This window comes from Mirounga angustirostris, unplaced genomic scaffold, assembly GCF_029215605.1.
Source record: "Mirounga angustirostris isolate CCGP_5_RB_7025 unplaced genomic scaffold, mMirAng1.0.hap1 SCAF_215, whole genome shotgun sequence".
In the NCBI taxonomy this organism is placed as follows: Eukaryota; Metazoa; Chordata; class Mammalia; order Carnivora; family Phocidae; genus Mirounga; species Mirounga angustirostris.
In genome coordinates this window covers 4,196-68,893 of record NW_026991923.1, presented here as the reverse complement: position 1 = coordinate 68,893, position 64,698 = coordinate 4,196, and the positions used below count along the sequence as shown (strand labels likewise).

Below are 64,698 nucleotides of genomic sequence, written 5' to 3'. Positions count from 1 at the left end.
AATGGAAGAAAGAAAACTGGATACAGGAAGAGGAACCCCCCCAAATTAATTCGACATAGGTTCACAATTTGACCCAACTGGAAATCCAAAATTCACAGGGGCGCCTGGGTGGTTCGGATGCTTAGGCGTCCGACTTCGGCTCCAGCCGTGATCCCGGGGACCTGGGATTGAGCCCCATGAGAGGCTCCCTGCTTGGAGGGGAGTCAGTCGGCTTCTCCCTCTGCCTCTGCCTGCAGCTCCCCCTGGTTCCTGCTCTTTCACACCTGCTTGCTGTCTCTCTCTCAAATGAATGAATAAACCGTAAAAAAAAAAAAAAAAAAAAAAAAAGAAATCCAAATTTACTAAGATAATTTATATGGCAAAAGATAAAATGAGGTCAACTGGCTTTTGGCCCTCTAAAACATAGGTTCTGAATTAACGTTAATGTCTGCTAAGATGTACCAGTTGGGTAACCTTCATGGATTCGATACCAGGGCTCCAATTATGCTTGTACCTAGTAAAATAACCGTATTTTCTAGCTTCTGTATTTAATGCTTTGACATCTCAGACTTGCTGACTTTGGAGGGACTGTCCCTGGCAGGCTTAGTTAATTCTTAGAAAAAGTCCACAACTGGCCTGGGAGCATACCTTTCACATCCAAACCAACCGGTACAGAACCCTTACTGCCAACCACCTCATCTTAAGCAGCTCTGGGCCACTATGGCCTCCCTGATCACCGCAAGGGCGGGACAGACTCCTGCAGACACCACTCTGGCCTGGAGCCCCCTGAAATTACTCAAACTAGCCAGTCTTAAACGTGCTTATCCTGCCTCACCTGTCCCTTCCCATGGAAACCACAATAAAGGGTCTTGCCCACATTTTCCCTTCACTCCCTCTTTCTCCTGACCAATCCTGGTGCTTCCCCAGGTGGCCCTGCAAGGCTCTCAGAACCTCCTTTCTTGGGGCCTCTAAATCTACAAAACTTCTTCCATTGTGACAGTTACTTCTATATCTTCCTAACTTATCATACCTGATTAAAATAAATCCTGGTCCCCTGAAAACCTCTGAGACCCCTAGGGCCACCTGGGTGGCTCAGTGGGCTACGCTTTCTTCTCAAGTCATGGTCTCAGGTTCATAGGATCCAGCTCCATGTTAGGCTCCGTGCTCAGGGTGGAGTCAGCTTGGGAATCGCTCACTCGGCCCTTCCCTCCGCCCCCCCCCGCCCCAACTGGGCTCGTGCACTAGGTGTCTCTCTCTTTAAAATAAAGAAATAAAATCTTTAAAAAAAAACACAAGGGAGCCCAACAAATTTAAGGATGGGGAATATTTTGCTAATATAGATTTGGCCAATATGTTCTGTTCCATGCGTATTTCAACATCCTCTCGGTCAAATGTGCCTTGACTTTGAAGGGGACACATTTTACCTTGTTAAGCACAGGGCACCCAAACCTCTCTGCTATCACAGACATCTTTGTGGGCAGGATCTTACTGCACCCGTCCTTCTCCAGGGACATAGGTATGACATCACATTTACGACTACCTACTGTGAGGACATTTGTTTGACACACTTGTTAAGGACATGCAGGTGCAGGGGCGACTGAGTGGCTCAGTCCATTAAGCGTCTGCCTTCGGCTCAGGTCATGAACCCAGGGTCCTGGGAACAAGCCGCGCATCAGGCTCCCTGCTCACTGGGAAGCCTGCTTCTCCCTCTCCCTCTGCCCCTACCAGCCCCTTGTGCTCTCACTCTCGTGCTCTTTCAAGTAACCAAATAAAATCCTTACAAACAAGGAAGGACATACAAGTCCAAATTCTGTCAGTATTTTTTTTTTTTTTTTTTTGGTTCTAGAGGCAACATATTCCTTGTTTATAAATTTTACATAAGCCCATTTAGGCTGCTACTTGTCACTGAGCCCACGCTGGGTGGGGCTCCCCTCAACAAAAGGCTCTAGGATCTGTCCAAAACAACTGTGAGGGGGCGACTGGCTGGCTCAGTTGGTGAAGCGTCGGCCTTTGGCTCAAGTCATGATCTCAGGGTCCTGAGATCCAGCCTGGCAGGGAACTCCCTGTTCAGTGGGGAGCCTGCTTCTTCTCCCACTCCCTTTGACCTCCTCCTCCAGCTCCAACTGTCTCTCAAATACATAAATAAAATCTTAAAAAAAAAAAAAAAATCACCCGTTAGTGCCCTAAGTAAAAAGGCTTTAGCAACTACCTCTCCAGCTTCCTGGAGTCACTGGAATCGTCCATGGACTCCCAATGCAAGAAATGGCCCTCCTTGGCCCTGGGTTATAGACCATGAAAGCAGCAATTGCTGACCATGCACTGGGCTCTCCTGGAAACGGAGTCTCTTACAGACTCTGAGCCTTCATATCCCGCTGTCTGCTCTGCCTCGGGTCATGATACCCCCACCAGCTTAATGTAGTTACCAAGGCCTTCTTGCTACAGGCTGAAGCCAAAGTCTGCATATCCAACCTGCAGGTGGGGGTGGCTGCTTCTATCCACAGTCCATTGCCAGATTCCATGGTGCTGGAGGACGTCAGCCTTTCCTTCTACCCCTTGGCTACCTAAGGATTCCCTTGGGATCAACTGAGTGACCATCAATGACCGTTGATACATTTTGGTTTTGAAGACCAACTCCCCCTCTTGTTCACGTGACAATTTCACTTCCTAGAGAAGCACCTGTCCTACTCCTTAAAAGTCTCAGTCCCAGGTTGAAATTGATGTCTAGATATCAGAGTCCACTGTGATGGAAAGCCTGAGATTAAGATTCAATAGGAAGTGTTGTCTTAGTATCAGGGAACATCAGAGGGCCTCCAATGGCCTCGGTCTCACCCAAAGTTCCCTTCCCCCTCTGCTCCCACAGATCAGGTCTCCTGGCCAAACGACCTTCTTTATCCCAGGGACCAGGCACAGTTTCTCCCCAAGGAGTAAGGTCCATTTCCCTGACAGCGTGTGCAATTATCCAGCAAGCCAGTCATGCCCTCCTGCAGGAAGTAGGGCTCACCGTCACTCTCTTGTTACTACAAGGTCTGCCCCCGCCCCAAAGCCCTTCTTCATTCTGCTCCCAGGTAAAACCCCCTTGTGGCCCTGCATGGTGTGGGCCACGAGTAGACATGGGTAATAAATTAGTGTCGAGCTCATCTGTTCAGCATCCGGACATCCCATAACTTTAGGGTGGGAATCACTCCCTTTACCAACGGGTGAAGAGGAGAAAAATGAAATCCTTCTGCTTTGTACCTTTGGCAAGGCACAACGATGAGGCTCATGCACTTGAAGTTCTTTGGATAAGAATCTATTGGGGGCTTGTAAGAATTCCCTGCGGCTAAAGGGCAGCCTGTATGTGAATGATGCGCAGGAGGGAAGGCTGCAAAAGCAAGGGCTTGGATGGTCTCCTAAAGGTCGAACTCCAAGCAATGAGGGAACCCACAAATAATGGCAGCAGGGAAGTGACATCAGATTTTCGTCTCAGTTCGCCCTGACAGCAGCATGGAGAATGGATTCAAAGGAGGCCGAGTGTGGAACCAGCAAGATCAGTAGGCAGTCTACTGCACTAGTCTGTGCAAGAGACAGGAATGGGTGAACCAGAGCACTGGCAACAGAAAGGGAGGGAAGGATTTAAGATATTTGGCAGGCTGAAGATACAGCACAATGGAAAATTAATGGAATGAGATCTTTCAAGAAGTCTGAATGGGAGGCGCCTGGGTGGCTCAGTCAGTTTAGCGTCTGCCTTTGGTTCAGGTCATGATCTCAGTGACCCGGGAATCAAGCACCACATCAGGCTCCCTGCTCAGCAAGGGGCCTGCTTCTCCTTCGCCCTCTGCCACCCGCCCTGCCTGTGCTCTCCTGCTCTGTCAAATAAATAAATAAAATCGTTAAAAAGAAGAAGAAGAAGAAGAAGAAGAAGAAGAAGAAGAAGAAGAAGAAGAAGAAGAAGAAGAAGAAGAAGAGGGAGAAGGAAGAAGAAGGAGAAGGAGAAGGAGAAGGAGAAGGAGAAGAAGGAGAAGGAGAAGGAGAAGGAGAAGGAGAAGGAGAGAGGAGAAGGAGAAGGAGAAGGAGAAGAAAAGAAGTTTGAGTGGATGGTTTCCAGAGTATAGTGGAGTAATGAGCCTGGCACTGCAAACGAAGATTTGGAGTGGCTTCTGAGGAAAGGAACAAGGGAGTTGACCATGGACATTTGAAGTAAAAACTGATTAAATACTGATCAGTAGGAGCTAGTTCGGTAATTTAGGGTATATCCACAAAGGCCTGCATTTCCTTTTAAAGAATGAATTGGAATTCATTCACATTTGTAAAGATCTCGAAGGCAGAGTGATTTTTTTTTTTTAAAAGCAAGTCATAGAATACTATACGCCCAAAAAGACAAATATACATATATTTCTAAAGGCCTGAGATAAATCAGGTTACCCATGAAGTAGATTCCCAGGCAACATAAAATGAAATGGAAAAAACAATTAAAAATAAAAAAGGAGAAAGAGAAATGGGACATAACTGGGAAAATCAAACTCGCATTTTTTAAAAAAATGTATTCATCTTAAACTTTCATGCTATACACCCAGTTTCTCCAACAAGGCGTGGGTGCTCATGTATTTGATAAGTTGGGAACATTAAAACGAGTGGATGTTTTCCTTACCAAAGGTATATGTATATACATGCTCCTTATGAAAACATCAAAGCATTACAAACAATACTGGAAGTACCATTGACCGCAGCCCCCAACCCCACCAGTGTCTACTCTCATAAGAAATACCCACCATTTTCAGTTTGGTGAATACCTCTGCAGTCATTAAAAGATGCCTTTTTTTGTTAACTCATAAAAGAATATTTTTATTAAGCTGAAAGCAAGACTGCAAATATATTACGTTTTGCAAAAGGACATTTTGGGATTAGGTAAACACACAGAGTGACTTGGGGTCTTCCGAGCACTGTCTCATCTCTGGCTTGAGAATCCTCTATTTCTTTGAGAGGCCTTTGGCCGCCATTCCAACCTTCTCCGCAGGTGACAGTATTTGGGGTGCGTACGTGGGCAAAGCATCAGTGACGGCATTTAGAAGAAGGTGCTCCGATCCATCCGCTTCCGGTCCAGGTGGGGTAATAAGAGACACCGTTGTGGTGCGGGGCTTCACATCTTTTTTCCGGGATGTGGATGCTAGGGTAGTGTTCAGACGTGCTGGGCCTTGTTTCATAGCCAGTTTTCCCCTTCCTCCGGGATCTGGGGGCTTCACGTCATGAGCAGAGGGCTTTGGTGGTGGCAAAGCTGAATGAGATTCCGCTTCTAGAAACTGGACGAAAAGCCCTGAAAAAGAATTCTTGGCCATAGGTCGGTGATTTGGCTTCACATGTGTGTTGGGGGCGCTTTTGGATCCAGGCCCCCGACTCATCCAGCTGGTACCACCACCTGGCCCTTCACTGAACAGCTGCCGCATCTGGTCTTCTCGGATCCCCAGCATGCTTCCCATCAACCTTAAGGCTTCCTGCCGTTCAGCGTCAGGGGCTTGGAAAGATCCCAGGAAGAGTCTCCTTAGTAGGGTTTTGTCCACCATTCCTTCGGACTTACTGACTAAGTTCATCAGTTTCTTCTGTGTGTCCTCCAGGATTTCCTGCTGGACCTCATTCTGTTTCTGGAATTCTTGGAGTTGGTCTTCCTTCAGCTCCAAGTCAGCATTTGTTTTATGTAATCGTCCCTGCAATGACTTCAGTTTTCCTTCGAGGCTGTCTGCCTTTTCCATCCATTCGGCGAGTTCCAACTTGAGGTCAGCTAGGATGTGACCATACTGCCTTCCTTCTTCCTGCGAGGCAGCAAGCTGGAGCGCAGTGTCCTCTTTCTGCTGGGTCACCACGTGCAGTTGCTCCTGCAGCGACTCTACCTGCAGACTGGCTCCTCGGCTGGCATTTTCCATGGCAGTGGAAGACAAAACGAGTCTTCCCTGCAAGACCGTCACTTCCTTCCTGAGTTGAGCCACTTTGTCTTCTGAGGCCAGAGCTTCCCGGCGATGAGCGTCTTCGGCTTCTAGAGCGAGGTGTCGCCGTCTCTCCAGCTCCTGGGTTAGGCGTAATTCGCTCTCACGTAAATGGCGAACCTCCTTCTGGAGGGCACAGGTTTCCATTTGTTTCTGTGTCAGGGCCAACAGGACTTCATCTCTCCCCTGTTGGCACAGAACTGTCTTTCCCTGCATTGATGGAACTGCACTGACCGGCCGGTTCAATACCCCGGTCTCGTGCTCTTCTCTCTCTTGCGATAGTTGCTCCAAAGCAAGTGCCTTCTCTTTCATCGCAGCACCCTGGGATTCCTCCTCTCTCCGCATCACTGAAAGCAGCCTATCTGTCTCTTGCAGTGCCTCATCTCCCACTGCCTTTTCTCGAGAGTTTTCCTCGACTTTTGCATTTTCCTCTCTCGGTTGACACACATCCATTTCCAACTCTGCTATTCTCTCCTTCAGATTGGTGACCGTCTGCCTCAAAAGTTCATTTTCACTCACTTGGCTACGGAAGTTCTCCTGCAAAGAAAGCAAGTCCTCACTTTTCGCTTGGATTCGGAGCTCCTGATCCCGAATGAAGTTTTGTAGAACGGCCTGTTTCTCCTTCAGCTGCTCGATGTCGGAATCCCTGTGTTCCTGTTCTGGGCCTTCTCCTTCCCACGTGGCAGCCACTGAATCAGTCCATCTCTGCTTATCTTCCTGGAGGGTTCGAATCATCCTATCTTTTTCTTGCATTGATTTTCTCAGCTCTTCTACCTCCACTTGGAGCAACTCAGAAGCCTCACCCACTCTGTCAGATTTCACGGGCTCCAGAGAGTCCGCTGACTCTGAGCAGTCGGGGGAGGGCTCGAGGAAAATCACGTCCAGTTTCCCTAGAAGGAGATCCTTGGCATTGCAAAGCTCCCCGATGCTGAGCTGAATTTGTGCCAGTTCCTTCTCTAAATGTTGTAATTTTATTTCATTGCCTTTGTACGTCTGCATCAGGTCACTAGAGGTCGTCGGTAGTTCAGAATCCTTCTCGCTGCTGGTGAAAGCCCGCGCCTGGAGTTGTGCCAGCTCTCTCTCAAGCTGGGGTGACTCACGCTTCATATTTTGGACTGTGGTCATCACCTGCTGTTTCCACTCTTCCATGATCTTCACTCGCTGTTTTAATGTGTCCCGTTCCTGTAGAAGCTGCTTGAACTGATCCATATGAACGCCTCGAACCTCATTACCAGGGCTGGAGGGTTGCAGGAGTGTCAATAAAGTCTGACATTTCTGACTTAACGCATCCACTTCGAGGTCTTTTTCTCGAACGATGTGTGATAAATTCTGAATCGTTTCTCTAAACATCTCCTGACCACTACTGTCCATTCTAGTGGACAGTTTTTGATTTTCCTCTTGCATCCGCCGGAGGTCTGCTTCTGTGGCAGCCATCCTATCCGCCATTTTGTCATACTCTGTCCTCAGATTGCTGTTCTCCCTCGTTTTCTCATTTAAGACCGCCAAGACCTGTTCGCTTTTCCAAGCGTACTCTTGCAATTGCCGCTGAAGTCGCTCCACGTCCCCGTTCTGGCTGTGAGAAGCCGCAGAGATCCTGCTGGAAAGACCCTGAATCTCCAAGTCTTTCTGCTGGATAATCTGAGTTAGTTTACCAATCTCCTCTTTGGAGAGCCGATCGATCTGTTCCGTCAGTCGGATGTTCTGTTCAGTTAGAAGCTTCATCTCCAGTTCGTGTTCTTTGATTCCTAGGACTGATATTTGAGTTTCGGCTTCACGTGAATCAAGCTTTTCACTTGCGTTTTGTCTGGGAAGAGGCTGACTGGTTGGGACTTCCACATCATCACAGTCTTCTGTCGGAATGTGCTGGCTTTTGTCAGGCAACCGGGCTTTCATTTGGTCTATCGTGTCCTGCAAATGCTGAATCTCCTCGTCTTTCGCTGAAAGGAGCTGAGCGTGTTCAATATTCATCTGCTCCTGCTGGTATTGGAGCTGCTCCACTTTCTGCTTCTGCTCTTGTAAAGAATGAAGCAGTCCTATCTTCCCCTGCTGCTGGTTGTGAATGATCTTCTGCTGCTCTCTGATTTCCTCCTCGAGATCATCCTTTAACTCCTGGAGTTGAAACACCTCACACTCCAGTTCTACGATCTCGTCTAGGATTTTAGGGTCGAGCGCAGGAACAGAGCGACTCTGTTGTCCTAGGCTCTCCAGTTCTTCTCTCAGATGAGGATTTTCGCCTGTCACGGATGGGAGACACCTGTCTTTGTCCTCCACGGATGGCTGGGAAATGTCATTACTTCTGAAGGTTTGGGTAGACTGACCGAATTCCTCCTGAAGCTCTGGACTTCCTGTAAGTTCTTCAATATACATCTCTTTCTCTTTAACGAGTTGTGTCAATCGCTTCTGCTCCTCCAGAGCAGAGGACAGCATTTCCTTCGTTTCTGTATGGTCGGCGTCCATCTGCTCGATCCTCTTTTTGAGGTGTACTATTTCCAGGTCTTTCTCTTGACTGTGTTGAATGCAATGCACATGCTCTAAAGGGGACAAATCTTTGATAGTTTGCTCATCCTTGTTTGTTTCCTCCAACAGCTTCTTTTCCGCCCGAGCCAATTTTGCTATTAACCGTCCTTTTTCTATTTTTAAAGCCCTCACAGCAGTGTTGTTTTCCAGAGAATCCTCGTTGTTCCGGAGAATAGATTCTTCCAGCTGATGTCTTACATCCTGGAGCGCCAAAACCAACTTTTGGTTTTCTGCTCTGAGATCAGAAGCAACGTTGTTTAAACGGTCATTCAGCCGCTCCATTTCTGCAAGTTGTTGCTTCAACCTTCTAAGCTCAGTTTCCCTTTCTTGAAGTAAGTCATCTTTCCCATGACTGGCAGACTCTTGATGTTGCAGGTCTTCTATCCGTCTTTCATACTCGAGGAGTTGTTTGCGGTGCCTGTCAGTGATGTCGGCCAGTTTTTCTTGATGGACACTGTGCAGTATCGCAACTCCGAGTTGATGTTCCTCGATCTCCCTCATCCGCCTCTCTTCTAGGTCCCTGATGGTGCTCTTCAGTTTCCAGATGGCATTGGAGTCTGAGCTATTCGGTCCCTTGGACAAATGTTTCCAAAGTGTAAGATCAGCCTCCAGTCTTTGGATCTCATTGAGGAGTCTATTGATTTCTGTCTGAGATGATATGACATCACCAAAGTCCATGGTGAGATCCGAGTTGGAGCCGGTCAAGGAAGTCTCACTGCCATCCACTCCTCCCTGGGAATGGCCTAGGCCAGAGCCCAGGCCACCAACCCAGGAGCACATCTTCGCGGGTCATATAACTGTCGCGGTCCGCTGTGGAAAAGCGTCCAGCGCAGTCGGACTACCCCGCCAAGTGTCCCAGAACGCCTGCTTGCGCCAGGCTAAGAATCAGAAGACAACAGGCGTTTCTAGGCAACGCCTGCGCGGGCCCGGCACGCGCCTCCCCTGCGCAGGCCACGTTGCTAGGAAAGCCCGAGACCTTGGGCCTTCCCAGGGCCGACTCTGGCCACCGGTCCCGGTCCCAGACGCTCAGCCCCACGACTTCCCACGCAGGGCTGGGCCCCTTCCCCTGTTCCCCGCTTCCTGGCTGTCCTGGGTGGGCCCCTAGCGAGTGCTCCTGCCTGACTGCCCCCAGGTGCCCGCCCACAGAAAATGCATCTGGCCCTGGACTTTCCCCCAGGAAATGCATGCAATGCATGCAATGCATGCAATGCATCCATTCACCTAGGAGAGCAGATCCTAGGTGCATTTGACAAATATCTACACCTGCGCAGAGGCACGGCCCTCAAGGAGACTTTGGGCATTTCCAGCCTCCAGAGGCTCCAGAGTGTTCCGTCCTTCCGTGCCCTGCCAGCTCTGCGGGGACAGTGCGTCCCACACCGGGGTTTGGCGGTTCACCGGTGGCTCCGTGCGCTGCGCGCATCCGCTGCCTCGCGGAGGTGTGCGGCTGGACCCGGCAGGGGGTCGCGGGCGGCGGTGGCGGTGCCCGAGAGGGGGCCTCCGGGCCCTGCACAGGGCGGCCCCGGGGTTCCCGCCCTGGGTGGAGGACGGGCTGGGTACCGCGTCCCGGGTCTGGCCTCCCAAGGCCCCGACCTGCCGCGCCACTGGATGAGAGGCGGCGAGGGGGGGGGCGCCGGGCCCACAGCCGCTTCCACTGCCGCCTCGGGTGGACATGAAGCGACGTCGGCCCCCCTCCCCCCGGGCGATTCCTCGAGCTGCCCGGCCCTGGCCGTGCCGGCCCCCGCCGCCGCCGCCAGCAAGAAGCAATCCAGCTGCATGAAGCAGCTGACCAACCAGACCGTGGGCAGGCGAGCGCGTCGATCCGGATCGGCAGGAGCCCAGACCAGGCTCGGGCGCGGGAGGGCCGGCTGCTCTCCTGGTCGCGCGCTCTGTCCCTTGCCGCCGCCCCACATCAGGCCTCGGGGTCTGGGCCTGGGGCTGCGCCACGCCAAGACCTGGAGCCCGGCTCGGTGCCGCTGCCCGAGCCCCTGGGGAGCAGCTGGGTGGGTCGGCTGTCCCCGTCGCCCTCTGTCCAGGCCCCACCCAGCATCGCCCTGGGCGCACTGGACCCGAGCCTTCCCCTGCCCTCCCCCGGGCTTTGCCCTGGCTGAAAACTCCGGGAACCAGTGAGCCCCAGGCCGAGCGGACGCTGTGCTCTGCGGGCGATGGCCTCAGGCTTTCCGGGTCGCCCCGCCGCTGCAGACCCTCCACCTCCCAGTGCCTCATGGCACTAAATAAGTAAGGGGCCATCAGAGCCCATCGGATCCGCCTACGAGGTTCGGGCGTCCATCCAGGCACTGTAGAGGTGCCGCTGTCTCCAAAGCCGGGCCCCTGTGGACCGGACTGCCCAAGACCTTGACATTGAGAAATTGGGAACTGCGAGGAAAGAATTGTGGAAACGCCTTGGGACGACTTTTAGTTTAATTTTGAATAGCTTTTGAAAAAGCCTTTCTCCCTTTGGATTTGGGAGCCGATTCTTCTCCAGGTTTCTTTGGGGCTGCTTTAATGCTTGACAGGAAACATGATCGATTATGAAATGACAGAACAGACCGGAATTGGTAGACCATCAGGCTGCTGCAACAGGAACGACGGGTGGTTCTGAGAGCTCCTGCAGGTGACTGTCATGTGCCCCGTTATCTGGGGCACATCTTTCAACGTCTTTGGGGCAGGTGGCTGTACTGGACCTACTCTTTAGGCTGGCAGACATATGAAAGTGTGAGTTTTCCACAGCTTTTGCTTCTTTTTTTCCCCAATAGTGGGGTCAAAAGGGGAGTTCAGTCTGACCAAAGCACGTGTGTGCATGGCACGTCCATCCTGTGTGTTCTCCATTCATAGAGCATTGCAGGGCCACGTGCTCGTCCCAAGATCGAGGACCTTGTGAGCAACCCCACAGTGAGGTTCGGTGGTGCTGTGCGGCTTTCTCGTGACTATCATTGGAAAGTCGACCTCAGAATACTTACCTGGGAGAAGATCTTCATCCTGAGGACAAATACACAGTACGTTTTCTAATTCTGCATTCCCTCATACATTGACCGACCATCTTCATGGACTGAACACTAGGCCCCAAACAGCAAAGGTGGACTTAGCGCCTTAAATTACGAACACTATGGTCAGAAATGTATTTTTTAGGTGACTTTGGTCTCCGCATGGAGAACGGACGGAGGACAAAAGTTAGGAGGATCTCACAGCCATCCAGGAAGAAGGTCCAGGGAAGAAGTCATGGGGAGCCTGAACTGGGGCAGCCGCCACGGGGATGGACACTGAGAGGTGGGGACGCACTGAGAGGTGCTGGGGAAGTAGAACCTAACAGACTTTTCCAAAACCCAGACTGAGACAGATTAGGGAGGGTCAGGAAACCACTGTGGGGGGGGGGCGGGGGGGGAACCAGCATTTAGGGGATCAAATAGGATACAAGAGCAAATATCACAAAGCACCCCACACTGTGAGGGCGAGCACCAGCTTGTGGTACTACTACTTTTTCTGTGAGAGGAGAGCACGGTGGGGGGAAAGGGCCGGCACTCTGGAGCCGGGGAATGGGCTTCCGATCCCAGCTCCACCACGTGTCTGCTGTGAGGCGCTGGAAGTCACTCACCTCCCCGGGCCAAGCGTTCCTCGTCTGCACAGTAGAGAAAGTGATAGCACCTCACGGGGTTGTGAGGATTCCTGAGGAAATACATACACGGGAGACTCTCCCAGCAGGACCTGCCCTAGTAAGCGCCGTGGCTGTGCCTTTATGACTTATGACACGGGACACAGACGTGGGGCCTGAGGTACACACACACCGTGAATCGACAGACCGCAAAGATTCCCCTGAACAAGCACAAGGCCCTGTGTAGAGAACAGGGAAGGAACCCGGACTTGCAGGAGCTGCAGTCCTATTGTCCTGGTTCTGCCACTAACCAGACCCGTCGCCTTTCCCGTCAATGAGCGTAGTTACATACACCTGTTCTTGCCCCCTAACAGAGCAGGTGAGGGACCAAATCAGGGAACAGCTACAAAAGGCCTTTGTTTCATATCACCATCACCCAGCCTTGCACATCCTCAAACCGTACCGAGGACACTGTCATGACGACCATAAAATCATCGTTATCAGACATGGATGGAACTGGAGGGTGTTATGCTGAGCGAAATCAGTCAATCAGAGAAAGACATGTATCGTATGACCTCACTGATACGAAGAATTCTTAATCTCAGGAAACAAACTCAGGGTTGCTGGAGTGGTGGGGGGTGGGAGGGATGGGGTGGCTGGGTGATAAGGCATTGGGGAGGGTATGTGCTATGGTGAGCGCTGTGAATTGTGTAAGACTGTTGCATCACAGATCTGTACGTCTGAAAGAAATAATACATTATATGTTAAAAAAAAAAAGAAGATAGCAGGAGGGGAAGAATGAAGGTGGGGAAATGGGAGGGGGAGATGAACCATGAGAGACTATGGACTCTGAAAAACAAACTGAGGGTTCTAGAGGAGAGCGAGGTGAGAGGATGGTGTAGCCTGGTGATGGATATTGGGGAAGGCACGTTCTGCACGGAGCACTGGGTGTGATGCACAAACAATGAATCACGGAACGCTACATCAAAAACTAATGGTGTAATGAATGGTGAGTAACATAACATAATAAAAAAGGAAACCTCTTCCTTATCGTCAATATGGCAGATGCAGGGGCTCTGGGTCTCACAATTCCACTGGCAGGGCTCTTCCACACGTGCTGAGGACATGTCTACAAGGACTTTTTTTTATCATAACCCCTGTTGCAACAGCAAAGGATGGGAAGCCAGGCACCTATCCTTCAGCGAGGCCCTGGGGACATCACGTATGTGGCTGAGGGTGGCAGCAGGTGCAAGCAGCTGGGGACAGGGGCGCGAGACAGGCAGTCACTGCATTCCTTCTGAATATATTTTTAACATTTTTGAACCAGGCGGGCACCTTCACGAATGAAACAATTCGGGAAAGAAGAAGGGGAATTTTCATTTACCTTTAATCTCCAGAAGGTGGTATCTACCCCAGCCCCAAGATTTAGAATTTGATAATGACATTCTGTCTTCCGTAGAAATGCCTTCAGCAGCTGGCTGATGCCATGGACTCGAGCAAAATATCCCGAGAGACAGAGACAAGCTATCGCTCAGTCAGGTTGGAAATCATCCCTGCAGAGCCCAGCCCAGGAGAAGAGCCAATGAGGACTCTTCTGCTCTTCTTTGGGGTCAGCGGTTTATCTGTGGACTTCATGGGAGAAAGAGTGACTTTCACATTCTCTTGTTTTTTGTTTTCGGTTATGTTAATCACCATATAGTGCTTCAGTAGTTTTTGATACAGCGTTCCATGATTCATGATTTGCGTGTAACACCCAGTTTTTTTTTTTTAAAAAGCTGTTTGAACTCAAGTAAGTACAATCTACTTGATGGTGGAATTAACCATCTTAAAAAAAAAAAAAGTCCCATAATTTTACATAAGAAAGACAAGGGTTTTACATGAAAAATCAGATCTAAATGTTCCTCTTGGAAATGTACTTTCTCTTGGTTAGGTGTAAGCCTCTCAAGACTCTGTGAAAACTCAACAATGCGAGATCATGACGAAAATAAGATTCTGGGGTCAGGAAATGGGGCAGATAAATGTCAAAGCAAAAAAAAAAAAAAAAAAAGAAAAGAAAAGCCGTATTTCCACCACGTTCCCTTCCTCTCCATCCTGTGTGGGTAAGAGCCCCTGTTTATAAAGTGGCCTCATAGACCGTCTGCGGGAGGGGAAGGCATGAGCAAACGTTGCCGAATAAATGGACTGGTTCAGCTGTGGGTTGGGGAGCTGGAGTGAAGGCGATGAGGAATAAAAGGGGGGAAAATGGAAAACAGTATCTGTTCTAAGTGGGGGAAATGGAAGATAATATCTGTTCTAAAGCCCTGTTGCTTAAAGTATAACTACTTTAAGAACAAAATTTCAGTAGCATTTAGAAACTTACTGCAATGTGACATAGGAATTCTACGTCTATTGATTCTCCTCATAAATAACTTGAGCTTCTATTTGATGTGTCTCTTGCATTTTATCTTTCTAGGAAATCATTTTTCATGTATGTTATAGAATATCGTCCACAACAGAGAGATTATTGGAACAAAACTTTAAAGATGCTCACCACATGTTGCCTGGGAAGCCCTCTCCTAGGGGGTCCGGTCTGGAGATGCCAGCCCATGCAGAGGAAGAAGGAAGGAAGGCCGGCTGACACCCTGCCTGGGGCGTCTAGCTCCCAGGGCCCCAACTTGGGTTCCCACCTCTGTAGCCCTGGTTAGGAAAGCTGCCTCAGGAGCCTGGGAGAGAGGATTTCAGGCCTCTTAGCCAGGCCTGGCCCCATCTCCCTGATGCCTGGGTTCACCCTCAGCTCCAAGTAAGGTCCATGTCCTTATTCTCAGGAACCACCACTTTGCACTTTCTTTCCATTTCTTACAGAATCTACCCATAGGCTCCATCTTTAGGGTGAGGATTCCCTGCATGCCCAAGGACTGTGGTCATTTGGTCACTTTCTCAATCTGACTAAGTCACCCTCCCATCTCAAATCCCTTCACTGCCTTGATAGAAAGGACTTCAGAGCCTAACAGTGTTACTATCATTTTACTAAGGTCAAGAAAGGAATTCCTTACTTGACCAGACAGTTCACTGTAAAAGATAATATAAATGGCTCTTAAACATATAAAAACGATCTTCAACTTCACCCCCCAAAATAAGAGGAATATAAAATAAAATGACGGGGGCACCCGGGTGGCTCAGTCGTTAAGCCTCTGCCTTTGGCTCAGGTCATGATCCCAGGGTCCTGGGTTCGAGCCCCACTTCGGGCTCCCTGCTCCTCGGGAAGCCTGCTTGTGTTCCATCTCTCACTGTGTCTCTCTCTGTCAAATAAAGAAAGAAAATCGGTAAAAAAAATTATACAGTAACATTACTGAAGACACCATCTTTCACATATCAGATTAACCACGATGAAAAGGTTTCTAATACACCGTGCTGGTGAGGATGTTGGGAAATGAGCACTTCCATTCGCCACTGGAGAGAATGAACACTGGAACTCCCTCTTTTGAAGAGTGAATCCCTAAAAGCTCATCTACCTCAAAAGGCCAACAGAGGCACGTCTGGTACTCCATTACAAATGTCGGCAGACTCAGCCATCCGTCTTGGTGCTCGCACACATGGCCCGTCACCGTCCCCACGGCAGCCATTTCTTCCCTTTCTTTACTCGTGCGCCTACCTCCTTCCCCAAGACCCTAGACAGCACAGAACCTCACCTCATCCCTCACCTAGAAAACCTGCCACCACTTATTCCCTCAGCAAACCCACGGGTGAGAGCCAGTCAGAGAACTCTGCTCGACCGGAAGTTCTGTGTCCATAGGAAAGGAGATCCAGGATCGTTCCGGAAAACTCACGAACGACTACCTAAGTATTTCCCCCGGCTCTGGATTAGGAACCGGTCCTTCCACACCCTTTAAGCAAGTCCTAGTGGGAAAACCAGGAACAAAGAAACACAACAGCCACAACCTAGAAAATGTTATAGTAGCCTTCACTTTCTGGTCTACACTATAACCTGGAAAATGCTATGGTAGCCTAAACTCTCCCCGGTCTACACTACAAGGAACCAAACTTTCAGTGTTCTAAACCAGGGAGCTGAAGCCCAGATTACCACTGAAGGGCTTCTGACAACCGTTGAGGGAACCAGCCTTAGGACAAGGAGAAGTACTGGAAGGACACTGCATCCCTAAAACCATGCGAAGCCCCTGTGGGCCTATAGCCTGCTCTGCCCCTCATCGGATAATGTGAATTAATAAATGCCCCTCATGTGAATTAATAAATGTCTTTACCATTTCAACCAAATGGAGGGGCAGCTGGGTGGCTCAGTCAGTTGAACGGCCAACTCTTGGTTTAGGCTCAGCTCAATTGTGTCCATATCAATTAGATCTATGGCAGAGAGTACATCCTCCGGTTCTTTCTTTTGTTGTGAATTCCTCCTTCTATTCCTTTTGCCCAGAGAAGAATGGAGGAACAAGAGAGCAACATAAAAAATATCAACCACGACGCAAGCAAATACACACTAGTCAAATCCGAAGAGGTCAGAAACCAAAAAAGAGAAGAAAAAAGAAATGTGGGGGGTGGCTGGGGGGTGGGAGAAGAGAGAATATTATCTCCCAGGTGGTCAAACCTCCATGAAATCCTGGGTGTATTTTGGCCTGTTTGTTAAAAGACACTAAATCCCAGAAGTGTAAAATCACCAAGGTTACATATATACAGACATAAAATTGAATGTAGCAGAAGGAAGCAAAACTGAAGACTATCTCTAAAAAATGGAAATGTAGAAAATGACAATCAAAAACGACTTAAAATGAAAGAGTTGATAAAATAAGAAACTAGTTGGGAAGAAAAAAAGAAAAGGAAAATTTTAAACTGCAAGATAAACGAATCATGAAATAACCTTTGAATTCAATTTACTGTTTTCCCCTAGTGCTGGAGTTTTGCACTCCTGTGGGCTCCTAAACTTCTTCCCCTGTTCTTCCAGCTGCTTTGCTCGGGGAGTGGCCTGCTGTGCTGACCCTCAGGTGTCTTGGCCTGGGGGGAGTTGTACCCCCCCTTGCAGGGGGGGGGGGGGGGCGGGCTCAGTGTAAACTGCTTGTAGTTGCTCTATGTGATTCTATTCCCCGAAGGCTCTCTGGGCCACTTGAGAGGATGAAAAGAAAAATGGCCACGCCCCGATTTCCAGGCCCGGAGCGAAAAGATCGAGGTCCCCTCTCTTCAGTAAACTGTCAGGGATAAGCGGTCTTCAGTTTTGTGTGTGCCAAAGTCTGCAGGCTCCTGTGGTGAGGGCCTGCACCGATCCTCCTGGGAGAAGGCAGAGGGGCGCCGCCTTGTCTGCCCTGTGCAGGACCCGCATACAATAGCTGTCACCCAGATGAGCCGTGGTTCGTGGTTTATGGCAAACTGAGTTGAGAACCCCCCCTGCTCCCTGACCCTAACCAGTTTCCCCACTCCAGTGCCTGGGAACTCTGCCGGCTCAAGCACCCCTGTTCTTCCTGTGACCCCAGGGATCCTGAGGTCACACTGTCCCACCTTGGATGCTGCCCCACCTTGCCACCAGAGCACCTTTCAGGCAGGGCTATCTCTTAGCGGAGAAGATTTCTAAAGGTTCTGATTTTGCGCTCTGGGGCTGTATCACTTGCCTGTGGCCGGCTTACACAGGCTCCCTCTCCCCGCAGAGGATCTTCCCATATATCCCCGCAGATTCACTTCTCCGCACCTCTTACTTTGCAAAAAGTGGTCACTTGTCTATTAGTAGAATTCCAGCAATTCCTTCCTTACATCTCAGGTTGAATTCAGAGGTGTCCAGGATGATTTGATAGTTATCTAGCTACATTCAAGGGACCAGATGAAACGAGCTCCCCTACCGTGCCACCATCTTGCCTCCCTCCTTCGATCTCTTCCTTTTGTTTTGAAAGATTTATTTATTTTAGAGAGTGAGCGGGGGAAGGGGCAGAGGGAAAGAAAAATCCTGAAGCAAGCAGACTCCCCGCTGAGGAGTTACTGCAGGCCCTGAGGAGAAAGAGAGAGAGAGAAAGAGGGACAGAAGGTATATATGAACAAATCATAGCTGAGAACTTTCCTAATCTGGGGAAGGATACAGGCATACAAGTTCAAGAGGTAGAGAGAACCCGTTTCCAAATCAATAAAAATATATCAGCACCCTGACATACAGTAGCGAAGCTTGCAAATTTCAGAAATAAAGAGAAAATCCGGAAAGCATCTCAAGACAAGAGGTTCCTGACCTAGACGGGTAGGAACATTAGGCTGGCAGCAGACCTATCCACAGAGATCTGGGAGGCCAGAAAGGGCTGACATCATCTATTCAGGGTACTAAATGAGAAAAACATACAGCCAAGAATACTTTCTCCAGCAAGGCTGTCATTCAGAATGGAAGGAGAGCTAAAGGGCTTCCTGGACAAATAGAAACTGAAAGACTATGGGACCACTAAACGAGCCCTGCAAGAAATACTAAAGGGGGGGACGCTTGGGTGGCTCAGTCGGCTAAGCATCTGCCTTCAGATCAGGTCATGATCCCAGGGTCCTGGGATCGAGCCCCGCACTGGGCTCCCTGCTCCGCGGGAAGCCTGCTTCTTCCTCTCCTACTCCCCCTGCTTGTGTTCCCTCTCTCGCTGTGTCTCTCTCTGTCAAATAAATAAAATCTTAAAAAAAAAAAAAAGAAAGAAAGAAATACTAAAAGGGATCCTCTATGCCAAGAGAGAGCCCAAAAGTAACACTGGACCAGAAAGAAAAAGATCTACAGAAACAGGGACTATACAGGTAATACAACGGTACTAAACTCATCTCTCTCAATAGTTACTCGGAATCTAAATGGGCTAAATGCTCCAATCAAAAGACACAGGGTAGGGGCGCCTGGGGGGCTCAGATGGTTAAGCGTCTGGCTTCGGCTCAGGTCATGATCCCAGGGTCCTGGGATCGAGCCCCGCATCGGGCTCCTGGCTCAGCGGGGAGCCTGCTTCTCCCCCTCTCCCTCTGCCTCTCTCCCTGCTCATGCTCTCTCTCGCTCTCTCTCTCTCTCCCTGTATCTCTGTGTCTCAAATGAATAAATAAAATCTTCAAAAAAAAAGTCATCATTTAAAAAAAAAAAAAAGACACAGGGTATCCGACTGCATAAAAAAGCAAGACCCATCCATATGCTATCTACAAGAGACTCATTGTAGAACTAAAGACACCTCCAGATCGAAAGTGAGGGGGTAGAGATCCATTGATCACGCGAATGGACCTCAAAAGAAAGCTGGGGTAGCAATCCTCCTATCAGACAAATTAGATTTTAAACCAAAGACTGTATTAGGGGATGAAGAAGGATGCTATATCATACTTCAAGGGCCTACCCAACGAGAAGATCTAACAATTATAAATATATATGCTCCTAACTTGAGCAGCCAATTACATAAACCAATTAAGAACCAAATGAAGGAAACACGACGAGAATCATACAATAACTGTAGGGGACTTCAACACCCCACTCCCAGCAATGCACAGATCATCTAAGCAGATGATCAACAAGGAAACAAGGGCTCTGAATGACACACTGGACCAGATGGACTTCACAGGTACATCACAGCATGCCATCCTAAAGCAACAGAATACACATTCTTCTACAGGGCACATGGAACATTCTCCAGAAGAGATCCCATACCGGGGCACAAATCAGGTCTCAACCGATACCAAAAGATTGGGATTATTCCCTGCCTCTTTTCAGACCACTATGCTTTGAAACAGGAACTCAGTCACAACAGGAAATAGGGAAGGAACTCAAACACTCGGAGGCTAAAGAGCATCCTACGAAAGAATGAATGCATCAACCAGGAAATCAAAGAAGAATTAAAGATTTCATGGAAATGAATGAAACTGAAAACACAGCCGTTCAAAACCTTTGGGATCCAGCAAAGGCGGTCCTAAGAGGAAAGTACATAGCAATACAAGCTTTCCTCAAAAAATCAGAAAGTCTCCAATACACAAGCTAACCTTACGCCCAAAGGAGCCGGAGAATGAACAGCAACTAAAGCCGAAACCAAGCAGGAGAAGAGAAATTATAGAGATTAGAGCAGAAAACAATGAAATAGAAACCAGAAGAACAGTAGAACAATCAATGAAACCAGGAGCCGGTTCTTTGAAATTATTAATAAGCTTGATGAACCTCAAGCCACACTTATCCAAAAGAAAGGGGAAAGGACCCAAAATAATAATGTCATGAATGAAAGAGGAGAGATCACAACCAACACCAAAGAAACACAAACCATCTTAAGAACACACACAGCAACTATAGGACAACAAATGAGGTCACCTGAAAGAAATGGATGCGTTCCTGGAAACTTGTAAGCCACCAAAACTGAATCAGGAAGAAATACAAAACCTGAACAGACCCATAACCAGCAAGGAAACTGAAGCAGTGATCAAAAAATCTACCAACACACAAGAGTCCAGGGCCACATGGCTTCCCAGGGGCATTCCACCAAACATTCAAAGAAAAACTAATACCTATTCTTCTGAGGCTGTTTCAAAAAACAGAAATGGAAGGAAAACTTCCAAACTTGTTCTCTAAGGCCAGCATGACCTTGATCCCAAAAACAGACAAAGACCCCATGGATGCAAAAATTCTCAGCACAATACTAGCGCATAGGATCCAACAGCACATTAAAAGGAGTATTCACCGTGACGAAGTGGGATTTATTCCTGGGCTCTAAGGGTGGTTCCACATTCGCAAATCAAATCAATGTGATACTTCACATTAATAAAAGAAAGGTCAAGATCCGTATGATCCTCTCAACGGATGCAGAAAAAGCACCGGACAAAATGCAGCATCCTTTCTTGATTAAAACTCTCCACAGTATAGGGGTAGAGGGGATATACCTCAATAACATAAAACCCATCTATGAAAAGCCCACAGCGAATATCATTCTCAATGGGGAAACACGGAGACCTTTTCCTCTAAGGTCAGGAACATGACAGGGAGGCCCACTCTCACCGCAGTTCTTCAACTAGAGAAGTCCTAGCCTCAGCAATCAGAAAACAACAAAAAAGAAATCAAAGGCATCCGACTGAGCAAAGAAGTCAAACTCTCACTCTTTGCAGATGACATGATACTTTATGTGGAAAACCCAAAACACCACCCCAAAATTGCTAGAACTCATACAAGAATTCAGCAGGATATAAAATCAATGCACAGAAATGAGTTGCATTTCCATACACTAACAATGAGACAGAAGAACGAGAAATGAAGGAATCGATCCCATTTACAAATGCACTGAAACCCATAAGATACCTAAGAATAAACCTAACCAAAGACGTAAAGGATCTGTACTCCAAAAACTACACAACACTTAGCAAAGAAATTGAGGAAGACACAAAGAAATGAAACAACGTTCCATGCTCATGGATTGGAAAAACACTGTTAAAATGTCTACACAGAGTAATCGAACCATTCGATGAGATCCCCATCAAAATACCATCAACTTTTTTCACAGACTGTAACAAATCATCCTAAAATGTGTATGGAACCAGAGAAGACCCCGAATGGCCAGAGGAATGTTGATAACGAAAACCAAAGCTAGTGGCATCACAATGCCAGACTTCAAGCTAGAGTACAAAGCTGTAATCATCAAGACAGTATGGTTCTGGCACAAAAACAGACACATGGATCAACGGAACAGAAGACAGAACCCAGAAATGGACCCTCAACTCTATGGTCAACTAATCTTCGACAAAGCAGGAAAGAATATCCAGTGGAAAAAGGACAGTCTCTTCAATAAATGGTACTGGGAAAACTGGACAGCCACATGTAGAAGAATAAAACGGGACCATTTTTTGGCACCATACACAAAGATAAACTCAAGATGGATGGAAGACCTTACTGTGAGACAGGAATCCATCAAAATCCTAGAGGAGAACACAGGCAGGAAGTTCTTCGACCTCAACCGCAGCGACTACTTGCTACATACATCTACAAAGGCGAGGGAGCAAAAGCAAAAATGAACTATTGCAACTTCATCAAGAGAAAAAGCTTCTGCACAGCAAAGGAAAAGGTCCGCAAAACTAAAAGGCAACCTACGGAATGGGAGAAGATATTTGCAAATGTCTTATCAGATGAATGGATAAAGAAGATGTGGTATATATATATATGTGTGTGTGTGTATGTGTGTGTATATATATACACATATATATATGTGTGTATATATACACACACATACACACAATGGACTATTACCCAGCCAACAGACAAGATGAATACTTACCATTTACATGCACACGGATGGAACTGGAGGGTATTATGCTGAGCGAAATAAGTCAATCCGAGAAAGTCAAATATCAAATGGTTTCACTCATATGTGCAATATAAGAAACAGGGCAGAGGACTGTAGGGGAAGGGAAGGAAAACAGAATGGGAAGTCATCAGCGATGGAGAAAAACCGTAAGAGAGTCTTAACTCTAGCAAACAAACGGGAGGGTTGCTGGAGGGGTGGTGGGTGGGGGGATGGAGTAATTCGGTGATGGGCACTAAGGAGGGCATGTGATGTGATGAGCACTGGGTGTTATATGAAACTGACAAACTACTGAACACGACATCTGAATCTAATGATGTACTGTAAGTTGGCTAATTGAATTTACATTAAAAAAAGTAATAAATAAACCAAATGGAGTTGGTCTTCTGTTACACCCTGGAATGTCCTAAGTGGTATTCTGAGCGCATCAGTTCATTTCCATTTGCTTGATGAGTAAGCTGAAAGGGGTAGGGGGTGTGGGGGGGGAGGGGAGGGGGTGTGTGTGTGGGGGGGTGTGCACGCTCGTGTGTGTGTGTGTATGTGTATGTGATGTCACCCAGCTGGGTTCTGAGCTCCCAGAAGCAGACAGATAATATATCTTCTCTTCATATCCACTGACAAGGCTTACCGCTGCCTGGACTACAGTAGGTGCTAATCCTGTACAAACACGCCCCCCGCCATCTCCCACGTCCATATTCCCACATCCACAGACACCCATAAGGAAGCACATACCTACTGCTGCTCAAGGCAGCAGCTCAACACAGAAACACACCAAGTACTCACTAAGGGACACAACTTGCTACAGCCCAGACTGTCAAGGAAAACTGACCCACAGAGTTTTACAAGGCTGAACAGGCTGCGTTGTCTAAAACAGTGCTTTTCAAACAGTGGATTGTGACCCATCCGTGTCATAAAATCAGTGTAATAGTTTGCAAATCCCCGTCTTAGAAAATGCAGTCAGCTAGAGTAAACTAGAAAAAATCAGTATGCGTTACATACTGTACGAGTTAAAGACTGTTTCTGTGAAGTTGTTGAAGTGTGTGTTTGGGGTATAAGTGCCATGAAAAATCTGTTCTCTACACCAACAAAAAAAATAGACCCTTAAACACCGAGAGCAAACTGATGGTTGCCAGACGGAAAGGGGGGGGGCGAAATTGGTCAAAGGAATTCAGAGTTACAAGCTTCCACTTATATAAATAACTCACAAAGATGAAAAGTACAACATCCGGAATATAGTCCAAGAATATTGTCATAACAACTGTACCGTGACAGATGGTGACTATACTTAATCGTGGTGAGTGCTGAGTAATGAACAAACTTGTCGAATCACGATGCTGCACACCTGAAACTGACATAACATTGTACAGATCAACGAAACTTCCATAATGAAAAGAGAAAAAACTGTGTTCTCACTGTGGGTGGTTGGATGAGCACTGTCCTCACAGCCTTCATCTGGTGCCATCCAGTGGTAAAAGCCCTATCTGCAGTCGAGAAAGAACCACAGACCCGGGAGAAGAGTCCGCAAACATGGATGTCTGGTTGGAAGGGGCCTTCCAAATGACCTGGTCGACCCTGACATGCAGGGCAAGCACCCTTCAACAACACCGAGCTACTGCCTGAGCACGCCCCACCACGGAGGCACTCGCTCCCCCGCTGAGCAGCTCTACCTGCTGAAAAGCTGACCAAGCCGCCTTCCTCTAGGAGCTCCTCCCTGTCCTTCCTACTGCCCTCTCCTGGATGACAAGGAGCAGCTTCTGTGCTCGCCCTCAGTTTAACACTCTTGATCCAGTCAAGCAATACTTGTTGAGTGTCTGCTAAGTGCCAGGCACTGGGGATACAGTGGGGAACCCGGGAAGACACAGCGACAGAGACACAGAGAAGTCAGAGCTTATGCCAGATGAAGGACAACAGCATGGGGGCAGGAAGCGCCTCGGAATGTTCCAGTAGCAGAAGGTATACAGGGAGGTTGAAGAACAGCAGAGAAACAGGTGAAAGCTCAGAGATTTCTGCGCTGTATGTGTTTTCATTTCTCTCTGTTTTATAATTTTTCTAAACTAACCATAGGCCATATTTCATTCTAAGACACCATCAATTGTAAGACTGAAAAAAGAAAAAAGAAACACTGCCAGTTAGTCCATGTCTTTCTTATTGCTTACAATTCTCATTTCATGTTTATGAAAAAGCCCTTTTAGACTTTTGGGACAGAACAAAAGGGAAAGGATGAGTGACATGAGTTGGTCAAGTCTTCCCTTTCAGGAGATCTGTGAGTTGCCACACAACACTGACCTTCGAGCCGCCAAGGGCACTGGCGAGGCTGAGTTTCTGAAGAGATCGCCATCACCGGCTCTGAGATTGCTTTCCAAGCTCCCGACCCTCCAGGTGTAGGCTGTGTTCCTCTGTCTTTCTTGATCTCGTCAGAAGGTCTCAACGGATGGTTCTGGAATAGCAATCGGGATTTGCGCTCCTTCTTCAAATGGCCCTTAAATGGTACGTGGACCGAAGCAGCCAGGGGCTGCAGGTGCAGCGGTCCAGCCACGCCACGAGGAAGACCGAGCACGTCCACGTGCACAGATAATGACAACTCCAACATGGTGCACAGTGACTGCAGGACACATCAAGAGTGAATCTGGGCGCCTGGGTGGCGCAGTCTGTTGGGCAACCGAGTCCTGGCTGAGGCTCAGGTTGTGATCTCAGAGTCTTGACATGGAGCCCCACGTCTGGCTCCGCACTGGGCGTGCAGCCTGCTTGGGATCTTTCTCTCTCCCCTCCCCTCCCCTCCCTACCACCGTTCACATGTGTTCTCGCTCTCAAAAAGTTAAACAAATAAATAGATAAAATAAAACCCAAAGAATGAAAGATCTCTTTATTTATTTTTTCTTTATTGTGCTATGCTGGTCACCATACAGTACATCGGTTAGTTTTTCATGTAGTTGTTCCATGATTCATTGTTTGCGTATAACACCCAGGGCTCCATGCAATACGTGCCCTCCTTAATACCCATCACCGGGCTAACGCATCACCCCACATCCCTCCCCTCTAACACCCTCTGTTTGCTTCTCAGAGTCCATAGTCTCTCATGGTTAGTCTCCCCCTCCGATCTCGCCCCCTTCATTTTTCCCTTCCTTCTCCTAAAGTCGTCCACGCAATTCCTTATGTTCCACAAGTAAGTAAAACCATATGATAAGTGACTTTCTCTGCTTGACTTAAGATGTCATATTTAGGGGCGCCTGGGTGGCTTAGTCGTTAAGTGTCTGCCTTCGACTCAGGTCATGATCCCAGGGTCCTGGGATCGAGGCCCGCGTCGGGCTCCCCGCTCAGCGGGAAGCCTGCTTCTCCCTCTCCCACTCCCCCTGCTTGTGTTCCCGCTCTCACTGTCTCTGTCAAAATAAAGAAATAAAATCTTTAAAGAAGGAAAAAAAAGATCCCATATTTAGAAAGACCTTTTCTCAGGGTTTATTCAATCCAGTGTTCCCTGCAATTTTCACTTCTTTTTAGTACCCAGGTCTGACGTGCTACCTAATATTTTCTTCTAACACACCCTGTAATAAATACCTATTAAAATGTAAAACTTCTATCTGGGTGCCACCTCAAGTCATCTCCCATTCCTCCCGTGGGAAACACTGATCTGCTGCAGCCACCAGTTCATTCAAGAAGCACTGACTGACTTGGCCCCTTCGGCAGGAGCGTCCCCTGCAACGGTGGGAACTTGCTAGGAAAGGTGTGACATGCCCTCCACCGGAGGGAATGGGAAGGGGCCCTCCCCGCTCTTCCAGCCAGTGAGGGTCCAGGCTGGGGCTGCTTCATTTCACTTCTCATCAACACTCATGAGTGCTGGCTACAATGCCAGGCATTATTCCACACGCTGGACAAACAGGAACACGTACAGCCCTCAGAAGCACCCTCTGTGGAAGGCACCGCTTACAGACAGAGGTCGAGGTTGTTTCCTCAAGCTGTGCAACCTCGGAGGAAACTTAATTCCATTGCTTTGCAAACCTACTTACCCACTTGGACTTCCATCCCTCCCCCAACACTTCAGTTGCTGATATGGTGTCGGTGTGTATGTGTGTCTGCTTCTGTAGGGATACACAGTGCATGTAAGATAGATAGATAGATAGATAGATAGATAGATAGATAGATAGATAGATAGATAGATAGATATGCGGTGCCCTGTATGTACATATATATGTACCTACAATGTATATATCTGCAATTGCAAGACTCAATCCAATACTCTCAGCATCGGTTTTCAAGTTGGGAATTTTAACTGCATGCTGCATACGGGCCTTGAAGATATGCTCTACCTCTCATTTTTAATTTTATTGTTGTTCTTTTACGTCCTCTAGTCTCAGTTTTGGGTTCCTATTTCCTGTTGCGTTTATTCTTGCTTATAAATGGAAGGCAGGAAGCAAAGTCTTACGCGCAACAGACTTTGTACCTACACAGACTTTGAGTTTGTTTCCCTTCTTGTGAGCGCTGTTGCTTTCCTCAGCAGATCCGCAAGGCCTTAAGTGTTTAATCACCTAAGAAAAACAAAACAAAAACAAAAGACAAAAAAACACGAAAAACAGGGGTGCCTAGGCGGCTCAGGCGTTTAAGTGTCTGACACTTGATTCGGCTCAGGTCATGACCTCAGGTTCCTGAGATCGAACCCCGTGTTCAGGCTCCACGCTCAGTGCAGATTCTGCTTGTCCCTCTCCCCCTGCCCCCCTCCACTCTGTCTCGCTCTCTCAAATAAATAAATAAATAAATAAATAAATAAATAAATAAATAAATAAAATCTTAAAACAAAAAAACAAAAAACAACACTGGGCCTCAATTGACTAAGACTCACAGGCTATCATTTCCTCCCAAAGGAAGCTACTGCTATTGCTTTCTGGCTTCATCGAATTGCCAGTTACTTCACAAGGATCAATAGGATCTAAAATCTACTGTCTCTACTGCAAGGAGTCCCTGAACACTGGGCAAGACATGAACGGAAAAGGAACCAACATTGACCAGAGGGTGAATAAGGGGGAGAAGCCAATCAGAAATTTCCCACGGTACAATGTCTCATATCTGACTTAAACAAAAAAGAAAAAAGAAAAAAACAGTTAATAAAGAATACACTAATAAGATACCATGGATCTGAATAATGCTAAAGTACTTTTGGAAAAAATAAAACATTTAAGAACACGTATTCTGAATATTTTCTCCCAGTCTGTCTTGCCTCTTCGTTTTCTTAGTGTATCTATTTTTCCTTTCTAATTAGAACTTTTTGTGTTCTGCATACAAAACATTTGTCTACCTCAAGGTTGTCAAGACATTTTCCCATGTTTTCATACAAAAGTTTTACGGTTCTAGCTTTTTCCTTTTTTAAGATTTATTTATTTGAGAGAGAGCGCGCCCAGGGGGGAGCAGGAGAGGGAAAGAATCTCAAGCTGACTCCTCGCTTAGCGTGGAGCCTGACACAGGGTTCACACGGAGCTCAATCTCATGACCCCGAGATCATGACCTCAGCCAAAATCAAGAGTCGGACTCAAGCGACTGAGCCACCCAGGCGCCGCTGGTTCTCGCTTTCATATTTAGGCTTATGATTCATCCCAAATTAATGTGTGTATGTCAGAATGAGGGAGGGGTCAAGGTCCGTTTTCTTTCCGCCTGAATGTCCAGGTCACACAGAATTATTCATTAAAAAGACTTCCCTTTCCACCACTGAACTGACTGGACACTCTGGGCAAAAATCAGTCGACAGTACTTGCGTTTGGTCTATTTTTTGGACTCTCTGCTCTGCTCATTGATCTCTCTTTGTGTCACAGACTTGGATTACTGTGGCTTTGCTCTAAGTCTTAAAATTAAGCAAGAAGAAGCAGTGTAAGTTCATCAACTGTGTTCTTCTTTTGAAGACTTTTTTGGCTATTCCAGACCCTTTGCATTTCCATATACATTTTAGAATCAACTTGTTCATTTCTTCTAAAAAACATGGCTAGGATTTAACTGGGATTGCACTGTTTGCATGAATCAAGGCGTGGAGAACAGAAATCTCCAGGACATCAAATCTTCCCCGATGTATGAACAAAACAGAGCTCCCATTTATTTCAGTCTTCTTGAATTCCTCTCAACAAAGTTTTTTACTTTTCTGTGTAAAGGTGTTTCATGTCTTTCATGAGACTTATTCCCAGCCAGTTTGGGGTTGTTTTGGTTGTTGTTTTTGTTGTGTAAGTAGGCTCCACACCCAGCATGGAGCCCAGTGCAGGGCTTGAACTCACAACCCTGAGTTTAAGACCTGAGCTGAGATCAAAACACAGATGATTCATCAACTGGGCCAGCCAGTCACCCCAACCAGTTTACGTGCTTTGATGCTACTCTAAGTATTTAAAATTTTTATTTTCCTATACATGTATTTTTAAAATACATCTGTATGACAAAGAATTCCTATTCAGAATATATAATAAACTCCAATAAGTCAAAACCAAAAACAACATTAACAACAAAAACGGGCAGAAGACTTGAACGTTCGACAGGTCACAAAAGATGTCGGAATGCCCAAGAAACACACGAAAAGGTGCCTAAGATCATGCTTCACCAGGGAAATGCAATGTGAAACCATAATGAGATGCTATTTCACCCTCACTGACAACACAGAATGTTCACGAGGATGCTGAGCAACTGGAGTGTTACTGTATTGCTGGTGGGAAGTGTAAACTGATAAACCACTTTGGAAATTAGTCTAGCAGTTCAATATATCCCTTCGCTGTGACTAAGCAATTCCACTAAGCAATTTCAAGAGAAATTTAAGACTGCTCTAAGAATGTTTATTGTAGCCTATTCACAATGACCAAAAAATTGGATACAACAACATGCCTGATCATCAGATGAACAGATGAAAAAATTGTGGTATATGCACACTACATACAAAGGACCACACCATTTTACACTCACAAAGACTCTCTCCTTAAGCAAACGCTAGCCTGACTCCTCTGAGCCCTCTTCTCAAAGGGGCCTCAACCTTGGCTTATCATATGCAGACTCGCCCAAACACTAACATACTTCCTAACAACAGCTCAAGACCCCACCCCTAGGGTGACTCCAGTCACCCTTAGTCCCTACTGAGAAAACTCAAGGCATCCATGGTTTGTTCAGCCAACAATGAAAAGTCTGGCCTCTGTCTCCCAGTGAGTAAATCCAGGGGGTTTCACGTTTCCCACTTTTTGTAATCTTTTACTTCTCTGACTTTATTCACCTCTGGCATGACTCCCTCATCCTCTCTTTATAATGCCCTCTGCGGGGTGCCTGGGTGGCTCAGTTGTTCAGCCTCCACCTTTGGCTCACGTCACCATCCCAGGGTCCTGGGATTGAGCCCCACATCGGGCTCCCTGCAGAGCAGGGAGCCTGCTTCTCCCTCCTCCCACTCCCCCTGCTTGTGTTCCCTCTCTACCTGTCTCTCTCTCTGTGTCAAAAAATAAATAAAATCTTTAAAACGTAAAATACCCTCTGTACAAATCAAGGTTGAGTTTCATTCATGCTGGACTCTTTTCCTGACTGCAATAGTCATTGCTGATTAAAATCTGTCCTTACCACTTAAAGTAGGATCTGGCTTTGTGTATCTTGGATAAGTGCACACAACACGGATAAATCGCAAAGAACACACTGAGTGAAAGAAGACAAAACGATACATACTGCTTGATTCCATTTACACGACGTACAAGAAAAGACAATTATACTCTATCATAGATCCTGAAATCAGAAAATGACCACTGGAGGTAAGGAGATTAACTAGAAAGAGATACAAAGGAAACTTCTGGAGTTTCAGATACAGTTTTCGGGGATGGTGCACAGATATACAGTTGGCCCTTGATCAACCCAGGGGTTAGGGGCGCTGACCCCTGTGCAGTCCAAAATTTTCATTTAACTTTTACTCCCCAAAAACTTCCCTGCTAATTGCCTACTGACGACCAGAAGTCTTACTGATAACATAAACGGTTGATTAACATAGATTTTGTATGTTACATTTATTATACATTGTATTCCTTCAATAAAGTACACTAAAGAACATATTCAGAAAATCATACAGAAAATATGTTTACAGTACTGTATTCTATTTATCGAAAAATCTGTCTATAAGTGGACCCATGCAATTCCAACCCATGTTGTTCAAGAGTCAACTGTATACATTTCTTAATGCTCATCAAGCTGAACAATGAGACCTGAGCATTTTATTTTACAAATTATCTCCTTTTCTCCCCTGCCGTCCCACCTCTGTCACTGAAGAATACCTGGGGAGATTATTGTCTTTGTTTCTTTTTTTTAAATAGGCAACACACCCAGCACGGAGCCCAATGTGGGGCTTGAACTCACAACCCTGATATCCAGACCTGAGCTGAGATCAACAGTCAGATGTTCAACCTGACTGAACCACCCAGGCACCCCTACCTGGGGAAATTCCAAAGGAAAGAAAAAAAGATGAGAGATGGAGCTGACCCACCAAGTTCCCCTTTCTTTCTTTCTTTCTTTCTTTCCCTTTCTTTCTTTCTTTCTTTCTTTCTTTCTTTCTTTCTTTCCTTTTTTTTTTTTAAAGATTTTATTTATTTACTTGACAGAGAGAGAGAGACAGCTAGAGAGGGAACACAGCAGGGGCAGTGGGAGAGGGAGAAGCAGGCTTCCCGCTGAGCAGGGAGCCCGATGCGGGGCTCGATCCCAGGACCCTGGGATCACGACCTGAGCCGAAAGCAGAGGCTTAACAACAGAGCCACCCAGGTGCCCCAATCCGAGTTCCCCTTTCAATATCCACTTACGCCTGCTTCCTTACAAAGAGGGCCCCAATTTTGTTCGAGGTATTAATCTGCCCTGTGAGAAATTCTCCCCCCTGCCACGTCCCTGCAGCTAGGGGTAGGGCCACATGACGACTTCCAGCCAATGACACGTATGTTGAAGTCTACATGGCAGGACTACCTAAAAAGCTATTGCTTTCACAGGCTTAGACACATGTTTTTTGTCAGGGTCCCTTTCTTTTCTTTCTTCCTAGAGTACAGCTGCTCAAATGAACTAAGAAAAGGGTGCTATTCAGCGGTACAAACCTATTCTTACTCTAGAAGCAAGCTATAGGCGCTCTCAATCAATTCACAACTAAGTTATATCGCAAGGCAAAATGTTCAGGCATCAAAAGGAAAAAAGCAATTCCAACTGGAAGTGAAGAACGATATACCCATGTCTGTGTCAAAGTATATATAAAAATTTAGCATTTAAGGGCTCTTTCAAATCCATGGGGGATACAGACCATCACTAGATGGTGTAGGGACAAAAGTGCTACCTTGTAACATACAAAATAATAAAGACAGATGAATGGTCTAAGCAACAGAAGCCCAAACCCTAAAAGTGCTAAAAGAAAATGCAGCGATTGAAAATGGTCTTTTGAAGCATTATCCAAAGCCACAAGCTATAAAGTTAGACTATGAGATTGGGCACCACAGAGATTCAGAATGAAATGTATCCTGAAATGTATGGGGTACAAGCGAAACCGAAAGACAATCGTTTGGGAGAAAATACTGCAACGAGTACAGAGGCAAAGGACTACTATCCGACCTATAAAAAGTTCCTACAAATCAATAAGAAAAATATAAATACCCAAACAAAAAGACAACAACCCAGCAGGAAAATGGTAACGAGCGAGGATTCATGTAAAAAAGTATCCGTGGGGCGCCTGGGTGGCTCAGTTGGTTGGGCGACTGCCTTCAGCTCGGGTCATGATCCCAGGGTCCTGGGATCGAGTCCCGCATCGGGTTCCCTGCTCTGCGGGGAGCCTGCTTCTCCCTCTCCCACTCCCCCTGCTTGTGTTCCCTCTCTCGCTGTGTCTCTCTCTGTCAAATAAATAAATAAAATCTTTAAAAAAAAAAAAAAAAAAAAAAAAGTATCCGTGAAAAAAGTATCAGTGATAGGGACCAACTAAAATTGCTCAGTATTACAGGTGATTATAAAAATATAAATGTAAGGGGCACTTGGCTGGCTCAATCGGTTAAGCATCTGACTCTTGATCTGGGCTCAGATCATGGTCTTAGGGTTGTGGGATCCAGCCCCATTCAGGCTCTGCACTCAGTGGGCAATCGGCTTGAGATTCTCTCTCTCCCTCTCCGTCTGCCCTTCCCCCGTGTTCGCTCTCAAATAAATCTTTAGAAATATGTTTGTATGTGTATAAATACATAGAGCTACATCTATAAATTCAAATATATATAAAATAAATACATATTTAAATTTAAATATAAAACATACATTTATAGATAGAGAGAGAGAGAGAGAGAGATAAAAATTGAAACAGGCATTATTTTTCCCCTGCCACTTGACAAGAAATTTAAAAGACTGAGAAATATTCTGTCATTACCATCTCATTTACCATGGGTGAGAACCAAAAATGACATAACCACTCCTGAGGATCATTTTGCAGAAGTTTTTACCCTGAAATCTATCTCGAGGGAAAACTCAAACACACATGCAAAGATGTTCATCACAGCCCTATCTTAATAGCAAAATCATAGCCACCCAAATAACAAACAGAATCGTCACGTAAAGTACAACCCCACTGTGGAAAAACATTCAGACATTAAAAAACTGTAGGCATGAAAACCTGTAGGCACACTATATTCAAATGAGGCTGAGTGGGGGATATGTATTCACTTTTGTCATTTAAAAAGTTAACCCTGAAGGGGCACCTTGCTGGCTCAGTTGGAAGAGCATGTGACTCTTGATCTGGGTGTTATGAGCTCTAGCCCCAAGTTAGGTACAGAGAGATCCCTTAAAAATAAAACCTTAAAAAAAATTAACCATAAAAGAAAAATAATTCGTATTCTAGATCTGAGACCACTGTTTTTCACAGATCTTTTCAAAAATTAATTTGTTCCCTTTTGGAAAAAATGGGGGGGAGGCAGCGCAAATCCAGTAAAGCCATTATTTATTCGACTTTCTTGATGGGCAAATTTGGCAGCTAATTTATCCTTACCAGAATATTCTCATCCGCAAGTGACATGTCTTCTCTGGGGAGGAAAAGCAGCAGCCCCCACCTTCAGAATATTTCAGATCAAAATCCCAGCCCTGCACTCTGGACAGAGCCGGGAAGATGCCATCAGTGAGCTGCAAGGCCTAGGCCCTCCAGAAAATGCTGCCTCTCCCAAGAGGTGATCCTCTGACCCACTTGCACGTCGAGGGCGACGTTTTTCGACGCGGCTGACATCAGAGAAACTTCTGCAATTCTCACAATACCATTTCCGTCTTACAGCCCCTGGCCTGGTTTCTAAAACACACAGACCACTCAAAACCAGGGAAACAGAACATGGGAATTGGGAGCCCTCATCAGGAAAGAGAACCATGAGCATCTCCATTCAGTTCCTCATCACTCGGCCGGCTCAGAAATACTTACTAGGGGTCTACAAGGCTCATGGCACTGAGACACACATGGTCCCTCTCGGCACCGCTATTCCCACGGGGCAGACAAACATTAAACGAGATGTCTGCGGAGCAACGGGACTGACTGCCCCAGAGGAGATGCACAGAGAACAGATAAGGGGCTGGACCTTGTCGCGGGTGTCAGGGGCCTCCGGAGGGAGCCGCATCTCACACGAGCCAGAAGGCTGGGCACCTTCTTGGACTCATCGGCCTCACCCACATCCCATCTGTCAGTACATCCCATCAGCTCTCCCTTCAACACGTACCCAGAATCTGGATCGATTCTCAGCACTTCCACCCCTACCATCCTGATCCAAGCCAGCAGCATCTCTGACTTGGAATATTCCAGGAGCCTACTAACTCATCGCCCTGCTTCCCCCCTCGCTGTTCTCAACAGAGAAGCTGAACTCATCCCATTAAAACCCAAGTCAGGTCACCTCATTCTTCAGTTCAAAATCCCCCAGTGGCCACCATCCCAGGTCCCTAACACCCTATCTGCTACTCTTCCCCTTCTCCCTCACTCTGGCCTTGTCATTCCTGGAACAAGTCAGGCCAGCTCCCTCCACGGAGGGCTTCCTACTCGCCCTTCTCTCTGCCTGGGACACTGTTCCCACAGACATGCACAGGGCCCACTCCCTCAACCTCCTGCAAGGCTTTCCCCACTCTTGTCCTCAGGGGGCCGTCCCTGGCCATCCCAGCTCAGAGGACAACCCCTTCCAACGCTCCTACAGCATCCAGGACCCCTGATGCGCCAGATTCCTTGCCTCTGTGTTTCCTGGCTGATTCTCTCCCTGGAAGAAAGGCTCCCTAACAGCTCCACCGAGGTCTGTTTGGGTCACATCGGGAAGCGCACAAGAACCGAGCCTCTGGCAACTGAGTAGACGTTCAATAAAGAATGTGCAGTGACTGCTGCAGTCATCTGAGGGAAGATGAGAGCTCGTGAGGCAAGGCGGGTGGGGGAAAGAGCATCTTGGACAGAGGGAGCAGCCGAGCCGCCCCAAGGCCGGCGGGCACAGGGCACATTGGAAGGAATGACCGGATCGTGTACATCAGGGAAGGCGAGCGGGAAGCAAGACTATAGAAGAAGGACGGAGCAGCCGTGCACACACAGAAGGAACGTTTGGGTCTATCTCGAACGGCAACAAGAAGCCAGGAAACTAGGCAGTGACATGAACGAATGGGCCTTCCACAAACCTCTGGCTTCAGGGGGAGATAGGGATTTGGACGCGGTAGAAGCGCCTGGAAGCTCAGTGAGCAGACTAGAACCATGGTGCAGACCACAAATGACCTTAACTCGGAATGAGAGGGCAAAAGCAGAGGTGGAGAAAAGGAGGTAGATTCCAGAGATGTTTAGCAGATAAAATCACAGGTCTGGGAGAATGATCACACAAGGGGGTAAGGAAGTAAAAGCAGAGTTCCAAGAGGACTCCTCCCTTTTGCACGTGGGAACTGAAGGACACAGTGGCCCGATTCACGGAGTTGGGGGGGGCTGGGGGTGGCGAGGAGGAGAATACAGGAAGGGGATCTTGAGAAGTTTTGGAAAGAATGGATTTGCCATAATTCAGAGACATTGATATACAGATTTCCAGTTGGCAGCGGGAGACCCAGGGAACCGTGAGAGGATCAGGAAAAGCAAAGTGAGTCGCCACACAGTACAGATTCTCACCTTGTGGCTGATGGGGAATCAAAAGGTTTTGAGGAACGCAGTAACAGGAGAAGATGTGGGATTCCAAGAAGATCACCCTGGCCAGAGCAGGAGCACGTGGATGGGAGAGGGAGCTGGAGGAGAAGCAGGCAGAACAAGAGGGACCTGCTGCAACAGAGCAGGTAGGAGAAGGGACCGGAGCCAGGGCTGTGGCCACAGGGAAGGAAAGGGGAACAGACCTGCTCTTTGTCAGCAGTGCATCTCCCACGAGGCTCCTGGGGACCGTCCGAAAACCCGGAGCACGTCAGCTCCCCCACTTGACCCCTTGGTCCTCCCACGTGTCATTCTCTGACAACCTCCCCAGAATTCTCTCTTGCTCCCCGCTCCCTGGCCCAATGTCAGGTGCCGATGACACAGCCCTGGGCTTCCACGGCCAGGCTAGTTTCTTCTGCCCTGCAAACACCTATTTGTCTTTTGAAGGCTTCCCCCCTCCACTGGCAAAGAAGCAAGAGCAGTGCTGACATCGAGGAGGCGGCCTGGCACCATGAGCCGGGCTGCACGGCTGGTCGCCGCGGGCCTGGCGCTCCAGGAGACGCCACGTGCTTCTCCGGTTGCACGCAAATGACCTCGCAGAACAGCAGCTTGAGGTGCCGTGGCCCCGGTGATGAAGGGACACCAAAGAGGACCCCTTGCTCTTTTGTCCAAACAGACAAAAACCAGCTTGTCGTGCCCACCCCCAAATGCCAATCCTCCTCTCTCCCGCCTGATACCAGCGAGTGTCTTCCTTCTGAATGACACCGTCCGTCACGCTCCTCACACCTCCTTCTAGAAAACACTGATGGAGCTACCCGATCCCAGAACTGTCTCGCCTCGCCTCGCCTCAGCACCCAGACCAGAGCACACCCCTGCTTCCTTGAACACTCCCAAAAACCTCCGCCCAAAGCCCAAATCCTGTAAGGTCTTGCTAACACCCTCTTTCCTACGGATTGGCCCCACAGTCCCCATGACGTGGGTTCTCCCTCAGGATGAGTAACGAAGCCACTGTGTTTAACGACAGGTGTGCTTCCCGTGGCCTTTGTGGAGGATGCTGACCACCGTCACGGGAGGAAGGGATGGTTCCCTTTTCTGGAGGGAATCCTAGGTGTCCTGGGAGGCTAACTGGCTTTCTTAGTGCGATTTTAGGGGCTTTATGGCTGTAACCTAGGGCAGCAGGAACCAGCCTAACCCACAGCTAGGACATAGCTGGAACCAAATAATATTCAGAATGGAGGGAAATCAAGGGGCGCCTCGGTGGCCCAGTTGGTTCAGCGTCCGACTCCTGATTTCACATCAGGTCATGATCTGAGGGTGCCGAGACTGAGCTCCAAGTTGGGTTCCACACTCAGTGTGGATTCTGCTGGAGATTCTTTCCCCCTCCCTTTCCCTCCTCTTCTGGCCCCACGCCAGGGGCATGCACTCTCTCTCTCTCTCTAAGATAAAGAAGTAAATAAAATCTGTATTTAAATAAATAAATAATGGAGGGAAAGCAAAAGAAGTAAGAATTATTTATGGAAGGCTTCACTCTGTGTCAGACCCGGTGCTAACTGCCTTGGATCTATTGCTCATTTAATCCTTACATCCCAAAGGTGGGCTACCATTTTTATCCCCATTCCAAACACAGGACTGAGGCACAAAGTGATCTGCCCACGATTCACGCAAGGAATCTCTACGTTATTAATCACATGACTTTCTGACAAAGTTTAAGGGTTTAACACACTACAGTGAAGATGCACATCACGGTATCACAGAACTTGGAAGGACAGAGCCCTGCAAAATGTCCTCAAACGTTAACTTATGGATTCTCCCAATCTTCTTGCATGTTGTTCAGATAAAGGAAAGCCCGGTGCAAAAAAGGCTTTCATGAAATGCAACCAGATGACAAATATACGTGGTCTTTAGAGCCCCGGGCCCATCCCAGAAGACTCTGACTCAGTGAGTGTAGAGGAGGACGTGAACATCTCTGTTTTCTTTAAATAGCCCCACAGGCTCTGCTGATGTGCACTCTGGGCTGGGTACCACTGTACTCTCTGCAATTCCAAACCCAAACTTGCCCTACAATGTTTAGATGGCTGCAGACACAGGGGGGCATCGAAAACTGAGGCAAAGAAGAACAGAGAAATTACAAAAACTATCCCCTAGAGAGTCAAGAAAAGGAAAGCTCTAGTTATATTACTTCTCTGTCCTTTGGCTGTGTCTGAATTACTCTACAGTTAACTTACTTTGTTTTAAGTAGGCAAGTTTGCTAAAACGTTTACCAACAAATACTGAATAATCAAGACTACCAATACATTTTAAATAAAATTATACTATGCTACTGAAAAGTATTTTCTGATTATTTCAATGGCACTTCAGAGTCTCTTAGCAAGTAGCAGTCGATATGCGAACATTATTTCTAATTCAACAGTTCTACACATGTGGTCAACAGCACCTGAACACTGGAGAAGAAATGAAGTTGGCTGGAAGGCTTTTAGCTTCACAAATTTCACCACACACTACCGTCAAGTCTTCAATACCAATGTATGTATTTACCTCTTTATTTAATCAACCACCACTAACACCCACTACATGTCAGACAGGGCTCTACGTGTTTCATTAACGTTAAATATCATTTATCTTTACAATCATCTAAGAAGTGGGATTATCATCATCTCCATTTCTCACATCAGGAAACTGAGACCCAGAATGGTTTAGGAACACAGCTCATGAGAGGCAGAGCTACGATCAGCTTGGCTCTGGACTCCATGTCTTAAATCACTATGTTTAGTCTCCAGGAACCCACAAAAACTGCAAGTCTTAACCCCGAACCTTGGCTTGCCCACCCTACAGTCCCTACAGTCCCTACGTGGCCCCGGCTTCAAGGGCATTCCCTCAATTCCTTTCACAGTTCACACTCCTTCCCTGCTCTAAGTGAACACCCTCCCACATCCCCGTTTTTTTCTTAGCCTTCTGTTCTCAGCTTAAACATTACTGCCTAAAAGACAAACTCGAATGCACCCCGTAGTTCTCAGCACTCGAAGCAAAACGGTAATTATGTATTTCATGGGCAATTATTTGCTTCCGGTCTTTTCCAACCAGGTGGTGATAGGTTAGACGCCGTATCTGTCCTATTTATCCTGGGTTCCCAATCGCTGAATACCCACCCCCCACCCCCCCAAAGAGAAGGGCCTACCACAAAGTACACTCTCAACACTTTCTGTTGAACGAACGAACGAACGAACTACACCCCAGCCTGGGCTTTCCGACACCTATCTGTGCTCACAACACGGCCCCCACTGCACCCCTAGAACGCAGCCTCCTGCGGCAGACACGCAAGAGCTCTGCAAAGTCCTGGCTCTGCGCACCACTACTACGTGCTCCTGGGCAGACCATCCCCCCCGCCCCGCCCCAACACACCTTGACTGACCTGATCTCAGGTGCACAACGGGCACCCTGACGATCCCCAACGGAATGTGACCTATGCAAGAGGAAGAACCTGCACTCCTCCTCCCCTCTCAACGCTAGACTTCCTTGCTTCTCGTCGGGCTTCCATAAGGACTCGAGCCCCAAGGAGGCCAAGACCCCGCCGGCCTGCTGCAGGCCGCATTCCCAGTCACGCTCCCCCCAGGCCTGGCGCACAGCACAAGGGAGGTCATTCTCCGCTCCAGGAATGAAGCCCCGCGCCGGGCACTTCACACGTGCGAAACGAGGGTCGCACGAGGTGACGGCGCCCTTTTGGCGAACGAGCGTGTTCCGGAGACACAGGCCCGCCCCCCACCCAGGCCCCAGGCCCCCGGGGACGCTGGGTCCCCGCGCCCGGCAGGCACCTCTGCACGGAGAAGCATCTTCGCAAGGGCCGCGCACTCCCTCGTCGTCTGGGTCTGTCGAGGAGGACGAACAGGAGCTGAAAGAGGCCGTCCTCGGACGAGCGCCCATGGCCGTGGAGGTTCCGGGGTGCTGTCCCCACCGAGAACAACGAAACCGGGTCCCCGGGCGCTGGGGGGACGAGCCAGCCTCGGAGAGGGAAGGAGGGCTCGCTTCCGCCGCGCTCAGCTGCCGGGGCTCAGACCCGCCGCTCACGTCAACCGCCCAACAACCTTCCCGCTCATTGGCGCTTCTGCCCAGACGCTGATTGGACAGCTTCCCGCCCGCTCGGCCCGCGGACGCGCCCCTTGGGTGCCTCCTCTGGCCCCGCCCACAGAGCCCTGGGCACCGTCTACCCCTCCTTTCCCGTCACCACCTGGCGGGACCGCCGTCAAAGCCCCGTCTTCCTTCGCTCCTGGTGCTGTTTTCTGAGTCTGGCGTCTGTGTGTTCATCACAAGCTTGAAATGGCTGTAGTCTGTCGCAAGGCCAGCTTTCCCCCCACTGAAGTGCTTTGGCTCCCTTTTCAAAACTCAGTTGAGCGTATTTGTGGGGACTCTTTCTGGGTTCTTTGTTCTGTTCTATTGATCTGTGTCTGTCCTTCTGCAGATACCACACAATCGTCCTTAGTAAAACTATCGCAGAAGTTCTGAAACTGGGTAGACTGCATGTTCCCACTTTATTATTATTTTCAAAATTGTTTCTGAAACTACTCTTCATTCCTTTGTCTATCCACATACACTTTAGAATCATCTTGTCTATCAATCTACAAAAGAAAACAAACCCTGACTGGGTTTTGACAGGAATTGCATTAAATCGATCTATCAATCTGGGCAGAATGAACATCTTCACTATGCTTAGGCTTCCAATTCACAAACATGGTATATCTCTGCATTTATTTATATCTCCGATTTCCTCTATCAGTGCTAACGGCTGTGGGCATGCGAGTGCTGGACATGCTTTGTTCGATTGATCCCTAAGTATAGTTTTACTAGTAATTGTGAACGTATGTTTGATAGTGGAGCCCACATGTTCGTTGCTAGCATACAGCAGTACAACTTTTACATGTTTCTTCTGTATACTGTTTCACTGTGAAATGCCATTAGTAGTTGTAAGAAGGCTGACATTTTCATAACCTCTTGGGGCATAAGGCCTGAAATGAAGATTCCATATTAAGGGCTGTCTTCACACCAGGGACAATCAAGGAGGGACGGAAACAGCCTAATGCAAGTTCTCCTCTCCCTCCTCCCTCACACGTAAGGTCTCCTAAGCAAAAACCCTTCTCATCACAGGGACCAGACATAGTGCCTGTTGATTTGGGGGAGCAGCGTTCAGTTCCCTAGAAGCCCACTGAATTCTTCAAGCAAGCCACTCATACCCTCCCAAGGGAACCAGGACTTGCCCCACCTTCTTGTTAGGACAAAGTCTTGCCTTCCAAGCCCCTGCTTGTTCCCTCTGTTCCCAAGTGCAATTCCTGTGCAGCCCTGCACAGTGTGTGGTATCCTCCTCCCTTGAACTGTGAGAATATGTGACTAGTCAACTGCTGCCAGTCACATCTGTCAGGTGTCAAGGGATCCCTACAAGCCTAGAGCAGGAATCTCTCTCTCGTCAGGGAACTGAGGAGAAGCTGAATAAAAGCAAGTGACATCACAAACAGGGTGGCCCCACCTTAACTGAGGACACGGGGTCAGCTTGACGTGCTCCTTGGCTTCCTAACTGGCTTCAGAGGGGACAATCACGATCTGGGAGGGAACTGGCAACTGCGGGCCAGCTTGTGTGTTAGCTCGTGTTCTGTTAGCTCCAATGGAGGTCGCCATCCGTTTCCAAACCAATGTCCCATCCTTGCCAACAAGTTGAGTACAGATGCGACTTGACTGTACCTAGGAGGGAGGTGCCATCAGTGTGACCTCCATCTGGCCTGTATCGGTCTCCAAGGCTCCCCGCTGAGGTCGGCAACCCCACGACCTGCTGACTGGGGTGCTTGAGTTCCACCGACTGGGTGTTGGGCCAGTGCTTGGGGCAGACAGACAGATCCGGGTGGGGAGAGCGCACCCCACGCACCGTCCTGGGGATGACCCTCTGTGTTGTGGGTGGAAAGGAAGGGGGCCACGACCCCAGGGAGATGTAAGAATGGCTCCCTGGCTGCCTCCTGAGTCACTGTGGGTCAGGCAACGCGAGTGGCCTTGCCCATCTCCCCAGCTGCCGCTCCTCTCCCCGTTACCGTGTGTCCCCCGGAGCCCTCAGGGTTTGGAGGCGCACATCCATGGCAGCCCAGGGCCCAGGAGCTGATGAGAAACACAAAAGTGGAGGGTCGGCCGTTTGGTGCTCCACCTCTCTCCCAGTGCAAAACCCCTCCTCCACACACTTGCTTTCTCTTAGTGTTGTTGCTTCCCAGCGCGTCCAGGGACTCATCTCTGGATCCAGGGCCTTGAGGCTCCCACTCTGGCCATGGACAAAATGACCTTCCTGGCTGTGGACTCCAACACTGGGGAGATGGACTGGCATGCCCGCAGGAAGAGGACAGTCATCTGTGGGGCCGACCCACCCAGCTCCCTTTCCCCATAAACACCCAGAACATGTGCACCACGTCTGAATAGCTGGAGACAGAAACAAAAACCCATGACTTTATGGGGCTAGAAATGAAATAGTCTCCTGAGGGAATCGGTAGAGTGGGAAAAGGGGGGAGGGGAAGCCGTCCACACTGAGAGAAGGTAGGGCTGTAGCAGAAGATGCTTTGGCTTTATCAACGTCTGCGCTGTGGGTCCTGTGCTCTTTCACTTACCACCCCACTGCCTAAACCTGTTTGGCACAAGATCGCCATCCTCAGGGTCGTGGGGGAAACATCCGTGGCACCCCTGTGGCACAGTGAGGGTATCAATTCACACCCTGACTTACGCCAGGACACCTGAAACCATACGACCATTGCCACGACAGAGGCTCCAACCCTAATGATGCTGATTGGAGACTCTCTGGAAGAAAAAACGGAGAAAGATGAACAGGGTAAAAAGACACTCCCTAACCCAAGCATATATCCAGGACCAAACAAACCCAAGAAAAGGAGGAATGGAAGAAAGAAAACTGGATACAGGAAGAGGAACCCCCCCAAATTAATTCGACATAGGTTCACAATTTGACCCAACTGGAAATCCAAAATTCACAGGGGCGCCTGGGTGGTTCGGATGCTTAGGCGTCCGACTTCGGCTCCAGCCGTGATCCCGGGGACCTGGGATTGAGCCCCATGAGAGGCTCCCTGCTTGGAGGGGAGTCAGTCGGCTTCTCCCTCTGCCTCTGCCTGCAGCTCCCCCTGGTTCCTGCTCTTTCACACCTGCTTGCTGTCTCTCTCTCAAATGAATGAATAAACCGTAAAAAAAAAAAAAAAAAAAAAAAAAGAAATCCAAATTTACTAAGATAATTTATATGGCAAAAGATAAAATGAGGTCAACTGGCTTTTGGCCCTCTAAAACATAGGTTCTGAATTAACGTTAATGTCTGCTAAGATGTACCAGTTGGGTAACCTTCATGGATTCGATACCAGGGCTCCAATTATGCTTGTACCTAGTAAAATAACCGTATTTTCTAGCTTCTGTATTTAATGCTTTGACATCTCAGACTTGCTGACTTTGGAGGGACTGTCCCTGGCAGGCTTAGTTAATTCTTAGAAAAAGTCCACAACTGGCCTGGGAGCATACCTTTCACATCCAAACCAACCGGTACAGAACCCTTACTGCCAACCACCTCATCTTAAGCAGCTCTGGGCCACTATGGCCTCCCTGATCACCGCAAGGGCGGGACAGACTCCTGCAGACACCACTCTGGCCTGGAGCCCCCTGAAATTACTCAAACTAGCCAGTCTTAAACGTGCTTATCCTGCCTCACCTGTCCCTTCCCATGGAAACCACAATAAAGGGTCTTGCCCACATTTTCCCTTCACTCCCTCTTTCTCCTGACCAATCCTGGTGCTTCCCCAGGTGGCCCTGCAAGGCTCTCAGAACCTCCTTTCTTGGGGCCTCTAAATCTACAAAACTTCTTCCATTGTGACAGTTACTTCTATATCTTCCTAACTTATCATACCTGATTAAAATAAATCCTGGTCCCCTGAAAACCTCTGAGACCCCTAGGGCCACCTGGGTGGCTCAGTGGGCTACGCTTTCTTCTCAAGTCATGGTCTCAGGTTCATAGGATCCAGCTCCATGTTAGGCTCCGTGCTCAGGGTGGAGTCAGCTTGGGAATCGCTCACTCGGCCCTTCCCTCCGCCCCCCCCCGCCCCAACTGGGCTCGTGCACTAGGTGTCTCTCTCTTTAAAATAAAGAAATAAAATCTTTAAAAAAAAACACAAGGGAGCCCAACAAATTTAAGGATGGGGAATATTTTGCTAATATAGATTTGGCCAATATGTTCTGTTCCATGCGTATTTCAACATCCTCTCGGTCAAATGTGCCTTGACTTTGAAGGGGACACATTTTACCTTGTTAAGCACAGGGCACCCAAACCTCTCTGCTATCACAGACATCTTTGTGGGCAGGATCTTACTGCACCCGTCCTTCTCCAGGGACATAGGTATGACATCACATTTACGACTACCTACTGTGAGGACATTTGTTTGACACACTTGTTAAGGACATGCAGGTGCAGGGGCGACTGAGTGGCTCAGTCCATTAAGCGTCTGCCTTCGGCTCAGGTCATGAACCCAGGGTCCTGGGAACAAGCCGCGCATCAGGCTCCCTGCTCACTGGGAAGCCTGCTTCTCCCTCTCCCTCTGCCCCTACCAGCCCCTTGTGCTCTCACTCTCGTGCTCTTTCAAGTAACCAAATAAAATCCTTACAAACAAGGAAGGACATACAAGTCCAAATTCTGTCAGTATTTTTTTTTTTTTTTTTTTGGTTCTAGAGGCAACATATTCCTTGTTTATAAATTTTACATAAGCCCATTTAGGCTGCTACTTGTCACTGAGCCCACGCTGGGTGGGGCTCCCCTCAACAAAAGGCTCTAGGATCTGTCCAAAACAACTGTGAGGGGGCGACTGGCTGGCTCAGTTGGTGAAGCGTCGGCCTTTGGCTCAAGTCATGATCTCAGGGTCCTGAGATCCAGCCTGGCAGGGAACTCCCTGTTCAGTGGGGAGCCTGCTTCTTCTCCCACTCCCTTTGACCTCCTCCTCCAGCTCCAACTGTCTCTCAAATACATAAATAAAATCTTAAAAAAAAAAAAAAAATCACCCGTTAGTGCCCTAAGTAAAAAGGCTTTAGCAACTACCTCTCCAGCTTCCTGGAGTCACTGGAATCGTCCATGGACTCCCAATGCAAGAAATGGCCCTCCTTGGCCCTGGGTTATAGACCATGAAAGCAGCAATTGCTGACCATGCACTGGGCTCTCCTGGAAACGGAGTCTCTTACAGACTCTGAGCCTTCATATCCCGCTGTCTGCTCTGCCTCGGGTCATGATACCCCCACCAGCTTAATGTAGTTACCAAGGCCTTCTTGCTACAGGCTGAAGCCAAAGTCTGCATATCCAACCTGCAGGTGGGGGTGGCTGCTTCTATCCACAGTCCATTGCCAGATTCCATGGTGCTGGAGGACGTCAGCCTTTCCTTCTACCCCTTGGCTACCTAAGGATTCCCTTGGGATCAACTGAGTGACCATCAATGACCGTTGATACATTTTGGTTTTGAAGACCAACTCCCCCTCTTGTTCACGTGACAATTTCACTTCCTAGAGAAGCACCTGTCCTACTCCTTAAAAGTCTCAGTCCCAGGTTGAAATTGATGTCTAGATATCAGAGTCCACTGTGATGGAAAGCCTGAGATTAAGATTCAATAGGAAGTGTTGTCTTAGTATCAGGGAACATCAGAGGGCCTCCAATGGCCTCGGTCTCACCCAAAGTTCCCTTCCCCCTCTGCTCCCACAGATCAGGTCTCCTGGCCAAACGACCTTCTTTATCCCAGGGACCAGGCACAGTTTCTCCCCAAGGAGTAAGGTCCATTTCCCTGACAGCGTGTGCAATTATCCAGCAAGCCAGTCATGCCCTCCTGCAGGAAGTAGGGCTCACCGTCACTCTCTTGTTACTACAAGGTCTGCCCCCGCCCCAAAGCCCTTCTTCATTCTGCTCCCAGGTAAAACCCCCTTGTGGCCCTGCATGGTGTGGGCCACGAGTAGACATGGGTAATAAATTAGTGTCGAGCTCATCTGTTCAGCATCCGGACATCCCATAACTTTAGGGTGGGAATCACTCCCTTTACCAACGGGTGAAGAGGAGAAAAATGAAATCCTTCTGCTTTGTACCTTTGGCAAGGCACAACGATGAGGCTCATGCACTTGAAGTTCTTTGGATAAGAATCTATTGGGGGCTTGTAAGAATTCCCTGCGGCTAAAGGGCAGCCTGTATGTGAATGATGCGCAGGAGGGAAGGCTGCAAAAGCAAGGGCTTGGATGGTCTCCTAAAGGTCGAACTCCAAGCAATGAGGGAACCCACAAATAATGGCAGCAGGGAAGTGACATCAGATTTTCGTCTCAGTTCGCCCTGACAGCAGCATGGAGAATGGATTCAAAGGAGGCCGAGTGTGGAACCAGCAAGATCAGTAGGCAGTCTACTGCACTAGTCTGTGCAAGAGACAGGAATGGGTGAACCAGAGCACTGGCAACAGAAAGGGAGGGAAGGATTTAAGATATTTGGCAGGCTGAAGATACAGCACAATGGAAAATTAATGGAATGAGATCTTTCAAGAAGTCTGAATGGGAGGCGCCTGGGTGGCTCAGTCAGTTTAGCGTCTGCCTTTGGTTCAGGTCATGATCTCAGTGACCCGGGAATCAAGCACCACATCAGGCTCCCTGCTCAGCAAGGGGCCTGCTTCTCCTTCGCCCTCTGCCACCCGCCCTGCCTGTGCTCTCCTGCTCTGTCAAATAAATAAATAAAATCGTGAAGAAGAAGAAGAAGAAGAAGAAGAAGAAGAAGAAGAAGAAGAAGAAGAAGAAGAAGAGGGAGAAGGAAGAAGAAGGAGAAGGAGAAGGAGAAGGAGAAGGAGAAGAAGGAGAAGGAGAAGGAGAAGGAGAAGGAGAAGGAGGAGAAGGAGAAGGAGAAGGAGAAGAAAAGAAGTTTGAGTGGATGGTTTCCAGAGTATAGTGGAGTAATGAGCCTGGCACTGCAAACGAAGATTTGGAGTGGCTTCTGAGGAAAGGAACAAGGGAGTTGACCATGGACATTTGAAGTAAAAACTGATTAAATACTGATCAGTAGGAGCTAGTTCGGTAATTTAGGGTATATCCACAAAGGCCTGCATTTCCTTTTAAAGAATGAATTGGAATTCATTCACATTTGTAAAGATCTCGAAGGCAGAGTGATTTTTTTTTTTTAAAAGCAAGTCATAGAATACTATACGCCCAAAAAGACAAATATACATATATTTCTAAAGGCCTGAGATAAATCAGGTTACCCATGAAGTAGATTCCCAGGCAACATAAAATGAAATGGAAAAAACAATTAAAAATAAAAAAGGAGAAAGAGAAATGGGACATAACTGGGAAAATCAAACTCGCATTTTTTAAAAAAATGTATTCATCTTAAACTTTCATGCTATACACCCAGTTTCTCCAACAAGGCGTGGGTGCTCATGTATTTGATAAGTTGGGAACATTAAAACGAGTGGATGTTTTCCTTACCAAAGGTATATGTATATACATGCTCCTTATGAAAACATCAAAGCATTACAAACAATACTGGAAGTACCATTGACCGCAGCCCCCAACCCCACCAGTGTCTACTCTCATAAGAAATACCCACCATTTTCAGTTTGGTGAATACCTCTGCAGTCATTAAAAGATGCCTTTTTTTGTTAACTCATAAAAGAATATTTTTATTAAGCTGAAAGCAAGACTGCAAATATATTACGTTTTGCAAAAGGACATTTTGGGATTAGGTAAACACACAGAGTGACTTGGGGTCTTCCGAGCACTGTCTCATCTCTGGCTTGAGAATCCTCTATTTCTTTGAGAGGCCTTTGGCCGCCATTCCAACCTTCTCCGCAGGTGACAGTATTTGGGGTGCGTACGTGGGCAAAGCATCAGTGACGGCATTTAGAAGAAGGTGCTCCGATCCATCCGCTTCCGGTCCAGGTGGGGTAATAAGAGACACCGTTGTGGTGCGGGGCTTCACATCTTTTTTCCGGGATGTGGATGCTAGGGTAGTGTTCAGACGTGCTGGGCCTTGTTTCATAGCCAGTTTTCCCCTTCCTCCGGGATCTGGGGGCTTCACGTCATGAGCAGAGGGCTTTGGTGGTGGCAAAGCTGAATGAGATTCCGCTTCTAGAAACTGGACGAAAAGCCCTGAAAAAGAATTCTTGGCCATAGGTCGGTGATTTGGCTTCACATGTGTGTTGGGGGCGCTTTTGGATCCAGGCCCCCGACTCATCCAGCTGGTACCACCACCTGGCCCTTCACTGAACAGCTGCCGCATCTGGTCTTCTCGGATCCCCAGCATGCTTCCCATCAACCTTAAGGCTTCCTGCCGTTCAGCGTCAGGGGCTTGGAAAGATCCCAGGAAGAGTCTCCTTAGTAGGGTTTTGTCCACCATTCCTTCGGACTTACTGACTAAGTTCATCAGTTTCTTCTGTGTGTCCTCCAGGATTTCCTGCTGGACCTCATTCTGTTTCTGGAATTCTTGGAGTTGGTCTTCCTTCAGCTCCAAGTCAGCATTTGTTTTATGTAATCGTCCCTGCAATGACTTCAGTTTTCCTTCGAGGCTGTCTGCCTTTTCCATCCATTCGGCGAGTTCCAACTTGAGGTCAGCTAGGATGTGACCATACTGCCTTCCTTCTTCCTGCGAGGCAGCAAGCTGGAGCGCAGTGTCCTCTTTCTGCTGGGTCACCACGTGCAGTTGCTCCTGCAGCGACTCTACCTGCAGACTGGCTCCTCGGCTGGCATTTTCCATGGCAGTGGAAGACAAAACGAGTCTTCCCTGCAAGACCGTCACTTCCTTCCTGAGTTGAGCCACTTTGTCTTCTGAGGCCAGAGCTTCCCGGCGATGAGCGTCTTCGGCTTCTAGAGCGAGGTGTCGCCGTCTCTCCAGCTCCTGGGTTAGGCGTAATTCGCTCTCACGTAAATGGCGAACCTCCTTCTGGAGGGCACAGGTTTCCATTTGTTTCTGTGTCAGGGCCAACAGGACTTCATCTCTCCCCTGTTGGCACAGAACTGTCTTTCCCTGCATTGATGGAACTGCACTGACCGGCCGGTTCAATACCCCGGTCTCGTGCTCTTCTCTCTCTTGCGATAGTTGCTCCAAAGCAAGTGCCTTCTCTTTCATCGCAGCACCCTGGGATTCCTCCTCTCTCCGCATCACTGAAAGCAGCCTATCTGTCTCTTGCAGTGCCTCATCTCCCACTGCCTTTTCTCGAGAGTTTTCCTCGACTTTTGCATTTTCCTCTCTCGGTTGACACACATCCATTTCCAACTCTGCTATTCTCTCCTTCAGATTGGTGACCGTCTGCCTCAAAAGTTCATTTTCACTCACTTGGCTACGGAAGTTCTCCTGCAAAGAAAGCAAGTCCTCACTTTTCGCTTGGATTCGGAGCTCCTGATCCCGAATGAAGTTTTGTAGAACGGCCTGTTTCTCCTTCAGCTGCTCGATGTCGGAATCCCTGTGTTCCTGTTCTGGGCCTTCTCCTTCCCACGTGGCAGCCACTGAATCAGTCCATCTCTGCTTATCTTCCTGGAGGGTTCGAATCATCCTATCTTTTTCTTGCATTGATTTTCTCAGCTCTTCTACCTCCACTTGGAGCAACTCAGAAGCCTCACCCACTCTGTCAGATTTCACGGGCTCCAGAGAGTCCGCTGACTCTGAGCAGTCGGGGGAGGGCTCGAGGAAAATCACGTCCAGTTTCCCTAGAAGGAGATCCTTGGCATTGCAAAGCTCCCCGATGCTGAGCTGAATTTGTGCCAGTTCCTTCTCTAAATGTTGTAATTTTATTTCATTGCCTTTGTACGTCTGCATCAGGTCACTAGAGGTCGTCGGTAGTTCAGAATCCTTCTCGCTGCTGGTGAAAGCCCGCGCCTGGAGTTGTGCCAGCTCTCTCTCAAGCTGGGGTGACTCACGCTTCATATTTTGGACTGTGGTCATCACCTGCTGTTTCCACTCTTCCATGATCTTCACTCGCTGTTTTAATGTGTCCCGTTCCTGTAGAAGCTGCTTGAACTGATCCATATGAACGCCTCGAACCTCATTACCAGGGCTGGAGGGTTGCAGGAGTGTCAATAAAGTCTGACATTTCTGACTTAACGCATCCACTTCGAGGTCTTTTTCTCGAACGATGTGTGATAAATTCTGAATCGTTTCTCTAAACATCTCCTGACCACTACTGTCCATTCTAGTGGACAGTTTTTGATTTTCCTCTTGCATCCGCCGGAGGTCTGCTTCTGTGGCAGCCATCCTATCCGCCATTTTGTCATACTCTGTCCTCAGATTGCTGTTCTCCCTCGTTTTCTCATTTAAGACCGCCAAGACCTGTTCGCTTTTCCAAGCGTACTCTTGCAATTGCCGCTGAAGTCGCTCCACGTCCCCGTTCTGGCTGTGAGAAGCCGCAGAGATCCTGCTGGAAAGACCCTGAATCTCCAAGTCTTTCTGCTGGATAATCTGAGTTAGTTTACCAATCTCCTCTTTGGAGAGCCGATCGATCTGTTCCGTCAGTCGGATGTTCTGTTCAGTTAGAAGCTTCATCTCCAGTTCGTGTTCTTTGATTCCTAGGACTGATATTTGAGTTTCGGCTTCACGTGAATCAAGCTTTTCACTTGCGTTTTGTCTGGGAAGAGGCTGACTGGTTGGGACTTCCACATCATCACAGTCTTCTGTCGGAATGTGCTGGCTTTTGTCAGGCAACCGGGCTTTCATTTGGTCTATCGTGTCCTGCAAATGCTGAATCTCCTCGTCTTTCGCTGAAAGGAGCTGAGCGTGTTCAATATTCATCTGCTCCTGCTGGTATTGGAGCTGCTCCACTTTCTGCTTCTGCTCTTGTAAAGAATGAAGCAGTCCTATCTTCCCCTGCTGCTGGTTGTGAATGATCTTCTGCTGCTCTCTGATTTCCTCCTCGAGATCATCCTTTAACTCCTGGAGTTGAAACACCTCACACTCCAGTTCTACGATCTCGTCTAGGATTTTAGGGTCGAGCGCAGGAACAGAGCGACTCTGTTGTCCTAGGCTCTCCAGTTCTTCTCTCAGATGAGGATTTTCGCCTGTCACGGATGGGAGACACCTGTCTTTGTCCTCCACGGATGGCTGGGAAATGTCATTACTTCTGAAGGTTTGGGTAGACTGACCGAATTCCTCCTGAAGCTCTGGACTTCCTGTAAGTTCTTCAATATACATCTCTTTCTCTTTAACGAGTTGTGTCAATCGCTTCTGCTCCTCCAGAGCAGAGGACAGCATTTCCTTCGTTTCTGTATGGTCGGCGTCCATCTGCTCGATCCTCTTTTTGAGGTGTACTATTTCCAGGTCTTTCTCTTGACTGTGTTGAATGCAATGCACATGCTCTAAAGGGGACAAATCTTTGATAGTTTGCTCATCCTTGTTTGTTTCCTCCAACAGCTTCTTTTCCGCCCGAGCCAATTTTGCTATTAACCGTCCTTTTTCTATTTTTAAAGCCCTCACAGCAGTGTTGTTTTCCAGAGAATCCTCGTTGTTCCGGAGAATAGATTCTTCCAGCTGATGTCTTACATCCTGGAGCGCCAAAACCAACTTTTGGTTTTCTGCTCTGAGATCAGAAGCAACGTTGTTTAAACGGTCATTCAGCCGCTCCATTTCTGCAAGTTGTTGCTTCAACCTTCTAAGCTCAGTTTCCCTTTCTTGAAGTAAGTCATCTTTCCCATGACTGGCAGACTCTTGATGTTGCAGGTCTTCTATCCGTCTTTCATACTCGAGGAGTTGTTTGCGGTGCCTGTCAGTGATGTCGGCCAGTTTTTCTTGATGGACACTGTGCAGTATCGCAACTCCGAGTTGATGTTCCTCGATCTCCCTCATCCGCCTCTCTTCTAGGTCCCTGATGGTGCTCTTCAGTTTCCAGATGGCATTGGAGTCTGAGCTATTCGGTCCCTTGGACAAATGTTTCCAAAGTGTAAGATCAGCCTCCAGTCTTTGGATCTCATTGAGGAGTCTATTGATTTCTGTCTGAGATGATATGACATCACCAAAGTCCATGGTGAGATCCGAGTTGGAGCCGGTCAAGGAAGTCTCACTGCCATCCACTCCTCCCTGGGAATGGCCTAGGCCAGAGCCCAGGCCACCAACCCAGGAGCACATCTTCGCGGGTCATATAACTGTCGCGGTCCGCTGTGGAAAAGCGTCCAGCGCAGTCGGACTACCCCGCCAAGTGTCCCAGAACGCCTGCTTGCGCCAGGCTAAGAATCAGAAGACAACAGGCGTTTCTAGGCAACGCCTGCGCGGGCCCGGCACGCGCCTCCCCTGCGCAGGCCACGTTGCTAGGAAAGCCCGAGACCTTGGGCCTTCCCAGGGCCGACTCTGGCCACCGGTCCCGGTCCCAGACGCTCAGCCCCACGACTTCCCACGCAGGGCTGGGCCCCTTCCCCTGTTCCCCGCTTCCTGGCTGTCCTGGGTGGGCCCCTAGCGAGTGCTCCTGCCTGACTGCCCCCAGGTGCCCGCCCACAGAAAATGCATCTGGCCCTGGACTTTCCCCCAGGAAATGCATGCAATGCATGCAATGCATGCAATGCATCCATTCACCTAGGAGAGCAGATCCTAGGTGCATTTGACAAATATCTACACCTGCGCAGAGGCACGGCCCTCAAGGAGACTTTGGGCATTTCCAGCCTCCAGAGGCTCCAGAGTGTTCCGTCCTTCCGTGCCCTGCCAGCTCTGCGGGGACAGTGCGTCCCACACCGGGGTTTGGCGGTTCACCGGTGGCTCCGTGCGCTGCGCGCATCCGCTGCCTCGCGGAGGTGTGCGGCTGGACCCGGCAGGGGGTCGCGGGCGGCGGTGGCGGTGCCCGAGAGGGGGCCTCCGGGCCCTGCACAGGGCGGCCCCGGGGTTCCCGCCCTGGGTGGAGGACGGGCTGGGTACCGCGTCCCGGGTCTGGCCTCCCAAGGCCCCGACCTGCCGCGCCACTGGATGAGAGGCGGCGAGGGGGGGGGCGCCGGGCCCACAGCCGCTTCCACTGCCGCCTCGGGTGGACATGAAGCGACGTCGGCCCCCCTCCCCCCGGGCGATTCCTCGAGCTGCCCGGCCCTGGCCGTGCCGGCCCCCGCCGCCGCCGCCAGCAAGAAGCAATCCAGCTGCATGAAGCAGCTGACCAACCAGACCGTGGGCAGGCGAGCGCGTCGATCCGGATCGGCAGGAGCCCAGACCAGGCTCGGGCGCGGGAGGGCCGGCTGCTCTCCTGGTCGCGCGCTCTGTCCCTTGCCGCCGCCCCACATCAGGCCTCGGGGTCTGGGCCTGGGGCTGCGCCACGCCAAGACCTGGAGCCCGGCTCGGTGCCGCTGCCCGAGCCCCTGGGGAGCAGCTGGGTGGGTCGGCTGTCCCCGTCGCCCTCTGTCCAGGCCCCACCCAGCATCGCCCTGGGCGCACTGGACCCGAGCCTTCCCCTGCCCTCCCCCGGGCTTTGCCCTGGCTGAAAACTCCGGGAACCAGTGAGCCCCAGGCCGAGCGGACGCTGTGCTCTGCGGGCGATGGCCTCAGGCTTTCCGGGTCGCCCCGCCGCTGCAGACCCTCCACCTCCCAGTGCCTCATGGCACTAAATAAGTAAGGGGCCATCAGAGCCCATCGGATCCGCCTACGAGGTTCGGGCGTCCATCCAGGCACTGTAGAGGTGCCGCTGTCTCCAAAGCCGGGCCCCTGTGGACCGGACTGCCCAAGACCTTGACATTGAGAAATTGGGAACTGCGAGGAAAGAATTGTGGAAACGCCTTGGGACGACTTTTAGTTTAATTTTGAATAGCTTTTGAAAAAGCCTTTCTCCCTTTGGATTTGGGAGCCGATTCTTCTCCAGGTTTCTTTGGGGCTGCTTTAATGCTTGACAGGAAACATGATCGATTATGAAATGACAGAACAGACCGGAATTGGTAGACCATCAGGCTGCTGCAACAGGAACGACGGGTGGTTCTGAGAGCTCCTGCAGGTGACTGTCATGTGCCCCGTTATCTGGGGCACATCTTTCAACGTCTTTGGGGCAGGTGGCTGTACTGGACCTACTCTTTAGGCTGGCAGACATATGAAAGTGTGAGTTTTCCACAGCTTTTGCTTCTTTTTTTCCCCAATAGTGGGGTCAAAAGGGGAGTTCAGTCTGACCAAAGCACGTGTGTGCATGGCACGTCCATCCTGTGTGTTCTCCATTCATAGAGCATTGCAGGGCCACGTGCTCGTCCCAAGATCGAGGACCTTGTGAGCAACCCCACAGTGAGGTTCGGTGGTGCTGTGCGGCTTTCTCGTGACTATCATTGGAAAGTCGACCTCAGAATACTTACCTGGGAGAAGATCTTCATCCTGAGGACAAATACACAGTACGTTTTCTAATTCTGCATTCCCTCATACATTGACCGACCATCTTCATGGACTGAACACTAGGCCCCAAACAGCAAAGGTGGACTTAGCGCCTTAAATTACGAACACTATGGTCAGAAATGTATTTTTTAGGTGACTTTGGTCTCCGCATGGAGAACGGACGGAGGACAAAAGTTAGGAGGATCTCACAGCCATCCAGGAAGAAGGTCCAGGGAAGAAGTCATGGGGAGCCTGAACTGGGGCAGCCGCCACGGGGATGGACACTGAGAGGTGGGGACGCACTGAGAGGTGCTGGGGAAGTAGAACCTAACAGACTTTTCCAAAACCCAGACTGAGACAGATTAGGGAGGGTCAGGAAACCACTGTGGGGGGGGGGCGGGGGGGGAACCAGCATTTAGGGGATCAAATAGGATACAAGAGCAAATATCACAAAGCACCCCACACTGTGAGGGCGAGCACCAGCTTGTGGTACTACTACTTTTTCTGTGAGAGGAGAGCACGGTGGGGGGAAAGGGCCGGCACTCTGGAGCCGGGGAATGGGCTTCCGATCCCAGCTCCACCACGTGTCTGCTGTGAGGCGCTGGAAGTCACTCACCTCCCCGGGCCAAGCGTTCCTCGTCTGCACAGTAGAGAAAGTGATAGCACCTCACGGGGTTGTGAGGATTCCTGAGGAAATACATACACGGGAGACTCTCCCAGCAGGACCTGCCCTAGTAAGCGCCGTGGCTGTGCCTTTATGACTTATGACACGGGACACAGACGTGGGGCCTGAGGTACACACACACCGTGAATCGACAGACCGCAAAGATTCCCCTGAACAAGCACAAGGCCCTGTGTAGAGAACAGGGAAGGAACCCGGACTTGCAGGAGCTGCAGTCCTATTGTCCTGGTTCTGCCACTAACCAGACCCGTCGCCTTTCCCGTCAATGAGCGTAGTTACATACACCTGTTCTTGCCCCCTAACAGAGCAGGTGAGGGACCAAATCAGGGAACAGCTACAAAAGGCCTTTGTTTCATATCACCATCACCCAGCCTTGCACATCCTCAAACCGTACCGAGGACACTGTCATGACGACCATAAAATCATCGTTATCAGACATGGATGGAACTGGAGGGTGTTATGCTGAGCGAAATCAGTCAATCAGAGAAAGACATGTATCGTATGACCTCACTGATACGAAGAATTCTTAATCTCAGGAAACAAACTCAGGGTTGCTGGAGTGGTGGGGGGTGGGAGGGATGGGGTGGCTGGGTGATAAGGCATTGGGGAGGGTATGTGCTATGGTGAGCGCTGTGAATTGTGTAAGACTGTTGCATCACAGATCTGTACGTCTGAAAGAAATAATACATTATATGTTAAAAAAAAAAAGAAGATAGCAGGAGGGGAAGAATGAAGGTGGGGAAATGGGAGGGGGAGATGAACCATGAGAGACTATGGACTCTGAAAAACAAACTGAGGGTTCTAGAGGAGAGCGAGGTGAGAGGATGGTGTAGCCTGGTGATGGATATTGGGGAAGGCACGTTCTGCACGGAGCACTGGGTGTGATGCACAAACAATGAATCACGGAACGCTACATCAAAAACTAATGGTGTAATGAATGGTGAGTAACATAACATAATAAAAAAGGAAACCTCTTCCTTATCGTCAATATGGCAGATGCAGGGGCTCTGGGTCTCACAATTCCACTGGCAGGGCTCTTCCACACGTGCTGAGGACATGTCTACAAGGACTTTTTTTTATCATAACCCCTGTTGCAACAGCAAAGGATGGGAAGCCAGGCACCTATCCTTCAGCGAGGCCCTGGGGACATCACGTATGTGGCTGAGGGTGGCAGCAGGTGCAAGCAGCTGGGGACAGGGGCGCGAGACAGGCAGTCACTGCATTCCTTCTGAATATATTTTTAACATTTTTGAACCAGGCGGGCACCTTCACGAATGAAACAATTCGGGAAAGAAGAAGGGGAATTTTCATTTACCTTTAATCTCCAGAAGGTGGTATCTACCCCAGCCCCAAGATTTAGAATTTGATAATGACATTCTGTCTTCCGTAGAAATGCCTTCAGCAGCTGGCTGATGCCATGGACTCGAGCAAAATATCCCGAGAGACAGAGACAAGCTATCGCTCAGTCAGGTTGGAAATCATCCCTGCAGAGCCCAGCCCAGGAGAAGAGCCAATGAGGACTCTTCTGCTCTTCTTTGGGGTCAGCGGTTTATCTGTGGACTTCATGGGAGAAAGAGTGACTTTCACATTCTCTTGTTTTTTGTTTTCGGTTATGTTAATCACCATATAGTGCTTCAGTAGTTTTTGATACAGCGTTCCATGATTCATGATTTGCGTGTAACACCCAGTTTTTTTTTTTTAAAAAGCTGTTTGAACTCAAGTAAGTACAATCTACTTGATGGTGGAATTAACCATCTTAAAAAAAAAAAAAGTCCCATAATTTTACATAAGAAAGACAAGGGTTTTACATGAAAAATCAGATCTAAATGTTCCTCTTGGAAATGTACTTTCTCTTGGTTAGGTGTAAGCCTCTCAAGACTCTGTGAAAACTCAACAATGCGAGATCATGACGAAAATAAGATTCTGGGGTCAGGAAATGGGGCAGATAAATGTCAAAGCAAAAAAAAAAAAAAAAAAAGAAAAGAAAAGCCGTATTTCCACCACGTTCCCTTCCTCTCCATCCTGTGTGGGTAAGAGCCCCTGTTTATAAAGTGGCCTCATAGACCGTCTGCGGGAGGGGAAGGCATGAGCAAACGTTGCCGAATAAATGGACTGGTTCAGCTGTGGGTTGGGGAGCTGGAGTGAAGGCGATGAGGAATAAAAGGGGGGAAAATGGAAAACAGTATCTGTTCTAAGTGGGGGAAATGGAAGATAATATCTGTTCTAAAGCCCTGTTGCTTAAAGTATAACTACTTTAAGAACAAAATTTCAGTAGCATTTAGAAACTTACTGCAATGTGACATAGGAATTCTACGTCTATTGATTCTCCTCATAAATAACTTGAGCTTCTATTTGATGTGTCTCTTGCATTTTATCTTTCTAGGAAATCATTTTTCATGTATGTTATAGAATATCGTCCACAACAGAGAGATTATTGGAACAAAACTTTAAAGATGCTCACCACATGTTGCCTGGGAAGCCCTCTCCTAGGGGGTCCGGTCTGGAGATGCCAGCCCATGCAGAGGAAGAAGGAAGGAAGGCCGGCTGACACCCTGCCTGGGGCGTCTAGCTCCCAGGGCCCCAACTTGGGTTCCCACCTCTGTAGCCCTGGTTAGGAAAGCTGCCTCAGGAGCCTGGGAGAGAGGATTTCAGGCCTCTTAGCCAGGCCTGGCCCCATCTCCCTGATGCCTGGGTTCACCCTCAGCTCCAAGTAAGGTCCATGTCCTTATTCTCAGGAACCACCACTTTGCACTTTCTTTCCATTTCTTACAGAATCTACCCATAGGCTCCATCTTTAGGGTGAGGATTCCCTGCATGCCCAAGGACTGTGGTCATTTGGTCACTTTCTCAATCTGACTAAGTCACCCTCCCATCTCAAATCCCTTCACTGCCTTGATAGAAAGGACTTCAGAGCCTAACAGTGTTACTATCATTTTACTAAGGTCAAGAAAGGAATTCCTTACTTGACCAGACAGTTCACTGTAAAAGATAATATAAATGGCTCTTAAACATATAAAAACGATCTTCAACTTCACCCCCCAAAATAAGAGGAATATAAAATAAAATGACGGGGGCACCCGGGTGGCTCAGTCGTTAAGCCTCTGCCTTTGGCTCAGGTCATGATCCCAGGGTCCTGGGTTCGAGCCCCGCTTCGGGCTCCCTGCTCCTCGGGAAGCCTGCTTGTGTTCCATCTCTCACTGTGTCTCTCTCTGTCAAATAAAGAAAGAAAATCGGTAAAAAAAATTATACAGTAACATTACTGAAGACACCATCTTTCACATATCAGATTAACCACGATGAAAAGGTTTCTAATACACCGTGCTGGTGAGGATGTTGGGAAATGAGCACTTCCATTCGCCACTGGAGAGAATGAACACTGGAACTCCCTCTTTTGAAGAGTGAATCCCTAAAAGCTCATCTACCTCAAAAGGCCAACAGAGGCACGTCTGGTACTCCATTACAAATGTCGGCAGACTCAGCCATCCGTCTTGGTGCTCGCACACATGGCCCGTCACCGTCCCCACGGCAGCCATTTCTTCCCTTTCTTTACTCGTGCGCCTACCTCCTTCCCCAAGACCCTAGACAGCACAGAACCTCACCTCATCCCTCACCTAGAAAACCTGCCACCACTTATTCCCTCAGCAAACCCACGGGTGAGAGCCAGTCAGAGAACTCTGCTCGACCGGAAGTTCTGTGTCCATAGGAAAGGAGATCCAGGATCGTTCCGGAAAACTCACGAACGACTACCTAAGTATTTCCCCCGGCTCTGGATTAGGAACCGGTCCTTCCACACCCTTTAAGCAAGTCCTAGTGGGAAAACCAGGAACAAAGAAACACAACAGCCACAACCTAGAAAATGTTATAGTAGCCTTCACTTTCTGGTCTACACTATAACCTGGAAAATGCTATGGTAGCCTAAACTCTCCCCGGTCTACACTACAAGGAACCAAACTTTCAGTGTTCTAAACCAGGGAGCTGAAGCCCAGATTACCACTGAAGGGCTTCTGACAACCGTTGAGGGAACCAGCCTTAGGACAAGGAGAAGTACTGGAAGGACACTGCATCCCTAAAACCATGCGAAGCCCCTGTGGGCCTATAGCCTGCTCTGCCCCTCATCGGATAATGTGAATTAATAAATGCCCCTCATGTGAATTAATAAATGTCTTTACCATTTCAACCAAATGGAGGGGCAGCTGGGTGGCTCAGTCAGTTGAACGGCCAACTCTTGGTTTAGGCTCAGCTCAATTGTGTCCATATCAATTAGATCTATGGCAGAGAGTACATCCTCCGGTTCTTTCTTTTGTTGTGAATTCCTCCTTCTATTCCTTTTGCCCAGAGAAGAATGGAGGAACAAGAGAGCAACATAAAAAATATCAACCACGACGCAAGCAAATACACACTAGTCAAATCCGAAGAGGTCAGAAACCAAAAAAGAGAAGAAAAAAGAAATGTGGGGGGTGGCTGGGGGGTGGGAGAAGAGAGAATATTATCTCCCAGGTGGTCAAACCTCCATGAAATCCTGGGTGTATTTTGGCCTGTTTGTTAAAAGACACTAAATCCCAGAAGTGTAAAATCACCAAGGTTACATATATACAGACATAAAATTGAATGTAGCAGAAGGAAGCAAAACTGAAGACTATCTCTAAAAAATGGAAATGTAGAAAATGACAATCAAAAACGACTTAAAATGAAAGAGTTGATAAAATAAGAAACTAGTTGGGAAGAAAAAAAGAAAAGGAAAATTTTAAACTGCAAGATAAACGAATCATGAAATAACCTTTGAATTCAATTTACTGTTTTCCCCTAGTGCTGGAGTTTTGCACTCCTGTGGGCTCCTAAACTTCTTCCCCTGTTCTTCCAGCTGCTTTGCTCGGGGAGTGGCCTGCTGTGCTGACCCTCAGGTGTCTTGGCCTGGGGGGAGTTGTACCCCCCCTTGCAGGGGGGGGGGGGGGGCGGGCTCAGTGTAAACTGCTTGTAGTTGCTCTATGTGATTCTATTCCCCGAAGGCTCTCTGGGCCACTTGAGAGGATGAAAAGAAAAATGGCCACGCCCCGATTTCCAGGCCCGGAGCGAAAAGATCGAGGTCCCCTCTCTTCAGTAAACTGTCAGGGATAAGCGGTCTTCAGTTTTGTGTGTGCCAAAGTCTGCAGGCTCCTGTGGTGAGGGCCTGCACCGATCCTCCTGGGAGAAGGCAGAGGGGCGCCGCCTTGTCTGCCCTGTGCAGGACCCGCATACAATAGCTGTCACCCAGATGAGCCGTGGTTCGTGGTTTATGGCAAACTGAGTTGAGAACCCCCCCTGCTCCCTGACCCTAACCAGTTTCCCCACTCCAGTGCCTGGGAACTCTGCCGGCTCAAGCACCCCTGTTCTTCCTGTGACCCCAGGGATCCTGAGGTCACACTGTCCCACCTTGGATGCTGCCCCACCTTGCCACCAGAGCACCTTTCAGGCAGGGCTATCTCTTAGCGGAGAAGATTTCTAAAGGTTCTGATTTTGCGCTCTGGGGCTGTATCACTTGCCTGTGGCCGGCTTACACAGGCTCCCTCTCCCCGCAGAGGATCTTCCCATATATCCCCGCAGATTCACTTCTCCGCACCTCTTACTTTGCAAAAAGTGGTCACTTGTCTATTAGTAGAATTCCAGCAATTCCTTCCTTACATCTCAGGTTGAATTCAGAGGTGTCCAGGATGATTTGATAGTTATCTAGCTACATTCAAGGGACCAGATGAAACGAGCTCCCCTACCGTGCCACCATCTTGCCTCCCTCCTTCGATCTCTTCCTTTTGTTTTGAAAGATTTATTTATTTTAGAGAGTGAGCGGGGGAAGGGGCAGAGGGAAAGAAAAATCCTGAAGCAAGCAGACTCCCCGCTGAGGAGTTACTGCAGGCCCTGAGGAGAAAGAGAGAGAGAGAAAGAGGGACAGAAGGTATATATGAACAAATCATAGCTGAGAACTTTCCTAATCTGGGGAAGGATACAGGCATACAAGTTCAAGAGGTAGAGAGAACCCGTTTCCAAATCAATAAAAATATATCAGCACCCTGACATACAGTAGCGAAGCTTGCAAATTTCAGAAATAAAGAGAAAATCCGGAAAGCATCTCAAGACAAGAGGTTCCTGACCTAGACGGGTAGGAACATTAGGCTGGCAGCAGACCTATCCACAGAGATCTGGGAGGCCAGAAAGGGCTGACATCATCTATTCAGGGTACTAAATGAGAAAAACATACAGCCAAGAATACTTTCTCCAGCAAGGCTGTCATTCAGAATGGAAGGAGAGCTAAAGGGCTTCCTGGACAAATAGAAACTGAAAGACTATGGGACCACTAAACGAGCCCTGCAAGAAATACTAAAGGGGGGGACGCTTGGGTGGCTCAGTCGGCTAAGCATCTGCCTTCAGATCAGGTCATGATCCCAGGGTCCTGGGATCGAGCCCCGCACTGGGCTCCCTGCTCCGCGGGAAGCCTGCTTCTTCCTCTCCTACTCCCCCTGCTTGTGTTCCCTCTCTCGCTGTGTCTCTCTCTGTCAAATAAATAAAATCTTAAAAAAAAAAAAAAGAAAGAAAGAAATACTAAAAGGGATCCTCTATGCCAAGAGAGAGCCCAAAAGTAACACTGGACCAGAAAGAAAAAGATCTACAGAAACAGGGACTATACAGGTAATACAACGGTACTAAACTCATCTCTCTCAATAGTTACTCGGAATCTAAATGGGCTAAATGCTCCAATCAAAAGACACAGGGTAGGGGCGCCTGGGGGGCTCAGATGGTTAAGCGTCTGGCTTCGGCTCAGGTCATGATCCCAGGGTCCTGGGATCGAGCCCCGCATCGGGCTCCTGGCTCAGCGGGGAGCCTGCTTCTCCCCCTCTCCCTCTGCCTCTCTCCCTGCTCATGCTCTCTCTCGCTCTCTCTCTCTCTCCCTGTATCTCTGTGTCTCAAATGAATAAATAAAATCTTCAAAAAAAAAGTCATCATTTAAAAAAAAAAAAAAGACACAGGGTATCCGACTGCATAAAAAAGCAAGACCCATCCATATGCTATCTACAAGAGACTCATTGTAGAACTAAAGACACCTCCAGATCGAAAGTGAGGGGGTAGAGATCCATTGATCACGCGAATGGACCTCAAAAGAAAGCTGGGGTAGCAATCCTCCTATCAGACAAATTAGATTTTAAACCAAAGACTGTATTAGGGGATGAAGAAGGATGCTATATCATACTTCAAGGGCCTACCCAACGAGAAGATCTAACAATTATAAATATATATGCTCCTAACTTGAGCAGCCAATTACATAAACCAATTAAGAACCAAATGAAGGAAACACGACGAGAATCATACAATAACTGTAGGGGACTTCAACACCCCACTCCCAGCAATGCACAGATCATCTAAGCAGATGATCAACAAGGAAACAAGGGCTCTGAATGACACACTGGACCAGATGGACTTCACAGGTACATCACAGCATGCCATCCTAAAGCAACAGAATACACATTCTTCTACAGGGCACATGGAACATTCTCCAGAAGAGATCCCATACCGGGGCACAAATCAGGTCTCAACCGATACCAAAAGATTGGGATTATTCCCTGCCTCTTTTCAGACCACTATGCTTTGAAACAGGAACTCAGTCACAACAGGAAATAGGGAAGGAACTCAAACACTCGGAGGCTAAAGAGCATCCTACGAAAGAATGAATGCATCAACCAGGAAATCAAAGAAGAATTAAAGATTTCATGGAAATGAATGAAACTGAAAACACAGCCGTTCAAAACCTTTGGGATCCAGCAAAGGCGGTCCTAAGAGGAAAGTACATAGCAATACAAGCTTTCCTCAAAAAATCAGAAAGTCTCCAATACACAAGCTAACCTTACGCCCAAAGGAGCCGGAGAATGAACAGCAACTAAAGCCGAAACCAAGCAGGAGAAGAGAAATTATAGAGATTAGAGCAGAAAACAATGAAATAGAAACCAGAAGAACAGTAGAACAATCAATGAAACCAGGAGCCGGTTCTTTGAAATTATTAATAAGCTTGATGAACCTCAAGCCACACTTATCCAAAAGAAAGGGGAAAGGACCCAAAATAATAATGTCATGAATGAAAGAGGAGAGATCACAACCAACACCAAAGAAACACAAACCATCTTAAGAACACACACAGCAACTATAGGACAACAAATGAGGTCACCTGAAAGAAATGGATGCGTTCCTGGAAACTTGTAAGCCACCAAAACTGAATCAGGAAGAAATACAAAACCTGAACAGACCCATAACCAGCAAGGAAACTGAAGCAGTGATCAAAAAATCTACCAACACACAAGAGTCCAGGGCCACATGGCTTCCCAGGGGCATTCCACCAAACATTCAAAGAAAAACTAATACCTATTCTTCTGAGGCTGTTTCAAAAAACAGAAATGGAAGGAAAACTTCCAAACTTGTTCTCTAAGGCCAGCATGACCTTGATCCCAAAAACAGACAAAGACCCCATGGATGCAAAAATTCTCAGCACAATACTAGCGCATAGGATCCAACAGCACATTAAAAGGAGTATTCACCGTGACGAAGTGGGATTTATTCCTGGGCTCTAAGGGTGGTTCCACATTCGCAAATCAAATCAATGTGATACTTCACATTAATAAAAGAAAGGTCAAGATCCGTATGATCCTCTCAACGGATGCAGAAAAAGCACCGGACAAAATGCAGCATCCTTTCTTGATTAAAACTCTCCACAGTATAGGGGTAGAGGGGATATACCTCAATAACATAAAACCCATCTATGAAAAGCCCACAGCGAATATCATTCTCAATGGGGAAACACGGAGACCTTTTCCTCTAAGGTCAGGAACATGACAGGGAGGCCCACTCTCACCGCAGTTCTTCAACTAGAGAAGTCCTAGCCTCAGCAATCAGAAAACAACAAAAAAGAAATCAAAGGCATCCGACTGAGCAAAGAAGTCAAACTCTCACTCTTTGCAGATGACATGATACTTTATGTGGAAAACCCAAAACACCACCCCAAAATTGCTAGAACTCATACAAGAATTCAGCAGGATATAAAATCAATGCACAGAAATGAGTTGCATTTCCATACACTAACAATGAGACAGAAGAACGAGAAATGAAGGAATCGATCCCATTTACAAATGCACTGAAACCCATAAGATACCTAAGAATAAACCTAACCAAAGACGTAAAGGATCTGTACTCCAAAAACTACACAACACTTAGCAAAGAAATTGAGGAAGACACAAAGAAATGAAACAACGTTCCATGCTCATGGATTGGAAAAACACTGTTAAAATGTCTACACAGAGTAATCGAACCATTCGATGAGATCCCCATCAAAATACCATCAACTTTTTTCACAGACTGTAACAAATCATCCTAAAATGTGTATGGAACCAGAGAAGACCCCGAATGGCCAGAGGAATGTTGATAACGAAAACCAAAGCTAGTGGCATCACAATGCCAGACTTCAAGCTAGAGTACAAAGCTGTAATCATCAAGACAGTATGGTTCTGGCACAAAAACAGACACATGGATCAACGGAACAGAAGACAGAACCCAGAAATGGACCCTCAACTCTATGGTCAACTAATCTTCGACAAAGCAGGAAAGAATATCCAGTGGAAAAAGGACAGTCTCTTCAATAAATGGTACTGGGAAAACTGGACAGCCACATGTAGAAGAATAAAACGGGACCATTTTTTGGCACCATACACAAAGATAAACTCAAGATGGATGGAAGACCTTACTGTGAGACAGGAATCCATCAAAATCCTAGAGGAGAACACAGGCAGGAAGTTCTTCGACCTCAACCGCAGCGACTACTTGCTACATACATCTACAAAGGCGAGGGAGCAAAAGCAAAAATGAACTATTGCAACTTCATCAAGAGAAAAAGCTTCTGCACAGCAAAGGAAAAGGTCCGCAAAACTAAAAGGCAACCTACGGAATGGGAGAAGATATTTGCAAATGTCTTATCAGATGAATGGATAAAGAAGATGTGGTATATATATATATGTGTGTGTGTGTATGTGTGTGTATATATATACACATATATATATGTGTGTATATATACACACATATACACACAATGGACTATTACCCAGCCAACAGACAAGATGAATACTTACCATTTACATGCACACGGATGGAACTGGAGGGTATTATGCTGAGCGAAATAAGTCAATCCGAGAAAGTCAAATATCAAATGGTTTCACTCATATGTGCAATATAAGAAACAGGGCAGAGGACTGTAGGGGAAGGGAAGGAAAACAGAATGGGAAGTCATCAGCGATGGAGAAAAACCGTAAGAGACTCTTAACTCTAGCAAACAAACGGGAGGGTTGCTGGA

General features: G+C 48.2%; 2 protein-coding genes across 14 annotated transcripts in view; both read right to left on the bottom strand.

The window, feature by feature from the left end:
• Positions 1-4,057: 4,057 nt before the first annotated feature.
• LOC123842661 (thyroid receptor-interacting protein 11-like) lies at positions 4,058-40,227 on the bottom strand. 9 transcript variants are annotated; one of them, XM_064583955.1, is made up of 5 exons: positions 39,162-40,227; positions 24,552-26,785; positions 22,239-22,358; positions 16,275-16,430; positions 4,058-15,314 (listed from the first exon to the last, which is right to left on the bottom strand). In XM_064583955.1, the coding sequence occupies exon 5, from the start codon at positions 9,228-9,230 to the stop codon at positions 4,926-4,928; it is 4,305 nt and encodes a 1,434-aa protein (XP_064440025.1). In that variant the 5' UTR covers positions 9,231-15,314; positions 16,275-16,430; positions 22,239-22,358; positions 24,552-26,785; positions 39,162-40,227; the 3' UTR covers positions 4,058-4,925. The 9 variants fall into 9 exon arrangements, with proteins under 9 accessions (XP_064440025.1, XP_064440024.1, XP_064440027.1 ...); XM_064583954.1 differs by having other exon boundaries at positions 24,552-24,702; XM_064583957.1 differs by lacking the exon at positions 16,275-16,430 and having other exon boundaries at positions 24,552-24,702.
• Positions 40,228-46,232: 6,005 nt separating this feature from the next.
• The window catches only part of LOC135363420 (thyroid receptor-interacting protein 11-like), a 22,652-nt gene continuing 4,186 nt past the window's right edge, over positions 46,233-64,698 (bottom strand). The window contains exons 1-4 of one of the 5 annotated variants that reach the window (XM_064583966.1): positions 64,478-64,698; positions 58,514-58,669; positions 56,806-57,553; positions 46,233-53,665 (exon numbers count right to left, since the gene is read on the bottom strand). The exon at positions 64,478-64,698 is cut by the window's right edge and continues 2,060 nt beyond it. In XM_064583966.1, the coding sequence (XP_064440036.1) occupies positions 47,165-51,469 (4,305 nt within the window). In that variant the 5' untranslated portion in view covers positions 51,470-53,665; positions 56,806-57,553; positions 58,514-58,669; positions 64,478-64,698 and the 3' untranslated portion in view covers positions 46,233-47,164. Of the gene's footprint in view, positions 57,554-58,513; positions 58,670-64,477 lie in introns of all 5 variants that reach the window. The other 4 variants (XM_064583962.1, XM_064583963.1, XM_064583964.1 and 1 more) reach the window with 4 other exon arrangements.

Excerpts from the sequence above, each read along its gene's own strand:
- LOC123842661 (XM_064583955.1), bottom strand. The coding sequence starts at position 9,230 with ATGTGCTCCTGGGTTGGTGGCCTGGGCTCTGGCCTAGGCCATTCCCAG.